The sequence below is a fragment of the Liolophura sinensis genome, chromosome 7 (genome assembly GCF_032854445.1).
Source record: "Liolophura sinensis isolate JHLJ2023 chromosome 7, CUHK_Ljap_v2, whole genome shotgun sequence".
Classification (NCBI taxonomy): domain Eukaryota; kingdom Metazoa; phylum Mollusca; class Polyplacophora; order Chitonida; family Chitonidae; genus Liolophura; species Liolophura sinensis.
The window spans coordinates 36946626-37018714 of NC_088301.1; the positions used below are offsets into that span (position 1 = coordinate 36946626).

General features: G+C 36.0%; 4 protein-coding genes across 4 annotated transcripts in view; 2 read left to right on the plus strand and 2 right to left on the minus strand.

Annotated features, from left to right (window-relative positions):
- The first annotated feature begins 13913 nt into the window (after nt 1-13913).
- On the plus strand, nt 13914-19328 carry LOC135469872 (membrane progestin receptor beta-like). Its single transcript, XM_064748501.1, has one exon. The coding sequence runs from the start codon at nt 13975-13977 to the stop codon at nt 14989-14991; it is 1017 nt and encodes a 338-aa protein (XP_064604571.1). The 5' UTR covers nt 13914-13974; the 3' UTR covers nt 14992-19328.
- A 5291-nt stretch (nt 19329-24619) lies between these two features.
- Nucleotides 24620-35001, minus strand: LOC135471235 (ceramide kinase-like). The gene is made up of 12 exons (XM_064750362.1): nt 34807-35001; nt 33282-33500; nt 32505-32633; nt 32105-32168; nt 31671-31816; nt 30876-30950; nt 30009-30155; nt 29586-29661; nt 28341-28411; nt 27385-27587; nt 26508-26650; nt 24620-25881 (listed from the first exon to the last, which is right to left on the minus strand). Exons 1-12 carry the CDS (start codon nt 34985-34987, stop codon nt 25788-25790), a joined length of 1548 nt encoding a protein of 515 aa, XP_064606432.1. The 5' UTR covers nt 34988-35001; the 3' UTR covers nt 24620-25787.
- Nucleotides 35002-50566: 15565 nt separating this feature from the next.
- On the plus strand, nt 50567-54557 carry LOC135470886 (monocarboxylate transporter 4-like). Its single transcript, XM_064749936.1, has 4 exons — nt 50567-50792; nt 50976-51302; nt 51805-51855; nt 53670-54557. The coding sequence occupies exons 1-4, from the start codon at nt 50567-50569 to the stop codon at nt 53705-53707; spliced, it is 642 nt and encodes a 213-aa protein (XP_064606006.1). The 3' UTR covers nt 53708-54557.
- Nucleotides 54558-58213: 3656 nt separating this feature from the next.
- Nucleotides 58214-72089, minus strand: part of LOC135470243 (uncharacterized) — a 23430-nt gene continuing 9554 nt past the window's right edge. The window contains exons 4-12 of the mRNA XM_064749062.1: nt 70410-70473; nt 67940-68085; nt 64565-64639; nt 63970-64116; nt 63447-63522; nt 62272-62699; nt 61461-61657; nt 60975-61123; nt 58214-60322 (exon numbers count right to left, since the gene is read on the minus strand). Of these exons, the coding sequence (XP_064605132.1) occupies nt 59929-60322; nt 60975-61123; nt 61461-61657; nt 62272-62699; nt 63447-63522; nt 63970-64116; nt 64565-64639; nt 67940-68085; nt 70410-70473 (1676 nt within the window). The 3' untranslated portion in view covers nt 58214-59928. The remainder of the gene's footprint in view (nt 60323-60974; nt 61124-61460; nt 61658-62271; nt 62700-63446; nt 63523-63969; nt 64117-64564; nt 64640-67939; nt 68086-70409; nt 70474-72089) is intronic.

The window sequence follows — 72089 nt, forward strand, 5'->3', positions numbered from 1 at the left end:
TTTGGTGCTTGCTTTTCCTTCATATACAATAAAACAATTGATAAATGGACAAAATTTCCTACAGGAAAAAAACAATTTTAAGCATATTGTACTTTGATTAAGGTAAGTAAACAATGTTGTTGCCCATTCTAACTGTAAGGAAAATATAATATTAGCACATCTCCTTAAAAAAAAAACAAATAATTATATGCTTAAGAAAAAACAAGCAACAAATCATCCACCCCTGGCTAAAAATGGTACTTTTGGTGCTTGTTTTTCCTTCATATACCATAAAACAATCAATACATTGACAAAATTTCCTACAGGAAAAAAACAATTTTAAGCATACTGTACTTTGATTACAGTAAGCAAACAATGTTGTTGCCCTTTCTAACTGTCAGGAAAATATAATATGAGCACATCTCCTTTAAAAAAAAAAAAACAAACAAATGATTATATGCTTAAGAAAAAACAAGCAACAAATCATCCACCCCTGGCTTAAAATGGTACTTTTGGTGCTTGTGTTTCCTTGTATAACATAAAACAATCAATAAATTAAAAAATACTTCCTAAAAGAAAAATGTTTTTAAGCCTCTTGTACTTTGAATAAAGTAAGCAAACAATGTTGTAGCCCATTCTAAATGCAAAGAAAATATAATATTAGCACATCTACTTTAAAAAAAACAACAAGATATGTTTACATGCTTAAGAAATAACAAGCAACAAATCATCCACCCCTGGCTTAAAATGGTACTTTTGGTGCTTGCTTTTCCTTCAGATGCATAAAACAATTGATAAATGGACAAAATTTCCTACAGGAAAAAAACAATTTTAAGCATATTGTACTTTGATTAAGGTAAGTAAACAATGTTGTTGCCCATTATAACTGTCAGGAAGATATAATATAAGCACATCCCCTTAAAAAAAAACAAATGATTATATGCTTAAGAAATAACAAGCAACAAATCATCCACCCCTGGCTAAAAATGGTACTTTTGGTGCTTGTTTTTTCTTCATATACCATAAAACAATCAATACATTGACAAAATTTCCTACAGGAAAAAAACAATTTTAAGCATACTGTACTTTGATTACAGTAAGCAAACAATGTTGTTGCCCATTCTAACTGTAAGAAAAATATAATATTAGCACATCTCCTTTAAAAAAAAACAAAACAAACAAATGATTATATGCTTAAGAAAAAACAAGCAACAAATCATCCACCCCTGGCTAAAAATGGTACTTTTGGTGCTTGTTTTTCCTTCATATACCATAAAACAATCAATAAATTGACAAAATTTCCTACAGGAAAAAAAAACAATTTTAAGCATATTGTACTTTTGATTAAGGTAAGGGAACAATGTTGTTGCCCATTCCAACTGTAAGGAAAATATAATATTAGCACATCTCCAAACAAATGACCATATGCTTAAGAAAAAACAAGCAACAAATCATCCACCCCTGGCTGAAAATGGTAATTTTGGTGCTTGTTTTTCCTTCATATACAATAAAACAATCAATAAATTGACAAAACTTCCTAAAGGAAAAAATTTTTAAGCATATTGTACTTTGATTAAAGTAAGTAAACAATGTTGTTGCCCACTCTAACTGTAAGGAAAATATAATATTAGCACATTCCCTTAAAAAAAAACCACAAAACAAATGATTACATGCTTAGAAATAACAAGCAACAAATCATCCACCTCTGGCTGAAAATGGTAATTTTGCTGCTTGTTTTTCCTTTGTATAAGATAAAACAATCAATATATTGAAAAAACTTCCTAAAAGAAAAATGTTTTCAAGCATATTGTACTTAATTAAGGCAAGTAAACAACATTGTTGCCTATTCTAACTGTAAGGAAAATATAATATTAGCACATCTCCTTAAAAAAAAAAACAAAAATACAAATCTATCCATGCTTAAAAATAACAAGTAACAAATCATCCACCGCTGGCTAAAAATAGTACTTCTGGTGCTTGTTTTTCCTTCATATAACATGAAACAATCAATAAATTGACAAAATTTCCTACAGGAAGCATTTTTTTAAGCAAATTGTCTCTGATTAGGGGAAATAAACAATGCTGTTGCCCATCCCACCTGCAACGACAATATTACATTAGTACATCTCCTTAAAAGCTTAAAAAAAAACAAATCTTTACATGCTTAAGAAAAAACAAGGAACAAATCATCCACACCTGGCTAAAAATGATACTTTTGGTGTTTGTTTTTCCTTTGTATAACATAAAACAATCAATAAAAGAAAACAATTTTATGGCATATTGTACTTTGACTAAGGTAAGTAAACAATGTTGCTGCCCATTTAAACTGTAAGGAAAATATAATATTAGCACATCCCCGTAAAAAAAACAACAGAACAAATCTTTACATGCTTAAGAAACAACAAGAAACAAATCATCCACCCCAGACTAAAAATGGTACTTTTGGTGCTTGTGTTTCTTTGTATAACATAAAACAATCAATAAATTAAAAAATACTTCCTAAAAGAAAATGTTTTTAAGCCTATTGTACTTTGAATAAAGCAAGCAAACAATGTTGTAGCCCATTCTAAATGCAAAGAAAATATAATATTAGCACATCTACTTTAAAAAAAAAAACAAGATATGTTTATATGCTTAAGAAATAACAAGCAACAAATCATCCACCCCTGGCTTTAAAATGGTACTTTTGGTGCTTGCTTTTCCTTCATATACAATAAAACAATTGATAAATGGACAAAATTTCCTACAGGAAAAAAAACAATTTTAAGCATATTGTACTTTGACTAAGGTAAGTAAACAATGTTGTTGCCCATTCTAACTGTAAGGAAAATATAATATTAGCACATCTCCTTAAAAAAAAAACAAATAATTATATGCTTAAGAAAAAACAAGCAACAAATCATCCACCCCTGGCTAAAAATGGTACTTTTGGTGCTTGTTTTTCCTTCATATACCATAAAACAATCAATACATTGACAAAATTTCCTACAGGAAAAAAACAATTTTAAGCATACTGTACTTTGATTACAGTAAGCAAACAATGTTGTTGCCCTTTCTAACTGTCAGGAAAATATAATATTAGCACATCTCCTTTAAAAAAAAAAAAAAACAAACAAATGATTATATGCTTAAGAAAAAACAAGCAACAAATCATCCACCCCTGGCTAAAAATGGTACTTTTGGTGCTTGTGTTTCCTTGTATAACATAAAACAATCAATAAATTAAAAAATACTTCCTAAAAGAAAAATGTTTTTAAGCCTCTTGTACTTTGAATAAAGTAAGCAAACAATGTTGTAGCCCATTCTAAATGCAAAGAAAATATAATATTAGCACATCTACTTTAAAAAAAACAACAAGATATGTTTACATGCTTAAGAAATAACAAGCAACAAATCATCCACCCCTGGCTTAAAATGGTACTTTTGGTGCTTGCTTTTCCTTTGTATAACATAAAACAATTGATAAATGGACAAAATTTCCTACAGGAAAAAAAAACAATTTTAAGCATATTGTACTTTGATTAAGGTAAGTAAACAATGTTGTTGCCCATTCTAACTGTCAGGAAGATATAATATAAGCACATCCCCTTAAAAATAAACAAATGATTATATGCTTAACAAATAACAAGCAACAAATCATCCACCCCTGGCTAAAAATGGTACTTTTGGTGCTTGTTTTTCCTTCATATACCATAAAACAATCAATACATTGACAAAATTTCCTACAGGAAAAAAACAATTTTAAGCATACTGTACTTTGATTACAGTAAGCAAACAATGTTGTTGCCCATTCTAACTGTAAGAAAAATATAATATTAGCACATCTCCTTTAAAAAAAAAACAAACAAACAAATGATTATATGCTTAAGAAAAAACAAGCAACAAATCATCCACCCCTGGCTAAAAATGTACTTTTGGTGCTTGTTTTTCCTTCATATACAATAAAACAATCAATAAATTGACAAAATTTCCTACAGGAAAAAAACAATTTTAAGCATATTGTACTTTTGATTAAGGTAAGTGAACAATGTTGTTGCCCATTCCAACTGTAAGGAAAATATAATATTGGCACATCTCCAAACAAATGACCATATGCTTAAGAAAAAACAAGCAACAAATCATCCACCCCTGGCTAAAAATGGTACTTTTGGTGCTTGTTTTTCCTTCATATACAATAAAACAATCAATAAATTGACAAAATTTCCTACAGGAAAAAAATTTTTTTTAAGCATATTGTACTTTGATTAAGGTAAGTAAACAATGTTGCTGCCCATTTAAACTGTAAGGAAAATATAATATCAGCACATTTTTTTATTAAAAAAAAAACACAAAACAAATGATTACATGCTTAAGAAATAACAAGCAACAAATCATCCACCCCTGGCTGAAAATGGTAATTTTGGTGCTTGTTTTTCCTTTATATAAGATAAAACAATCAATATATTGAAAAAACTTCCTAAAAGAAAAATTTTTTCAAGCATATTGTACTTTGATTAAGGCAAGTAAACAACATTGTTGCCTATTCTAACTGTAAGGAAAATATAATATTAGCACATCTCCTTAAAAAAAAACAACAAAAATACAAATCTTTCCATGCTTAAAAATAACAAGCAACAAATCATCCACCGCTGGCTAAAAATGGTACTTTTGGTGCTTGCTTTTCCTATGTAAACAACAATCAAGAAATTTAAATAACTTCCTAAAAGAAAAATTTTTTTAAACATATTGTACTTTGATTAAAATAACTAAAAAATGTTGCTGCCCATCCTAACTGCAAAGAAAATATAATATTAGCACATCTCCTTTAAAAAAAAACAAACAAACAAATCATCCACACCTGGCTAAAAATGGTACTTTTGGTGCTTGTTTTTACTTCATATACCATAAAACAATCAATAAATTGACAAAATTTCCCACAGGAAAAATTTAAGCATATTGTACTTTGATTAAGGTACTAAACAATGTTGTTGCCCATTCTAACTGTAAGGAAAATACAATATTAGCACATCTCCTTTCAAAAACAACAAAACAAATCTTTACATGCTTAAGAAATAACAAGCAACAAATCATCCACCCCTGGCTAAAAATGGCACTTTTGGTGCTTGTTTTTGCTTTGTATAACATAAAACAATCAATAAATTAAAAAAAACTTCCTAAAAGAAAAATATTTTTATAAGCCTATTGTACTTTGAATCAAGTAAGTAAACAATGTTGCTGCCAATCCTAACTGCAAAGAAAATATAATATTAGCACATCTGTGTAAAAAAAAAACAAAAAAAAAAACAAATGATTACATGCTTAACAAAAAACAAGCAACAGATCATCCACCCCTGGCTGAAAATGGAAGTTTTAGTGCTTGCTTTTCCCTTGTATAACAAGAAACAATAAATAAATTTTAAAAACTTCCTAAAAGAAAGTATTTTTAAGCATGTTGTACTTTGATTAAGGTAAGTAAACAATGTTGCTGCCCATCCTAACTGCAAAGAAAATATAATATTAGCACATTTCCGTAATAAAAAAAAACAAATGTTCACATGCTTAAGAAAAGAACAAGCAACAAATCATTCAACCCTGGCTAAAATTTGTACTTTTGGTACTTGCTTTTCCTTCATATACAATAAAACAATCTATTGATTGACAAAATTTCCTACAGGAAAAAAAAAAAATTAAACATATTGTACTTTGATTAAAACGAGTTAAACAATGTTGTTGCCCACCATAACTGTAAGGAAAATATAATATTGGGACTTATTTCCTTCATATAACATGAAAGAATCAATAAATTTAAAAAACGTCCTAAAAGAAAATTTTTTTTAAGCATATTGTACTTTGATTAAAGTAACTAAACAATGTTGCTGCCCATCCTAACTGGAAAGAAAATATAATATTAGCACATCTCCGTAAAAAAAAAAAAAAACAAATGTTCACATGCTTATGAAATAACAAGCAGCAAATCATCCATTCCTGGCTAAAAATGGAATCTTTGGGGCTTGCTTTTCCATTCTATAACATGAAACAATTAATAAATTGACAAAATTTCCTAATGAAGAAAATTTTTTTAGCATACTGTCTTTTATTAAAGTAAGTAAACAATGTTGTTGCCCATCCTAACTGCAAAGAAAGTATAATATTAACACATTTCAGAACAGAACAAAGAAACATAATAATTAAGTCAATATGTCTTTGTAACATTCCAAGACGCGCTTCAAGTCATCTTAACTGTTGAGAAAAGGAAATCATTTAATATCTTTCTGCCAAATGTAAAATGTTCATATACACTTAAAGGCTGAAGAAAAAACAAGCAACAAATCATCCACCCCTGGCTAAAAATGGTACTTTTGGTGCTTGTTTCTCCTTTGCATAACATAAAACAATCAATAAAGAAAAACAATTTTTCAGCATATTGTACTTTGATTAAAGTAAGTAAAACAATGTTGCAGCCCATTCAGGGTAAAAATGGTACTTGTGGCATTTGCTTTTCCTTCATATAACATAAAACGACCAATAAATTGACAAAATTCCGTATAGGAAGAACTTGTCTGGAATATTTAATGCATTAAAATGTCTATTCTCTGTCTAATTAAAATAATACATGTAGACATGTTTCACTGTGCTAAAAATTATTTGAGATTGCTCTATACCATCCTCACTATATATGGAAAAATAATTATTAAAATCTTCAGGACTGAATCTTGAAGAAATAACAAGCAACAAATCATCCACCCCCTGCTAAAATGGTACTTCTGGTGCCCGCTTTTTCTTAAAATCAATGTGAAACGGAAATTCCAGATAACAAAATTTCCTGAGAAAAGCAGTACCTCTCTTGATCTATTTATACAGGTACTTAAAAGGTCTGGAAAGAAACAAAGACAAAATAAATAAACATCATTTTGCAGCAAACCACGGCACACCTTAACACCTTGAGAAAAGGCAGCTTTTAGTAAATTCTCTTCAAATGTAAAAGTTTCAAGAAATGTATGCCTAAAAAGTAGATGAAATATCAAGGCAACAAATCGTCCACCCCTGGCTAAAGTGGTACTTTTCTCGCTTCTTTTCCCCTTCATACATAAAACAATTAGACAAAATTTCCCGCAGTAAGGGCATCTCTGGAACAATCACATCAGATGAAAACCATTCCAGCTTATTCTGTGTCACGTATGGAAACATTTTTCATTGTGCTGTAAATGAATCATGAGATCTCAATGCCTGAATGATTATGTGGAATAAATAACAAGCAACAAATCACCTACCCTTAGCTAAAATGATACTTTTGGTGCGTGCTTACACTCTAGAGGGACCACACAGAAAAATAGCATATGTACTTGATTATCTGAAGCGACGGTAATCTCTTCCAACAGTCTTGCTCCATGACATGCCTTTGGCTTTAGTAAAACAAAGCTGCAACAAAAACAAAAAAAAACTATTTGCAACAAAAGTACCGCTACACTGCATGTCACCTTGCACTGAGGCAGACAATTATGTACAGTATTAAAACTTCTAGTAGAGTATTAAAACTTGGAGAAATAACAACCAATTTCGTCATCGGTTTGATGGTGCACATCCCAGCGCGGTAAATCCTGTGTAGTGACATGCTGACATGGCAACAACACAAGTTTGTGTGACGTCAGAATTAATAACGTCACAGTGGGAGAAAATCTCTCATTTCGCGATTGAGCTAATTAACTCGCTAAAATAAAGTCGGTTGAGCCAGGGCATGCAAAAGACAGATCAGAGTGACACTGTCCTTACGTTCGGTAAACTAGCCTACCTAATAAAAGTTCTAATAAACTTACAGAAATCAATGTTCGTCATCAGCAGCCATCATTTAAATTTTTATAAATGAGGATCTTCTATATTACTAGTAGTACGAGCAAAACTGATATTACACCAAAAAAAAAAAACAAAAAAAAACAAACTTACATTGTACTTACATTTATCATGTAAATCTATTGTATTTGAAATATACATGTAATTTATGTTTGTTTTCCTTATGTTTGGCTGGCTTCCGTTTATAGTTATATGCCCTAAAGCTTCATTCCAAGGATTTGACCTTGAGCTATGAAGAGAGTAAAAAATTGCTGATGCAGTGATGAATTATCAAGCCTGGTGCCAATGGGATGAATCAGATATCCACATCAAGATTATCTAAATAAAACATATTACCATTTTGTCAACAGAAGACACTGCACCCTTCCATACAGCCGTCCTTCGCCTGCTGTAATTTTGTGAAGTTTACGTCAATCCATCCCGTGACGATGGCAACAATGAAACTACGTTTGTTCAGTTTATCTTTTGTGACGTCATTGAAACTGGGGAGAACTTTTGGCTGGTTCCCTGAACCAGGCTAATGAAAACTTCAGATTCATGACAGTAAACCTGACGAGTAGATTAATTTTTGTAAATAAGGTGCATAATTATGTGTTATTTTATGATCACATCGTACAGATGTTTGCCGTTATTAGTGTGTGGAATCTTATTAGTAAACATTTTATAAAAAGGAGTTAAAGTCACCATTCTGGAGTTACTCTGAAATTATGTCTTCACGCTTCAACTGCACGTCTATCAACTGTCAAACCGATTTTTACCGATGGCGCTATATAACTTTGGAGAGCAACGGTTTCAAACAAAATATGAAACAATCATTCTGCTCACCTGCTAATATTTTGATTTATACCGCCCTATTTTCATAAAGTCACATGACCCATTGACGCACGCGGACAGTCTGACTTGGTTTGTCATGCTGACTTCCGCTTTCTGTACCGGCGACGAGGGTTTGACGGTTTACAAGGTTTGACTTTGGCATTCTAGTAGGTATTTAGCCCGTACCCGTGGACTGTTTTAGAAGTACTATCCCGCTTTGTTCTTTTGGTTTTTTTTTTCAACAATACCGCAGACCAAGGTTTTGTACAGGCTCTGGATTCAGTAAGGGTGTGCTGGTGGAATCACATGTAAGCTTGTGTTTGTGGAAGCAGCGATGTAGCTTTGATGGGGGTCAAGATTTCACTGTTTGCAACAACAACATAACAAGCGATTGACAGTCGGCTAATGTAGAGAGACAGGCAGGCAGACCCTGTAGGGTATCTGCACTATTTTCTTCATCAAAGGAAGTCCAAAATGAAAGATTAAGGAGAAAATAACAATTTTGGGGGTGGAGTTGGTGATTAATTGAAATGATTCCTCTAGCCGTAAAACAGACCACCATGAATTTATTTTATAAATGAAAAATTGTTAAGTATATATGGCTTTGAATAACAATGCTTAATGATTCAAATAAATAAATAAACCTGTATAATGAAGAAAATACAATATACGTTAACATGATAATTTGGATGTTTACAGATTATGCAACATCAAGCAGTAGCCAGAAAATTCATTCCATGGATAGCTTATATTTATGGATATGCAGACTCTGCTGATCATCCTTAGTCTGGATGACTTGCATATCGGAATTTATCACATTCTATGAGCATTTAGGTATCCTCTCAGCAAAGTTAACTTGCGAATGGTTGTGGATTTCCGACAGGTTCTGCCCGGTTCCCTCCCACTATAATGCTGACATTACACAATACCTGAATCCATGTAATACATGGTCAGCCTGTAGGCTGAGACATATTGCATGTGTTTTGCAACTGTGGGCTCTGAAATTTGTGGGATAATACAAAAACGTTATGAATTTCCCCAGAAAATCCTCATAAGAAGAGACATTTAAAGCTACGTATGCCAAGGATCTAGAATTAACCTCTCAAGTGAAAACTGACATTTTATAAATATATTTCACAACTGAATTTCTTGGGTATGCCAAGCTGTAGAGGACAGCTCAACACACAAAGGTGTAGAATGATGATGTTTTGAATGATTTTTCTGGAATGAAGTAGAAGTATGAAGTACCAGAATTAAAATCAAATTGACGCATTGACATTGAACTGATGTGCTGTACACAAAAGGTCAGACATGGGCGCACACATGCAAACGAGCATAACATTTAAGATGTTGCTGGGAGAGTTGCCTCTTGGATTTACCACTCATATCATGGAATGAGCTAAAAACAAAAAAAAAATGCCCAGAAAACAGCGAAACTGTCAGCACACATAATTCACCTGACTTTCACCCTTCACATGTAAGTTTTAGCAAGTGTTTTCACTTCTGAATATCAGAAGGCTGTGTTATAATACAGGAATTTTATATTGGGGATCATCTTGGCAGTAAAAATGTCTTTACTCAGTATTAAAAGTTCACAGTTGATAACATTTGACATTGGTGCAAAGTACATGTAGGAGGTATGGTGGCCATTTACAGAAGGGTGGTTCCGTAAAATTATGTTAATCCCCTAACTTGTAAAACTGGTGAAAGTTTCCTGATGGTGAAATTTGGCCATTTTTCTTTTAATTTTCATTTTGATTTTCTATTTTCTTATCTTTCTTTTCATCTTAAAAAGATGAAAATCAAATTTGAAATTGTAAATGTCTTAGATTTGAAAGAAAGTATAACTTGTAAACCAATTTAGTCCTGCTTTTCTGATAAATATGTATTGCCTCCTGGTATTATTTGTCTATGAACTGTGCATCACTGCATGTGGAGCCCTCTCCCCAGGAAGGCAATTTGGGCCTTATACATGTTAAGAAAAATAACAGGCCAGCCTTAATCACCCCACCATGTGCTATTTGGGGAGCTATAGAAGGCATTTCTTCCATTCTTTTTCCTTTCTTATTTTGAGACAGTCAGGTGGTGGAATGTTTTATTTCTTGCTTATTTTTTACAAAAGACCTTGAAACTTGGCACACATGTAAATGAATACTTAAGCTATAAATGCTCCCACAAATTTTTGCTGTCTTTCCTAATTTTAAAGATCTTAGTAGATATTCCAAAACTTGAAATTTGTGATAGTTTACATTGAATGATTCATCAGAAAAAATCTAAGATGAATATTGAAAATCTGTGGGACTATTTTAGTTAACAAAATTAGTATTTTGAAAAACAACTGAATTTTTTTTTTTTTTTTAAATATTCACTTGTAAGGTGTGGGAGTCGAGATGCGGTCTAACATGATGATGTCATCACTCACTGCATACTTTAATGCCAAAAACATAACCACTATTAAGAATGATATGTATGTACGTGCAGTTGTGGCCACAAAGATTTGTTTAAATGGAATTAATGATATGAGACTGAAAATTGTGACTTTAAGGTGACCTGAACAACTAAAAAAATTTTTATCCTTTAATTCAATGTAGATTAGCTAACTTAATTATGGTTATTTCACTATTATTAGTTTTGGAATGCTAACAGTTACTGTACTGTAGCCTAAGTGGTGGAGCATTCTAATTACAGTTGATGTTTTCTGGCAGGGTATAGTACAAGTTCAGATAGACATTTTGTGGTGAGATGAAACCAGTGGTTTCTGCTGGTTACCACGGAGATCTTACAATCACTATGACAACAGGGGAAGTGTATACTCATGAATGCCCTGTGGCAGAGTGCATTTACCTTCCTGATAATTCTTTAATGCACATTTACTACTCTGATACAGTGGTTAATACTTCCTATAATCAAGTACGTACACAGACTCAGTGCAGGTAAATCTTCTTATTCTTAAGGTCATCATTTGCTTGGCTAGGAGCTGCTGCTAGGGTTGACGTTAAAGCTTAGAAAATTTGGTATTTCAGGTAAGAGAGATAATCATGCCTGCACTGTACATATAATCTAACAGTGTTAACTTTGTACTCATTTTGGCAGGACTGATTCCTTATTAAACTCATTTCCTTTTATGTGGAACAGACTCTATATGTCTGTCTCGCTATCTCTATTTGCTAATTTGCTTCAAACTAGAAGTATTTGCATATTAAAATTCAGGTAATCATAAATGGTGTTCAGTATTGTGCGTATACAATACATATACATCATCAACTTTAATATTGAAACAATTTGTGGTAGTGTTCAGTTTGTATAAGACTCATTATTATCAATATTTATTGACACTCTCCTTATATTCCTAACCATGTATGTGGTACCCCACCTAGGATATGATATCTACCTTATACTATACTATCCACTGTGTCTAAGCGTCACTCATGCTTGTGTCAAATGAGATTACATATATAGTGTTGTACATGTATACTGGTGGGCCGTCCCAAGTGGGGAGGGTATGTGTTAGCCTGGGAAGACTTAGCATTGAGAGATTAAGGCCCTACAGGGTGTAACAGCCACTCATGCTTGCTAACAGTTGCTGCCCCAGCCCATGTGAAAGGTATGTGTTTTGAATCATGATTTAAGAATCTGACTATATTTAAGTGTAAATTAAATGCATGCTATTAAAGTCAGCCTAAAGTATTGAGCTGGCTTGATTTTGGTGTCTGTGCTGTAGCTTGTTGGTTAGTACAAAATTGAATCCCCCCCCCCCCCCCCCCCCCACCCACTACCACCACCACCACCACCACCACTCCCACCCCCACCCAAGGGGCTTACAGTACATGTAAGTACATGTATGACAATTGAGAAAAAGGGCAGCGAGATCTGATTGTCTTAGACTGTTAAGTAAAGACTTTGAAGACCATAAAGGCACATGTCAGTTATACCCAAGTTTTAAGTTTGGTTGATTTAACAGCTCTTCCAGGTACAGAGCATGTATATCACTCTCAGGTACAGGTATGATATTTGAAAAGGCTCAGAGGTAACAGTGTCTTGTACATATATATTGTCATTATTGAATTATTGATATTTTTAGACCTGTTATGTTGAGTTCCATGTCTAGTTCCAGCTGCTAGACTAGCCAGTAATATGGCACCTATCAGACATGTATCTATTTATAAGATTTGTATGTCAAATTGGGCAGGCATTCAATTAGAATAGAGAGATACATGTATGCAGGTACATGTACAGACTTCAGATGGAAAGGGCCTGTTAGATTTTGAAGTAGTTTCCACCATATGGTTAGCTTGCATGTGGATGTCAGATATGTGTTGTTCATTTTAATTGGTTGATCTGGAGGTATTGGTAATGTGTGTCTACATGTACATGGTACACATAAATACATAATCAATGTCAGACTTAATTAATTAGGGTGTGGTAAAGAGTGTAGAATTACTAGCCAAGTGCATTGGCAAAGTACAATGTCTGTACATGTATTTGGGTGGTGGTCAGTCTTATCTGGTACTGCATTAATTCTTAAACAAGTGAGGTGGTAAGTTTTGTAAAAGCTTGCATGCAGATTCAAGTTGCACTCTCAGCCTGTTTTAATGGTAGTGTTTTAAAATACCACTTTGTAATGTCTACGATAAATGGCTTACTGCCTTAATACTAAAATGTATGGCAGCTGAATTATTTAAAAAGATTTCTTTAGCATTTACATTGTCATTAAATTTCTCTTAAATGTTAAAATAAAGAGCCCAAGACAACAATTTATTGAGTTCTTGGTTTAACTGAATTTATTGGTTTCTAATACATTATTAATTCATTAAATTTTTGTTCTCCTCTTGTTTATGAGAGCTAAAACATGCACTTATTTCAATACTGTTACCTGTCACACACATGTGGTTCTGTTCAATGGCATACATGTGTTTTGGTGATCAAGGGGGCATTTGCTGAGCACTAGTTCTTTAAATAATGATAATAAATTCTGAGATGTGTTTGCTTTGGTAAACAGTCTAGTGATCTGAGGTTTGTTTTACTAAGTTGTTGCATCATTTCCTTAAGTGCATTACCTTTGTAGACATACAGTATGTCTTCAATGTTCAATATGTTGTACATGGGCAACTGGAGTGCAGCATTTCTGCATGTTGAAATATTTTTGCTCATTAAATGCTGCTCTGACGGTTTCTGCCTTGGTACTTATACTTGAACTGTTTTGTTATTATAAGTAATTTTATTTTCTTTATGTGTATTTATGTGCACATATGGTAATTTAATCAATTTTTTTTATGTTTTCTCTCCAGTGAACCAAAACTTCATGTTATGTAAGAAGACCTGAACTGTAGGCAGCCAGATTACAGAGTAGCAAAAATGGCTCTCCTCAAACCCACCCATTTCAAGCACGAGGTTCCTGTACTGTTTCACGAGCCACATGTGGAGGGAGGATTTCGACCACTGCATCAGCCATGGGGTTACTACCTGGCCAGTTTGTTCCAGAGGCATAATGAGTGTTTAAACACCTGGACACACCTGATCGCCCTGGTGATGACTCTTCAGCGACTGTATGAGTTTTCCCAGGAGTTTGATCTACTCTACGACCCGTACATGTGGCCGCTTCTGGCCGGTATGATCACCATGATTTTACTTTACATAGGCAGCAGTGGTGCTCACTGTTTTCAGTCGCGCTCTGAACTCGTTCATTACACCTGCTTCATGGTAGACTATGCTGGTATTGGTTTGTATGGTCTAGGCAGCACCATCCTTCATTATGCTTACTGCAGTGACCCTTGGCTGTTCTCATTTATGAAGCACCTGTACCTTCCTGTTGCCATTTTTCTCTCCATACTAGTCTGTGTCTGTTGTAGCATTTCCAAAACGATGTACCAGCGCCCTTACCCGTTCACACGGAAAGTCTGGCAGCTTGCGTCCGTAATTCTTGTTTACACCTGGCTGATTTTACCTGTTGTCCACCGCCTCCTCATCTGCCTTGAAACCAGCCAGTGGGACAACAGTATTTCACATCATCTTCAGCAGATGGTCTGGTTCATCACATCTGGTTTCTTCTTTGGCTCAGACATTCCCCAGAGATTCTATCCGGGCAAATTTGATTTTCTGGGTCACAGCCATCAGCTGTTTCACTTCTGTGTGATGATGACATCCTACAAGCAGTTGGATAGCGTGCTTCTCGACATAAAGCAGTTTGAAAATCAAATCCGGGCCAGACCCATGCCTTCATTTTTCTCCACTACTGGTGCTGTAGTCTTTGTTTCCTTTGCAAATACACTAGTGGTCATGGCTTTTCGAGAGTATGTTAAACGATCTCACGTCAGCAGTTCAAAGAAGCAGAATGGTTGTCAGAATGGTATTAAGCACGATAAGAACAGTTAAGTCAAGAAGAAGTAGATGGCCAAAAAGATACATGCACATGTAAGAAGTTACGCTTGTGTGTTAAGTGTAGCACTGCATTTGAGTTTCATATGCTAGTATGGGTGAAACTCACCATATGTACATGTACATCATGTTTGACCAAGATTGGAAAACAGTCTTGCCTAATTCTCATAAACTGCTCATGTTTCTACCCATGGCTATTGGACATGCACATATACATGTACAATTGTACATGTAACATACATGTATGATAAAGTTAGACATACACTGGTCCCTAAGGGTGACCTTGACTATTTAGTCATTTGCTTTTGGTTTATGACCCTTAATGGCCATTAATCACTTTATGAGTATCACCCTGGTTCATGTAGGTGTATATATGTATTTATATGTATGACAAGGTCTTATCTATAGAATTTGTTTACTTTTGTAAAATATGGGGCACTTCATCATCTTTTAAACTGATTGTTTGAAACCGTAATATATCCTTACCACCCAGCATACATGTTAGCTGTCTAGTTAAGTACACCCAAAAAATCATTGATCTGGCTGGATGCATAATGTTCATACAAAATTATTTTTAGAACACCACTGAACACCAATTAAAGCAAAAAAAGGGAACAAGAATATGCTCCACATGCAATTTGTACACATGTACATGGGACCTTTTTTACTTCATGATACAAGCATGTACACGTACGTGTAAAATTAGTGTGGTCATCCTAAACATGCTCGCCATGATCACAAAAGTGGCTGAGATTTTAGTTTAAACCAATTTTAAAGGATACACAAAAAGGTATTATAACACTAAAGACTATGGTTTTAAGGAGCATAAAGAATAGTATGCCAAAGAAAATTTTTCGATTTTGAAGCATATTTTATATTTCTTAATAATCCATCTGTTTTATGCTTATTTTAGGTCAATGGTCAGACATATCTGAAAATGATGTCATGAATGAACATGCTGGGAAGGCTACCAAAAGGCTCAAAGCTACCATTTTTACGCACCACAAGGAAACCTGATAAACTTTTTTGCAGTTTTATATATTAGGCTACATTACATACTACATGCCAAAAGGGTTTCAGGTACCCTTTAAGTCTGAGGACAGGGTTGGCGGGCTACATTTGGCATTGTAGTGACTGATGTAATGAAGTGTTTGTGATAAGGTTGTCAGGACAAATAATGTCATCAGACACATTCTTCATCTATTCTTAGATAGTTCTGACTGTGTATGTAAAACTTTCATCAAAATCAGATTCCCAAACACACTAATTTTAATTATTGAAAAATGAGAAAATACCAATTGATTAAGGCTGGCCTATAAACTACCATTGTGCTGCAACAACTTTCAGAATTGAGTGAAACCTGGTGTTGTTGCTGTATAACTTTTTTGTAGGATCTTATTGCTTAGAATATTTTTTTTTATAACTTTCTTAGCACTGTTAGTAAGAAACATCAATAAGGCAGTTGCAAAATTACTTTGTTTTTACAAAATTGGTCTACATTATGATAATACATGTTGTTGTAAGAACTATAAAGCAGGCTTGGTTGATATCTGACCCTAGAAAACTGGGAAGGGATTGTGATACTGGTAACTGTGCCTTCAAGAAATAGCTAAACATCGCCAACTGAACATTGGTTTTCTCCGTTCCTTATTAAAGAAAAAAATCAAAGGCAGACCTTTGCCCAGAGTTGTCTCATATGGAGACTAAGACAAGACAAATGGCTCCTTTAGAGTAATTTGTCTATATACAGGTGTGCATTAAACATTCAAGCAACCATCCATAAATTTTTTTTTTTATATAGGTATGAAAATGTTCAGTGACATTTTCTTCATTGTTCAGACTCATTTTTTGTATAGGTAAATGTCCAATCATTACTTATCTTTGTTCTTGTTCTTGATATATTCAGTGTGACTGTTTTCCATAAACCAAGGAAGTGTTTGCATATCTTGGACTTTCTCAGAATATTGTTACAGTGCTACATATGTATTTTGTTATGATTATCTTTCTTCCTATTCTTTTTAGGTGGTTTATTCATGAAACCATGGAGAACTATGAGTGGGCCTATTATTAAAATAGTGTTGAACATTCAAATATTAGGGCAAGACAAAGGACTACCTTTATACATGTGTCTTGTGCTTCAGGAGAGCTGTCATCTGCTTTTACATGTACCTTCGTCACACTTTATACAAATTATTCTGTTATATGCTTTTATACTTTTGGATCACATGTCTGTCTTTCTTAATTTTTCAGGTGTTGGTTTTTTATGTACATTTTGTTTGTTTGTTTTTCATCTTTCTTTTTCTGTAACTATATACAGTGTACGTAAGTTTTCTGTGTAAAGGATTTTGTGTGTTTATATTTTTATCCTACACTAGATAATTTGATAACATCAGATTCTAAGAAGTATCAGTCAAAATCCTCTAAGAGAGCTGTTTGCTATTTTGTTGAATTTTCATATCATGTTGACTTATTAAAATTGCAGTGATAATTTCTTGCCTGATCACTGATGATAGACATTCTTTATCATATCATCAGACAGGTTATCCCATGTTAAGTTATTGACTTAGATAAATGTGTTAGTCATGAAGTCACTCCATTCTCAGAGGATATTTTGAAACTTGCCTCTAAAATGTAAATGTTAGGCCTATTCCTCCAAGGTACAGGTCAGTTTTGATGAACCTGGCTTCTAGGAGGTTGAACCACATTACCTTAATTCCTCAGTGTTTATTTACAGCGTTTATTTCATGTAGACATTGAAAACTTTCATGCATATTTTACCCTTTTAATACCACAGGTATATGTGCATGTACAGGCTTTAGCAAATTCACACAACAAAACCTACATCTTCACAGCTTACAAAAAAATTATGTACTTAATGTCCCTAGAATGTTTTAATTGTCCCACAGAGGACCTTTACACACCTTTTACAGTGTTCGAGGTCTGAAACTATTTGTGTGAAGGCAGCATGTATGGTTCTGGAATAAATAGATCTCATTTCAATCCATGGATATCCTTGTGACTGGACACTGGATGATATGATTTAGAAATTCAGGAATATTTTAGGACTCCGATTGTATTTTGTACCAATTTTCCTCTGCTTTAATCCTGTTATGTATCTGATTATTGTCATTTGTTTTACAAGATGCTCTTATACCATGAAGGAAAAAGAATCGGAAACAGGATATGGAAAAGGGGATGAGGGGAAACTTGCTCTTTCTTTTTTCCTTTAGGCATAAAAGTTGAGCATAAAATTGTAACTATTTATAAAAAATACTTGAGGTAGATAATGCTGTAGATTAATGTGAAGTTCATTGCATAAAGTGTACATTTGTTTTACAGAGCTTGTATTCAAGCACAAGTGATATAGATCTTCTGAAGACTGTTTGCTTTTGATGAGCAAGAAGTTGATATATAGTACGGTCAAAATATATTTTTGTAGACATGTATATTGTACATTCAATCGAAACAAATATCAGGTTTGTGTATTATTCAAGAGCAATGTGATTTATGTGCTACAGATTGATTTTGATGTAGCAATGCTGGTATATCAGACCATAAAGTCAAATTTTGGAAGCCAATGTGTTTTAAAGCCATGTTTGGAAAATTAAAACAAATCACTGTTGTTTATATGGTGGAATTAACATTTATGTTAAATGCATACTTTAAGCTACTTCGCATTGATTCATGCAAAAAATTTAGGTATGTGGTGTTTAAATAATGCTGTGCCATTAAAAGACTAGTAAACTTGACATACATTTTTCATCATGCCTTAATACAAATAAATGTTTCCTTGATGCAAACAAAATTTATGAACATTTGAATCAGGATAGTAAAAAGATGGCTTACTCTTTTATTAGCTTAGGAAGTGTTAAACTTCATAAAGAGAACATAGGGAGGGTTTTATTTTTATAAGTTCATGGTAGAAACGCAGAGGTTTGATTCAGAAATAGTTGTTGGAGGAAACCAGTAATAAAAAACAAAATTGTTGGAATGTGATTGGATTTTATCAAAGGTTTTTTTAACCGCTTGTGAAAAGCTTGCTTAGACATCTTGAATAAACTGTGCATTCTAAGTGTTGCAGAGCAGACAAGCTATTGTTCCCAAATTTCTTATTTTTACGTCCTGTGGATGTAGACAATAAGTAATTTATTAGACCTTTCACAACCACATTTTAAGTTAAATTTGCATGGAGGCTTAATCATAAAACCATAGCACAGGTTTGTGCTGAAGATATAGAGTACCGTATCTGTAGTGTGAAACAAGAAAAGGTAGGCTTGTACAGATAGTGATGGGATATGGACTTCTATATGTCTGTGTCACTGTTTGGTCACTATATGACTCTTGATAAATCAACAGTATAAACATGTAGTTAAATAAACAGCAATATATATGGTATTGTAGTTCGTACTTAGTTATGATAAGCTGTACTGTGTTATTTTAAGTATATTCCACTGTGTATGTGGTTTTACAGAGTACTTAACGGTTGGTAGTTGGACTGTGATTAGGATAACATGTATATGAGACATTATATATGCTGTATATTGTATTACTGATGTATTCAGCTTGTACGTGAAAGAATATTTACATGTATGTTAACCTGTATATTAAAGCTTTAAAGTTGAAGTGATTTCTTATGCTGACCATTAACAGTCAATGTCTCCCGTAGTGCCACTTTGGGAAACTACGTGCAACAAATCTTACCAGCTCTTAGGAAAAGAGTTTTGAGGGGAAAATATCATTGTTTAAAGGTGTCCTAATGGACAAAGTGTTCAGCCATCCTCTCCATAAAGTATGTGGGGAGTAGATTGTTTTGCCTGTAAATGGCTGTGATTCTGTACATTTTGCCCCTCCCATGCAATCCACTTTAAAAAACATTCCAAACTATAAAGTCCACCTTAGTGGCGGATGTGATCTAGTACATGCATAGCAAATGGGCCTAATGGAAATTGGTATGTGCAATGTAAAACGTATCATTAGATGTTTTCAGAACAGCTTAGCCTATTGTTTTATCTGAACATTATTTCAAAATGAAAGAAATGCAGAATGCAATGGTTTGGGCATATGTGGTTTTACTTGTGCTTTAAATATTCATCAAAGGTAAAAAAAAATGTAAAAAAAAAAAAAAAAAACACCTTGCCCAGACAAAAAAACTTGGTTCATATGGCCCATGTTTCTGGTACAGCACTGTGGACAATGCAGTTGAATAATACAGAAACCGTATTATGTAGCAGCTAGAAGATTGGGTAGATGCTAGAAGGTTGGGTTTTACGTTTATTGAAGTTGCCACAGTGCCATAGCTTACCAGAAAGAAAGAAAGTAAGCATGCATTTACATGTTTATACACAAAGTCATTATGTCAACTTATTTGTCAATATGTGCTTAAGAATTGTGAAAAAAAAACATGTAAAGGAGAAAGAAGAAAAAAAATTAAACAAAAGGGTATAAGTGTAACCATGTTATTATTGCCTTGGAGTGATTGTTAGCTGGATTGCAATTTTTTGTTTTAAATAGTGGAAATATTAAATGTCAATACCGGTGCATATTATACATTAAAAGAAATTGTATAAGATTATGCCAGTATTATAGTGAGTATTAATGAGCAGTGTGGTAACTTTTATGATATGTAGTGGATGTCATGTCATGATGCATATGAAAGTGTATAAACAAGTCAAAAATAGTATATTCAGAAATTATTTCAATTTAATTTCATTGCAGAGTTGGAGTTGTGTGTCTGTAAACAGAAATTGGTTTGGTGAAGTTTTTTTGGGCAGTATGCCCTATATTATTCAAGGTCTTGCAGAGAGCTCAATAGTAGACTTGAATTAACTTAAATATTGAAAAACATAAATATCATAATTTGTTTATTTAGGGAAAAAAATTGTTGGATATGTCGAGTATTATAATTTTTTTTCCTAATTTTATTTGGCATTGTTTATTTCCTGTGTAAGCAGACCCCAGATGAAGCATTGTCAGTATGATCAGTGTTACTGTACTAGGAAATAAAGGGCTTACTAATAGAACACCATGAACTTTGTAATGTTGGAAATGTTGCGTTTTTGTATCCATTTGTGCATTATCCATTATGGGGTGAAGTGTTATGGCAGAGTCGTTTGATTGTCTGCCTAGGAAAATGGGAGGCACATGGATCCTCAGTCTGGATCCTTGTAACTTGGGGTCGATGCCAGAAATCCATTTCTGACTTAAATCAAAATAAAAACTCTCATCATAAATGCTTATATTTCATTACAGGAAGTTGAAAGGTATACATTTTTGTCATAGGGTGACATTTATGGGATGGTAAATTTTTTAAATTTATATGGTGCAAAAGTAACCTCTATAATCATGCATAAAAGTTTGACAAAAGTCAGAAATGTCGCTGCTTAAACCATGGTGCTATAGGGGGTGTAGCACAAAAAGTCTACTGAACAAAAAGTCCTCTTCATAACAAAAGCTTGTTTTCCTCATACATTTGAACAAACTGATACTTGGAAAAGAAGAAAAAGACATTACTGTTGTTCTTGATATAAATTGAAACATATTTTTAAAAAGCTATAGCACAAAAATGCGGCAAAACTTTCTAGCAACATTTATGCAAAGAAGCCCACTTTGATTCTTCTCTTAATCCTCTTACCAGATAATCAAGTAAGAGTGATTTTTGTCCAGGGACTTCTTTTCGGGGTGGGGTGGGGGGGACTTTCACAGGTTACGTGTGACCACTTTCCAGCTATCGCACTGTTGTCGCTGCTCTGGATTTAATCTCTATGCAACACGTCTTTAAACTGTATTTGTGCAATCGGCCTTTGGTAATTTCTCACTTCATACTCAGCATCGGGGAATAATTGAGCCAGGTTCTGATTGGCACGTTTACTACATGTATATGTGCAAGCTTCAAGAAGACCCTTTTCACAATATTATATGAAAGAAACCAAAGTATTATTTTGGAGTTAAGTCAAATTTTTATTCTTGAACACAAATATTATTAAAGAACACACAAAACAAGAGATGCGGGAAACATTACAAAAATTCTTGAAACTTACTTATTTTTATCCTGAAGAATGGGTCTACAGGTAGTGTGTTTGATTGATCCGTGAAGGCTAGACGCCTGTATAAAGCCACTTTCACACGGTTCTGTTGTCAAACCGACATTTCGAATGGAAATAGATGTAAAAATAGACATCTAAATAGTCTTATTTTCATTTGACTTGTCAATAGGATAAATCAAATCGTGTGTGAACAGCTTTAGATAAATCTTTCTGCAGAGTTATATCAGCCTACGTGTATGGTCCACAATGCCTTCTTTAATCATGTATGTATTTATGTATACTTGGGCTTACGTTGACTACTTCAAAATTTGCAATCATATGACTACTATGAGTCATTAGGTGTATGTACATGTACTGTGTCATCTTGTGGCAGTGGCAAAGTGTTGCCGCCACTGAAGTGGCATTTTTAAAACTTTGATGGCCAAGGTGGTTAGCGTGCAAGCGCGGCCCAAAGACCCAGGAGCCTCTCACCAATGTGGTCGCTCTGATTTCAAGTCCAGCTCATGCTGGCATCCTCTCCGGCCATAACTGGGAAGGTCTTCCTGCATCGGATGGTCGTGGGTTTTCCTCGGGCTCTTCCCGGTTTCTTGCCACCATAATGATGGTCGCCGTCGTATAAGTGAAATATATGGTATATATATTGAGTATAGTGTAAAACACCAATCAAATAAATTAATATATAATTTGTTCTGATATCGTTTTCATTCCTCTCAGCTTTGCTCCCAGTGTTCATATGAAAACCTGAACCAATCGCAGATATCACGACAACCTCACTTCTGATTCGCTGTACTAAATATAGGCTTATCTTTTCCTTTGCTTTCCTTTCGATTGCTTAGTTGCAAGAGACGTGGCTTCTGTACCATTATCGTACATTCCGCTGCTTCCTTAATTGTTCTCTTCAGGCCTTCAGACAAAAAAACAGTCGGCGGTGCCTGCTATATCTTATAAATCTTCAATCTCTTCAACGACCAAAGCACTTTTTCAGTGGAAGCTATGCTAAGAGCTTATTAAGAAAATGTGTTATTAAAGATGCATGCTTCATAAAACTAGGTCAATCATTTCTTCAAACCCCATAGTTCTATCAGAATGTTGAAGAACTATGGATGGATCCAACTCATCTGATGTCCCTCCACCACTTTTTCGTAACGTTACTTTTCATTCCATTTCCGGTAAAAGCAATTGCGATGTCATTACGTCACAGAAAGATTGAACATTTGCAACCAATACGTGGGACATCCGGTTGACCTATTTGCAACAAGGTCAAATTGCGTGTTCCTCATTGACAATTCGGAAAGGTCTGTTGTAGAGCGCCCTGTAGCCTTACATGGAATTCGTCAAACGTGGAATTCTTCACTGCAAGTTATCAAATGCCGATAGTTTACTCAAGGCACTCCGGTTTCCTCTAACCATATTATAAAAGGGATGTTATATGTTAATAATAATTTGCAACTTAAGAAATGTCGAAGTAAAGTATTAGTCTACATGTTTTATCTTATTTTGGGTTCATTCTGTGTTGACAATTATATTCGCCATTTTGAATCATCACCGTAAAATAAATTGTGTTATGTGTATATATGGTCAATGCAATGTTTATCATATTACCTAGATTTTGAAAGTGTTACAATTAATTGTTCACCTGTTTACCTTCCTGAATTGCACAACATAATAAATAAGTAAACCTGACAGGGCTAGCCTAATTGTATTGTACCCGGCATGACATAACCTGTAGGCCTACATGCGTTCACGTTGGCAACACAGCAAGATGAGAGACAACGGAAACTCATGTGAAAGCCACCCAGTGAGCACACCTAACACAGGTTGTAGGTCTGTCAACTCGACTGCTAGTCAGGACATGTACTGAAAGTTAAGTCGGTAACTCAGCAGCATATGACCGTTCATATGAAAGACGCCCAGTTTTCACACTTCCAAGTTAAGCCGGACAAGTAACTTGTTACTAGCGACAATATATATATATATATATATATATATATATATATATATATATATATATATATAAGCATGGACGGCCATTTATAAATCGTATGACAGATTATTGCGACATGCAATATGGTATCTCAAATGTTTCAAATGTCGTATATTATATACATGGGAATAATCATGGGGGCAGGAAACCACGACTCAAAAGGACGTGTGAACGTCTGAAACTTATACAGTGCATGTCCCAACCAACAACCCCTGTATCTTATTTGTGTAACTGGCCTGCATTTTTTAATGTTGAATCTAAAAGAAAACCACACTAAAGAAGTATTGCTCTAATGGTTAAACGTCCACGTACTTACATCTATATTTTCACGCAACCTTTCAATTTGTATTATCTGTATATACGGATAAAATGTGTGCATTATCTCCACGCCAGTGAAATATCAGCTGTGAACTATTGGGCTAGCTTCACACACGTGAATCGTATGGTACATTATAGCTAAATAGTTAGCTGTATACTTGAAACGTCCTTTGGACAAGCAAGGCAATGTGTCTGTAGAGAACGTTATGTAGACAGACGTTAAGAATTTAATAGATAAAACAAATATGCACAAAATGTTGTAAAAGTTATTATTATACATTAATAAACGTATGAAAGCTCCAAATAAAATATATAAACTGTAGATATTTATATATTTTTTCACTTCAAACCCCAACTAACATATCACGATAACACTAAAGACAACAGAAGTTTTACCGTACTAACATGTATATATTAAGTATTAGTGCCATTATAGACAAACCTATATAAAAAAATAAAAACCAATACAAGTCATGAAATTTATTTAGAAAAACAAGCTGATTTGAGATTCTGAGAATTACAATATTTACGTTGAATTGGATCAAGGTATAATACAAAATATAACCATTCTTCTGAAGTGAGCAACATATATCTATTTTAATGACAGTACTTAATTTATTCGAATTTTTGTACCGAATCGAACGAACTGAAGACAAGCAAGAATAAAAAGCAACGTGAATCACAACCTGAAATGCATGTACATTTCAATAATGCACCCCACGACCAAGAACACGAAAAATACCAACCCCAACAAAAAAGAACAAGGACAAATGAAAATGAAGAGTGAAATTTGAGGATTGTACATTGCAATTTGATAAAAACACCAGAGTTTTTCCGTAAGACATCTACGTAACCAACTAATATATGGCTGTTCTGTAATTAAAACTGTTAATCTTCTGGTAAAATTTATGGGATGGATGCATCGTTATAAAAATGTTAAGATCTTTTGCTCAAAAACTGACCAAAAAAAATACAATAAATTGATTATGCATAGAATTTGCATTGATCTTTTGATTTGAAGCACACTGACCATTATCAAAGTATATCATCATAAGTGCAACATAAGTGCATAAGTGCAACAAAACATAAAAGAAGCACTTGTACATGTTTATGTCAATAATGTTGCAGCAATTGGAATGTCATGACTTAGTAGTAACACTTTATTTATTAAATTTATTGCATCTCTTTGCCAGTGCTCTTAGCCATGTTTCTTCTGGTATATGCCCTATATATCACTGTCAGCAACTCCAGTGAATTACATCCTTAACATTGTTTTTTTCTTTGACCTAAGACAACCACTTGACGATTTGTCAGAAAGTAGAAAAAGAAGTAAAATCACAGAAGAAATCAAGAGGTCATCCTAGTACAAAGGCTTGCATCGCTTGGTTGTGGACGGACCATGTTCATCCATATCATGCACGAGGCATCAATGTGCTGAGATCAGGGCATCATGACTTCTCAGCTTGAACCTTTGCCAAGTAAGCCTGTCGCAGTTCCTCTCCATCATCTCGTGTAAAAAAGTGCACAATGTGGTGGTGATTTCTAGAAAGCGATAAGGACAGAAATTCTTGTCATTTGTTCCAATACCTATAGTTTTATTCAGGATGCTTAATTCACTACTGTAATCATTCAGAGGCACTTTCGTGACTTCTACTGATAGTGTTTTGAAGCAAAGCAAAAAATAAGAAAATAACCCTGACTTACAAAATTTGTCACCTTCAAAATTATTCGCCTAGTAAACAAAATGACGTAAGCTATTATTGGTGAATTTATGTTACAAGATACATGAAAAGGAACGCTGAAGCCATGATTATGGTTTTATAAGGGAAATGAAGATGGTTGTCAAAAAATGTAAAAACAATCTTTATTTCTGAGGCTTAAAGAGATAGAGAATCGTTTCTAATTGGCTGGTCGACAGATTTTATTCAACTGTAACCAAAACTGTATGGTTTAACCCAGGAAATCCATTTTCACATCCCAAGAAGAAAGTTGAGAAGCTTTTTTTTCTTTTTATATGTCAGGACACATCCTACACCCCATAATATAAACTAAAAGTAAACAAATTCATGTATGTATAACATGTTGCAAAAGACCTTACATGAGCATAGCATAGAAAACTTTAATTTCAAGCAATTCAGTTTAGACTGTCAGTTAGTTAATGTTTTTACCGAATTTCAGCATGTGGTTCTGGGCTTTGCAGCATGTCTCCATCCCAAATCAGCAATCTGCTAGCCTTGTCATCTGGCTTCGGGTTTACAGCACGTATCTTGAAGGCCTTTACCTCGTAGCATTCCAAAAAGTTCACATCAAACTGGTGGATAAAAAAAGTGAATGAATAAGTGAATGATTGTGGCTTAGCACCAGATGAACTAAAATGAACTAAAAAAGCTGTGTGACTTTTCATGCACATTGTATGGTGATTACAACTCAACTCATTAGAGTTCAAAACAGAATATCACGAGTTTTGAATTTCGAAAGGTAAGCCTTGCTTCCTGGTGCATTGAAAGCACCAAGGTTACTCTGGCTGATGGGAAATATTATGACTAAAATGAATTAAAAAACAAATACGGATCCAACAGGTGTATAATTCTTGATGCGATTTCTATCAAACCTCTGACTAATAACAGTGCCCATTGATAATACTCTCCTAATGAATCCCTAGTCATAAACCAAGGTGATATCTTTTAATAGCAAATAGCAGTAAAACCAGATCATGGATAGAAAAGATTATAAGTATTTGACATATACAATACATATTGTAGACCATGATATAAATTGTGATACACAAGTCGCAAATTCACACTCATCCATTCAAAAGCAGATATCCATGCAGGAACCCAATATTTTAATAGAATTAGACAGTGTCCTAGTAACTGATATCTGTTCCCACTTTCACATAACTTTTGTGATAAATCACATCGAAAAAATCAAAACTTGAGTTAGGAAACACTGTGAAAGTAGAATATAAATCCTGTTCTGATCTGTCATAGTGCCCATGCCGGCGCTTGTAATATTACACAAATGCCAGAAAATGTCGATGCTTACCGCTGTATGGTCATATTTCTTTAGCTTATTGAAGAAAGACACCTGTTCCATTCTTCCACATTCTTTTGACAGCCACAGTCGCAATTTACCATCATTGATAGCCTGGTGGGCGAAGAAAGGTTTATCATAGTTTGGAGCGGAAGGGTGGATCGACACAGCGTCAACTCCAAGGTACATTCCCGAGACTTTTTTCCATGATAAATCTGGAAAATAAATTTGAACATATCATACAGATTCATGACACTATGATCAAAAGACAGAACAAAACAAAATAAACAAAATGTAATATAAAACATATATTAGCATTTAAAAGTAACCAGACCAGTTAAAACCTTATATGACACACAAACTGATCTTATTCATCTATAAGGGATTGGCATCCTTGAAGTTGATAGCAGAAAGTGATATCGGTATTCGCTATTATTGACTTCTGATAAAAGTGGTACTCAAAGCTACAAATCTGAATTCATCATTTCGGGCAGGTGTGCCTCATGTGCACGTGAAACAAACCTGATACATAATGGCATGAAATGGGTACATCGTCACATCAGCAATGGATTTGTATTCTCTCACACATCATCCAATGATGATCTGTGAGAGGAAACAAATCCAATGCAATCTTTATATTCCGTAAAAAAGTGACCCAATGGAAGTATCACGTAATTGCTTGAGGTTATTAAATAACCCAGGACCCACTGGCCAATGCTATCGCTCTGAGTTCAAGTTCAGCTCATGCTGGCTTCCTATATGGTCTTATGTGAAAATGTTCTCAGAAACCTGTGGATAGTCGTGGGTTTCCCCGGGCTTTGCCGTCACCGTCGTATATATCAGTGAAATATTCTTGAACACGGCATAAAACTCAAATTAAATATATAAATAAACAAACAAATAAATCAAGAATGTATGTGACGTTTGGGGTATTGAGGTAAGCATGTGTGATATATCCGCTAGCTTACCTGAATTACATGTTGCTCCCTCGACAGGCGAAGCTGTACCTTGGTTAGGAGTTGTTGAACTTGATTCACTGCTGCAAGAAGAAACGATGAAAGACATGTAAGGTAAATACTTAAACCCCAGTGACAAATACATAGAACCATGAACATATTCTAGTCAGCCTACTGGTGTCACTGAGTTTTCACGATGTTGCATCAAATGTTATTCAGGATTTAAACTATATTTATGCACTTGAGAGTTGAAAGATTCTTCTATAATGCAAGAAAGTGGATCTATAGAAAAAGTAGTCCTTTAGTTTCTGTAAGGATAATTATATCTACCTGTATATATTTATGACATTGAGTAAAGTTTATACTAATAAATCATCTATTTCAAAAAGTGCCAAAGCCAAGCGATGTTCCAAGAGTAAATGTGTATGTATGTATGTATGTATGTAAGCTTGGGGTTTAACGTCATCATTAACAATTTTTCAGTTATAGGAAGATGAGGAATCATTAGACGTGTGTATATGTACCATGTTTTCTTGTAGCAGGTAGAGTCCATGCCACCAAAGTTCTGCTGCCTCTCAAATATCATGCCGAAGACAACAGACATGACACCCCACCCACATAATGCTGACACCGGTCCAACCAGTCCTGTATCCTTGCATTAACCTCTCAGTGCTAAGTGCCAATCGGTCCGCAACAAGCACAGTCTTTTGTATGACCCGACTTCAAGGCAAACGCTCTAACCTTTAGGCCAATGAAGAGGTCCCAAGAATAAATAATCAGACGGCACATGCCTTGTAAAGGGAATCCAGATAAAAACCACTGCCATCTGTGAGTGCTAGTTGCCAAATATTATGTCACTGAATTGCCAAAATGTGATTGCATCTGTTGAGGATATATATACACCATGGCAGTCAAGTGAGTCACAACACCACCAACCAGTTGCGTTGGTAATGGAGGTTTCATCTGGCATATTATGGATGGGCCTACGCCAATTTAATTGACCATTCCAGCACATTTCAATATCAATTCATCCACTTACTTGCCAACAGTTTACTTAAATACGGATTTATCAGTTTAGTAGGTGGTTTTATTTCACTTCAACATCTGATGGCAAGTAGGTCACTTGAAAATCCATTTAGCCACTTATCTTGTCCTTTCAGCCAGCAATACTAGTAGTTTACCTAAACATGGACCTCTGACACCTAATGGTTTCACTTGGCAGATACAGGTCACTTAAAAATCGTTTTGGTCACTTGCCTGGTAGTGTCAGCCGGCAAATATTCCACTTCAAGATTCACCAGCTTCCGCTTTAGCAAAAGACAGAACGGTAAGGCTGTGGATGCAATACACAATTGATATAAGCCACAGTAAAGGTGATAAGCAAACAAACTGTACTTTTCACAGGTTTGCACCAGAATATCAGACAAGACTTATAGATTTACACCCACCAAAGAGCATCTTTAAGAAGCGTCACTCACAGAAAGATGAAGACAATAGTGGATCCCAAGTTAAATCTGTCCTGTATTGGCCATTGTTTAGTACATACACACATTGGCCTATTATGAATGCAGAGTCAATTTCAGAAAGTCTTGCCTTGCGAACCTCACAACAGCAAAACTGAGTCGATACTGTTTTCGTTTGAGACCACATTCATTTTTGTTATCATCTGAGTAAACCTACCTAAGTACCGAGCTGGCCCCGCCCACCTGTTGTCTTCCATAATCCCCATGACACGCGCCATCTGACCATAGCCAAGCATAAGAAGACCGTAGGCGAGAAACTGTTTTCCACAGTGAATCGTCATCACATCCAACATCTCGGAATGACCTGTCAGTTCATGAACGATTGATTGATTGACTGATGTGATTCTTGTTTTAAGGCAATGGCAAAGAATGTTCCACTTTTACTATAAGCATATATGTTGATTCACTCCTTGGTTTTTTGATTGGTGTAAACAGTACATATTTCCACAGAGACCTAAGTACATTGACACTTCTAGAGATGATCATACTTTATAAAGTTTTTAAGTAATAGCTGTTCTATTTACAGAAATATGACCCATCTTTCAAGTGTCTTTTTAAAGTTGACCCAAAACATGAGAGTACATAATGATAACACACATATGTCTGTATATCAGATCTATCACTCTTGATTTATTCATTTATTTGATTGGTGTTTTACACCGTACTCAAGAATATTTCACTTATACGACGGCGACCAGCAATATGGTGGGTGGAAACCGGGCAGAACCCGGGGGAAACCCACGACCATCCGCAGGTTGCTGGCAGACCTTCCCATGTACAGCCAGAGAGGAAGCCAGCATGAGCTGGACTTGAACTCACATCGACCGCATTGGTGACAGACTCCTGGGTCTAGCGCGCTAACCAACTGAGCCACGGAGGCCCCCTCTATCACTCTTGACGCAGCTGTTTGCAAACCAAAGAATCCAACCAAAGCATCACTAACAGCACTCCTAACTAATTTATTTGGGAAGCGTGAGAAATTAGATATGATGACAATGCGTTCCTAACCATTTTACTGACCTACCTATGGCGATCATTATTGCAATTGAAGAGGGCTGCTTGCTGTAACCTACATACAATGGATTTCCGTTAGCCGAACCTGCGCAAAAGATAACAAACTGGAGGTACAGTCATTATATTTATTTATTTATTTGTTTTATGCCGTACTCAAGAATATTTCACTTATACAACGGCGGCCAGCATTATGGTGGAAGGAAACCGGGCAGAGCCTGGGGGAAACCCACGACCATCCACAGGTTGCTGACAGACCTTTCCACTTATGGCCTGAGAGGACAGTCATTACAAGAACAAAGCATAATACATACACTGTAAGCATTATACAAATACAAAACTTTATTCTGTGCGCAGATTTTGTACAAGGTTGTACAAACAGAACAGAATGGTGCATGGCGCATATGCCCAAGGATTTCTGTAAACACCAGTGGTGGTGCTTTAATAACATGCTAAAACTAACACACACTAGGCCAGTTTAAAAGGAATGTGATAGGATAATAGCTCAGGTTAAAGTGAAGGAAAATGTAGGTCTTCCAATAGGCACAAGGTAAAGGATTCAGGACATTTCTACGCATCAGAAAAATGGGAACCATGAAAATTGACAGATACTAACGTGTGGACACCGCAGCATGTAATCTGGAACTACAGTCTTTCCACACTGACAGTTTACTGCTTCAGTGTAATGGATCGGTATTGCAAAAATACTTCCATTGATTTGACCTTTGAAAGGCTATATTCTAGAATCATACAAAGTCAGGCTTAAATACATTCAACATTTAATTCAAACATAAAAAACACCTATTACCACCAGGAAACATGCCGCATGTAACTGAGGGAGTCTTGGGAACAACGTCTGGGTCGTTCTCATCTATCCCGGCATCCTTCATTGTTCTCTTCAACAATGCATTTACTACCTCCGTGAGAGTTCCATCCCCACCAACAGCCACAACCCTATACCATACAGCATAAAACAGTAAGAGAAAACAGTCAGAAATAAAGTTTAAGAAAACCGATTTGATTCACTTGATCTCAATATATTTCTTTCTGAATTCCTCCCATGGAGGGCCACGCTGAATTTTGTAAGTTTCTTTTTAATTGCAAAAGAAACATTATAAAGTGTTTCTGTGTTTCCACTATAAAGTCTTACTTCTGTTGAGTGCATTTTACTACATTTCGCTGAATGTAGCCTACAAGTCCTGGAATGACATGCAAAGACAAATTGCCAATAAAGACACTTACCCATCAATGGTTGTCAAATCATACTTGTCGAGAATTTCGTCAGAGTGTTTTGCTCTCTTGGTAACTGTTTAAAATATAATAAATACAGCCTGATGTCCAGGTCAGATTTTAAAAATATTTTTTTCATTTCAAAGTACATTCCCTCAGCAAACTATGATTTGCAGTTGAAGACTGTTTGCGTTTGGAATGATAATCTATACTCAGATGTTCTTAGCTATACACTGGAGCATCAAACATAAACCAAATGCAAAACAAAGAGAAATTTACAAACGGTACTACAGACAAAGAATGCAATCAAAAATCACAATCTAGCTTTGATTCAGATCCATAGCAAACTAGGCATTAAAAGTTAAAAGTGAAATTTTGCACATAAAAGGTGTACTTATGACCAAGAACTCACCTTGAACATCCGTCTTGATTCCACAAAGTTCAAAAATAGGGGCACCATGTTTCCTATAGACTTGTTCTGCGCTCCCTTTACCGCTCGCAGGGTTAATAATTACCAACAAACTTTTGGGACGCCTTGGGACTATTAGGAATAAAGGATATACAAAAAAGGATATGACAAAGATTATGTTATTTTTCCAACGCTATTTCCCACCATTTCAACATATCGAGGAAACATTTGCACCCTTCCCAATATTTGCCATCATATCCCATATTATGATAAATCAACCAAAGAAAATATGTCAAAGTGACAAAGTTGATAAAGCAAATCCAAAAAGATGACAGATGCTTGAATAATGTTTATTGTTGAATATACCACAGAGTTCTAAGGATATGCAGTGCCATCTGGAATTCAATATCACAGTAAAAAGTGAGGCCATAAGCCATTAAAGTCCAAACAGTAATCCTTATTAATGTATCATGCACCCTTTCTTATACAAGTACTTTCAAAGTTAAACCATAGCACAACAGTGTAATAATTGGCATGAGCCGTTTCATGGTCATACATAACCGCTGTGATATATATGGACGCTTGACCTTACATTTATGTCATTCTTTCAACAAATTTTCCTTTGATCAACTGTTATAGCATTATGGAGAGAAAGTGGTAGTGTGTATAATCTGCCATCATGCTATAATAACATATGTAGGCTGGGTATAAGATAAGCTTAACGACTGCTCTGAAAATGTAGTTGGAAACTTTAAATTTGAATCGATGATTTATACTGACCTCTTTGAGAAATTTCTTCTTTAACTGCTTGGCTAATGTCTTCACATGCCTCTTTTGTCCCAAGAAAAGTGATCTTTGTAAGAGAAAGGTCGCTGCGATGTTCGGGTTTTGATATTCTGACTGCATAATGAACATCAAGTTTGGACTGCCCTTGATCGTCAGACTCCTCAGAAACTTGGCTTACATCAGTCTTTAACACCCATGAAACTCTTACTCGAACTAAAATGCAGACAGGAATGATGTTAATTACTTGATGCATGTCATTGGAATTAAAGGGAAAGAATGTGTTAGATGAAAGACCATTAAATACTGCCCATGAAATAGTGTTATTTATGTTTTTAGAATATTTTTCAACCTAGTAAAATGTACTTAAAATTTCTGATTCTACTGTGGCCTTTTCTGAACATATTGAGACCAAAGATGTCACATCAGCTTTTTGCCACTTCACACACACAGACTGCTAGATTTCATCATTCAAACCGCAACTTCATTCATAGCTATGAAAGCATTCAACAAATGGACCTTGAAACAAACTATTTCCAGCCAAAAATATTGCTGTGACGTCACTGATACCTCTGGGTCGTAACAGACCACCATAGAATCCTATGTTTTAAATGCATTTTAGTCAAAAAATTTGAAATAAAAGTAAATCTAACTATTTTCCTGGACAGTGTTTAATGGTCTTTCATCTGATAAATACTTTATCTTAGTGTTTTCTATGCCTTTACGAAAACGCAGAATTATGCCAAATGCTGTTTGAGCCATCATACATTTCTCAGCGAGTATTTGACAAACTTCATATTTTTGTTTGAATTAAATGCAGGCTCTAAAACTTTACTCAAGACAGTACATCACTGCAAAGTAAAAACGAAGCCTAAATAGAAGCCTTAGTCAAAAAAAGTATTGGAAATCCTACATATGGATAAAGTGATAGATTTATTATTAATGATACAAAAGCACAGTCAAAAAATTAATTTGTTAATTTTAACAGAAAGTCTATTGTCTGAGTGATGCTAGTATGTTTTCTGCTATTGCAGCAGATTATTCTGTTAAATATAACACACATATTATATTAATTCAACATAAAGATTCTATTAAATTAACAGGATATTATGTTAAATATGACATAGTATTATGTAATAATAACACACTACATTCTAGCACTCAGACAAAAGACTTTCTGTTAAAATTAACAGATTAATTTTTTGAGTGTATGTTTATCAAGACAATTAGCACAGTAGTCTTATATTCTGGTTTATTTGGGTCACGTGATGGCCTACTTTAATCAGCCAATCGGTGACATGCATTTCTCGTGGCAGCGCGAACAATGAATGTAAATAGTTTGACTTTCAATCTCGCAACTTGATCTCGAATACGTAGTCCTTACAGGAAATATAAGGTATATACGGCATCATGCATGACTGCGCCCCCGTGCATCCGTCTAATTTATAGCGTCTTCACCTGATATGCTTCAGTAGAATTAGGCAGGCTATGTATGCGTGTATGGGCGTGGTCATACTCTTACCTATATCGCTGTACGCGCTAAGCGGTGGTATGTCTTTAGGACCTTTATCCACCGCTCCAGAATTCTCCTCCAATGCCCAGGTTAACCATTCTTTGGTTAGCACAACTCGACAATCCTTGGAGTCTTTTCCATGCTCGATTTTCAGTTGTTTTTCTACCACCACTGTGGGGTTAGAGTACATGATGGCTGTATACTGGCTCATATGACGGCTGTTTACGAGTCGAATACTGCTGCCAGGGGGCGCTTTTCACCTCAGTAGTATCTCTGCCACCGATGAGTAACTGAGCAGACTTCGAAAACCCTACCGTGAGGTACATGCATGTGTGCATTGAGAGAACAGCAGAGTTGACTTTTAAGGGCTTTGCATGTCAACCCGTTCTAGGACCGCTACTTAACAACCGCGAAAGCTTGACACAAAAATCGTGACACTTAACATGTTTTTCATATGACGTAAGGTAATGATGGCCGTGCTTATTTGTAGTTATTGGGTGTGATGCTATTTTATGAATGAAATTGGGAATTCGATTTTGTATATCTCGCTTTATACCGGTCGGAACTGTGATTTTGATACCTTTTTTTTTTTGGCTTTATATGAGTCATAGCTTAAATCAGCTTCTGTGAAAATAATATAAAAGCAAAATGCTCTATTTGTAACTAGCCATTTTGCATATATATATATATATATATATATATATATATATATATATATATATATATATATATATATATATATTCAGTCAACATCATAAAACATTTCTGCAGAAATTTTCAAGTTAACGCTTTACTATTAAGCCCCTAAAATGTCTAAAGTGTTGCCAACATACCAGCAGTTAATTACTATAGTTATAATTATAGCCTGGACGAAGTGTAATGTTTTGTAAGTATGTATCTAATTCCGCTTAACCAGGGGCTAGGGCTGTATAAACATGACGTAGTTTTAATATCACCGGTATATGTTTATGTGAACAGCAGCAACAAAAACGTAAATTAGAAACGTTCAATATTTTCTTTGCATCAGAATATCGTGTATATTGCAAATATTGACCTTCAATGTTAAAAGATGATGCGTTGTGGACTACGTACTGGAGTTGATTACAAACCTGCATGTGTCTTTCCGCCACATCATTGGAAATTGCTGGCAACTTATTTCTACTTCGGGATAACCATCTTCCGTGAGAATTATATATATTTTGTAGAGATTTTGATGTTTATTTTAGTAATGAGACAGGTCATTGGAAATTTAACTTTGAATATTGTTTTACTGATTCACGACCCAGACTGAACTGTAATTTGAATACTTCTCTTAACAAGTGACAGTATTTTACCGAAAACACTTAAAAATCGTGAATCAGTTACATTCGCTCTTTCTGCCAGATTAAAATGTCTTAATTGCGTAATTGATCACACTCTCAGGCACTCAGCGAGTATTGGCTATAAACATTGTGCATTGGCTGCAAATAAATTTAATACGCGTTCGCACGGGCATGTTCACGAAGTTTTCGCTACTCTTACTTTAACATTACTCTGGGAGTGGTTTGTTTTCTGGTGGTTTGCTTTTTAATTGTTATAGGACACACCTGGAGATGCATGGACAGGGAATTATGATTCCCCATACTGTCAATGCTCATGGGGCCTTTGTGATACAGTAAACAATGAAATGTTCGTAAATGACCATTTGTCTCCCATCAATGTGGTGTGCCATTTCTTACACCCCCATAACTCACCGCGTTTATTAGCTGTATCTTAAGTATTGCGTTGAAATGAATAAATAAATAAATAAATAATGATACAATAAATATTACTTTCGAAAATTAATGCATAATTTTTGCTCACCCAAAAACTGTTTTGCCCTTGAAAGACTATAATATAGACTTGAGAATAATATAGAAAGGACAACGATCTAAATATAAAGCGGGGCAAGCTATAGCTTACGAGAATATACATACACAGTAACAGATGCGTTTTTGATTGGCTGGTCTAGGTGGCACCTCACCCATTTGTTGTTTTTTTTTTGTGCTCCGGTTTCAGTGTATGGTGAAATTGTGGACTGGGGTTTCGCGTATAGTATACTACTACTCACCTCCATGTTTCATTTTGTATTTTCCATACATCAAATCATTGAATCGTAGGAAAGCGCAATATATACACTTTACTCTCTAAAAACTACACCGAGAAATATATCTGAGTGACAGCCGAGTCAAACCGACTAATTTCAATGAGTCTTACGGAACAGACTCATTGGAATTAGTCACTTGACTAGTTTACTATGGAATATTAGTCAAAGCCGAGTCATCGTGCTCTTTGAAAAGTCAAGTGGCTAACTGTCGACAAGTTCACAAATAATCTGAGTCACTGATGAGTCACTGCATGGTCAACTCTGTATTTTGATTGATCGAAACCATTTGTTGGGCTATGGTCATGTTGAGCTTATAAAGGTTACCCTTTAATAAGCCAGAAACCTGGTCGCGTCATACACAGATTCTTTATTAGGCATTTATAGGTCTGTTTGTTTTGTTCTGTTAAACATCCCAAAGACTGCAGCCTAGGCTACAGGTTAGCCTTTTATAAACAAATGACATTTATTTATTTAATTTATCCCTTGGATATGAATATACGATACATATTCTTTTCTGTTCTGTCATAAATAATTTGATGTTATTATTCAAAATTGTCAATATTGCCTCCACCCCCTCCCACTCCCCCGTATTCCCTTGTAGGCCCTACATAATGAATAATGATTTATCAGCCGACAATTCATTATAACCCTTAGCCTAAACATTAAGATTATCTACCATGTAATAGAGTACATGGTTAATCAAGAATTGTCCGGTTTCAACATGGCATGAGCTGAGGCATTATAAAGGCTGAAATTTAATTTGGAGTGGATAGTCCATAACAGTTTCACCGTGTAAGGTAGTGTTTGTTGGGGAAAGTTCGCAGTAGGGTCGGTTACTCTAGCTAGTCCAGGCGCTCGGACTATACCTCTAGCGCGACATCTGTAGGCAAGGGGAGAAAACCAGCTGGGTAGCGGACATGTGCATAACCGTCATTTCGCGTGGCCACACCGTGTAGCAAGAGTAAGGTTCAGTTTTAATTAAGTATTCTATTCCAAACGTTTTTAGAGCATTGCTTTTTATGTAACATTGGGTACTATTGTTTGCAATAACATGCTGAGGTAAAATTTTGCCACTTTAACACGTGATACTGTTTGATAAAATCCAAATTAGTCTAGACTAGACACGTTTGGTTGGCTAGTAGCCATTTTCTGGCAGTTAATATTACGGTACTAGGCTTTAAACTGCAACCGAGGATATCTTGAAGTTGGTTTGAATTTTCTTTTTGTGTCGTGAATTTCTCATATCTGTCGATATTATTTCTACATAGTTGCAGTATAGTTACATGTAGTAGCTGGATAAATATTCAGAACTGATTACTATGGCTTACAGTTATAATGGGCCTACATAGGCCTATCTGTGAGAGCAGAAATTAAGGCATGATTGGCAAAGACGTAGTTTAGGACCCATGGAGTGATCTGCGTATATATGCTAGTATGTGTTCGTTTTAGATGGCAATTTATTCATGTCATTGATGGCACCACATTAATCTCCCGAGTTTTTGTTAAACTTGAAATCTTCCGTAGGCCTAACAGCAAGTGCACCTTATATTTTGGTATAGTGTAATCTAAATAGTTAATTTGTGGTAATAAAATCAAACCCGCAGTGTTGTGCATTTCTTGGATATTTCAGTTAACAATAACCTGCAATATGTCAGTTTCCATGCAAAAACTGTAATTATAGTACTCGGCATTTTGCTCTTTTGCTTCGCAATTATCATGTTACACATTCATTTCAGCATAGTTTTCGGTTGTCTTTTGGAATTGATCAATGCCAGAAAACATTCTCAATAATTAATTCCTATATAAAACGTATTAAAAACAAGCACTGTCATTTTTATGAACTGCACATGTGTACTCGATATGCAGTATATAGACACAGCACAGAGGAGAACAAATCAGTAGGTGACAACAGTGATTTAAACATGGCTTTGGGCACACCAGGGGTAAACCCTGACCATATGAATGCAGAATTAGGGTTTGAATCATTTCAATGATTACAAAAGAGAAATCGCCCATTTTTCTTATTGAATTGCTTGCTTTCCCAATCAGTAAATGTGTATATCAACTTCGGCGACAAGTCTTCGTTATTAAAAGTTTCCATATGTTGTACTCGCAGTTTTAGTTTTCTAAATGCCTATAAATCAAACAGGTTTGGCTGGTCGTCAACTCAACGAAATTAATTCCTCAGTCAGAGATTGGAAGTACACATATGATATATATACTTACATAGTCAGAGGAAACAATACGTGGTATATAATCACTACACAAAGAAACTAAGTAGTTCCCATAAGTGTCTTAATATACTGCCGTTCATGTAACAAAAACTTTTATATTAGTGTTTTATTTAGATATCGTGGCAGCAAAAAACACCACCAACGATAACATATAGTTTTATGCAAACATGAATTTGACCTCAATGGAATAACAAAAATAAAACATAAAATGAAGTTGGGAACTATAATAAATGTACTAGTTCCAGCCTGTACATATTCGTACACATGCAGTCACGATTGTATTTGAAAATCTTATCGTGCAGCTGCATGTATATTTAAAGGAGAAGAAAATTTAAATTACAAACAAACACCATTGAAAAGAGTATGCATTTATGAGTATGCCATAAAAAATCTAATATGTGCCTCAAGTTGCTAAATTATAAATGAAGTCAGCGCCAAAGTCCGCTGTGGGCGACTCCATTTTGCCCAAAGAACTAGTCCTGAAGTCTTCTGTGTTAGGAGGAAAATTTCCGTCGGAAACCTCTGAAGAGCAGTTGGAAAGGAAAAATCGGAAAATTGTGCAGCAGGCACCACCAGATAGGAAAAAATGTGCTCTTTTCATGTTTTTAAGTTTTCTTCTCCTTTAACATATTAGCTGAACAAGTCTGACAGACCGCTGGCGGCCCGGTCGTACATCCAAGACAATACTTAGTTCAAACTTGTCTCGAGCTTGTATCCGAGTTAACCTGGGTAACCGAGGCTCATCCAATCAGTGAATGAGGAAGTATCTTTAACAACTAGTTCGGTATGGTTTAAAAGACCCATCGCTCTGACTGAAGTAATTTCATTTCATTACTGATTGGAAACCCTGTGTTCTTCAGGTAAGTAACGCAGATACTGATTAACTCGATAGCTCTCATTTAACATTATGTGTTTAATCAAATACAGTATACAACACGTATACGGATGTATATATGAACTTCATTTCATTACTGATTGGAAACCCTGTGTTGTTTAGTATTTCAGACTAATACCATTACAGCTCGATCCGAACTACCTAATACATGTGATGCTTTATTGCCTATATAAGTATGCGTATATGTTTCATTGCCGACATGTATATAGTGTTGTCAGTATACATACCATGAACAACCCTAAATGACACCCTAATGTACTTGAAATAGTGATCCTTCGTCGTATAAGAATGCGTGTTCGTATAAGGATAATGTAACCTACAGAACTCCGCTTTAATTTTAAGAGTGTGCTCGCAGTATTAAGCTTAGTTGTGAGTGGAGGAAACAAAACCGGTAACAGTAACCAGATGCACGCATCCTTGTTTCCTTGTTGGGGATTGATGTATTTCTAAAAACTTTAAGGGAAGTGATAGCAATAGTGTATGTACAATATTGGGTTATATATACATGCATTTTGTACCGTACACATCAATCCCCGAAAGGACATAACGGGTGAAGCTATTCAAAGTCTGGTATGTATAGGCATATATATATATATATATATATATATATATATATATATATATATAATATATATATATATATTGATGAAAAAACTTAATTGACTGTCTTTGACGGGAATTTATTTAGATTATTCCGCTCTCAAGTATTACTTGTTCGTTTGTACTTGGTAACAGTATGAGATCGATAGCTCTTGAGGTGCCGTTTGTGCAGTCTTATAGGCTCGATCGTTGAAGAATAAATATATTTGTCTCACTGACATGGCATGCAGTTCTGTACCTGTCACACGTGCACAGTAGGCCCCCTTCAGTATAAATGTGGCCAATAGAGATCGGTGGTTTTTCAAGGGAATAGCAGTTTACTCCATGCATAAAACATAGCATCGTGTATAGGCTTCTATAGACCTAAATAAGAACTATAGAGTATAGGCCACAACAGTCATGTAAATAAATTAATTTCATAATTGTTTTCATAATGCATGACATCAGGAAACGCGAGATAGATGAGTTCCTATAGATGAGATTAGAAAACATCGTTGTAACCTAATAAACTATCATCTTAAACCCAATTAGGCCTAATTATAATATATAGTCCATTATACACAAATATTTCTTACTTTGTAAATTATCTTTTAAGATGATAGGCCCAGCAAGTAATGTATCATCATGCTGAATGATAGCGTTTTGATTTGGCCTATAAAAGGTGAGCCTATACAGGCCCATATCTGTGCAGATTGCATGTTATCACTACAATAATATTTTCATACTATGTTTCAATATATCAGTTTCTAGATAGCTGTTTCTAGTGCGCATGCCCGAGATTTCTCCCCTATACAAATCCAGGTGACTATGTTAAACCATTGTAATCCTATTCAAACACAAAGTCGGTTTGGTGCATTTTGGGCCTACACAGGTCTGTGATATTGGGCCTGTGACACTTACCATGTGCTCAAAGCTAGTGTCAAAGAGAAAACTTAGAAATGAGCCGAACTTAAATATCAACAATTTTGCTGGGCTGTAGGGTCTGTTGCGTAGTCTGCTGTAACAGTTTGAACTTCGCAACTCTTTTAGACACGTTTATGAATTTGATGAGCTATAAACATGATGCACCATTGGACCATCACTGCTAGTGAAATGTACATTATCAAGTAAAGGGTACTGTATATGTCAAATAGGTCATGTGCCGGAGTTTGTATTACTGAACGTTAACACCATGCGCGCAGTTCTATTTACAAAGTATAAAGTACCACCTATGTTATCTCATTTACGGGAGAAAGCCTTGTTACAAACAACAAATCAACGTAAAATACCGGGATAGTATATAAGGCCAAGATCGTTGTCGACTTCATCTCACGGTGATCACTGTAATACGTATTTTATTTATCTAAGACTCAGACCAAAAGGACGTGTCAATTTAATGCACTGTAGGCTCTTCAATAAATTAATAACTGCATTTGAAGCGCTAGATAAACTCTGAATTTGAATGAACGCTGTGTGACAGGAACAACAATTCTGACTACGCTTGTTTTTGTTAAATGGTCGGATTAAACGTTATTTAAGGGATTTTAAATCAGCATTCCGGCTTGCGGCTTCTCTGGATTACAACAGCTCCCTGTAGGCTACGAGCCTATATTATAACCATAACTATAGCATACATATAATATGCTGAGGTCATAAATGCATTGGGCGTCAAGTCTGTTGTCTTGAGCATACGGCTTCAGTGAGGCCTCGTGCAGTCTTGTTAGACTCGATCGAGTGGCAGTCTGCTACCGTACCAGGAGACACACTGTCGCAACGTGATGTGACCGAAATAATGTTTAAAGCGACGTGAAACCCTGAACAAACAAACATTGACGAGATAAGGACTGTTACAGGTGGATGTTACATGTCTTAATTTGAACATAGTCTGAAGTATATAGCCTTAGGCCTGCATAGCTCATTTCGTATGTAATACACATAGGCCCACAAGACATGTGGGCCAGGCGACCACACATGCCGTTTCTGTCAAGTTAATCGGACCTGGTCTGGGTCTTCTCTAAACAGGTTACTTGTAATATCTCTCTAAATGTCCCTTCTAGCTTGTTAAACTTTGGTTTGACTTTTACTTTTTTAAACGGCACACTAAAGGATTTTTTGCTAATACGATTATTGAATTTCAATATCCAAATGTCTTGTTTAACAGTTGACTAAAATTATGTATGCTTTCATGTCGCATAAACAATTTATTCGTCCGTTAACGCCGTGTAGATTTTGGCTATAAAGGTAGCTTCAGCCAGTCTTCGTAACCGTTGCCTTCAGTTGAAGCTTATGGTTTGAGCTATATTCGCTTAGATGTGTGTATAGCTCAATAGGATACGGTTCACCCAAGCGTGACCTAAATTTACTCCTGTCTGCATCTCTAACTTGTGAGTTACAGCATTTAAAGAGTTAGTCTTGATTAAGTCTGCTTCTCTCTATACAGATCACGGTTTCCTCCACCGCATTATTTTTTTCACGCGTGGATGATGCGGGCTTACTATATACTGACCGTCGGTTATGGAGACTCTCAAATCGCGTGGAACTGTATTGTATGTGTTGTATTGTTTCTGAACTCTGAAGAACACTTAACGTGATTTACAGGAAGCGTTGCACCATCCTCGGGCAAACTAACGGAGTTACACATAGTCAAAGCTCGCCATGGAACCGAGCCTAATGCCGCAATTGGGCGTGCAGACAAACAACGCTTTGCTTAATGAGAGTCCGATTGACATGGAGGTCGAAGTCGAATTAAGGCCTGCTGGTGACAGCGAATTCAAAAGTGAGTGGGAGGAATGGGGAGATGGGGTGGAAGAGGAACGGATGAGAATGACGGAAGGAGAACAGGCCTCCATAAAGGTGGAATTGCGTGGACAACCCCCTTGGGGTGAGGCCTGTCAGGACAGGGACATCGACCAGGGCTGGGCATGGGTAGTACTTCTGGCCTCCTGGATGGCGCAGGTATATATTCAGTTCATCGATCGAGTCATAGCTGCATGCATATATAGCCTACACAATCTGTTATTAATTATGGTGTACGCGTAACCACTTCATTACAGTAGGGCTATATATACGTTGCAAACGCAAACAGGACGAGACATGTACATGTGGTACAATGATATAGCAGTATTTTACAAGCATAAGAAATACAGTACGATGATATATATTTAAAGCTCATATACAATTATGTTCTCGCCACGATATGGCTGAGATATTGCCGATGTGGCGTTAAGCCATAATCATTCATTCATTCATTCATATACTATTACTGCCAAGTTGCCAACCGAGCGTTCATACCATCACCTGGTATATAGGTCTTTGTGCAGGCTTTTCAATTGTATGTAATTTTCCCTTATCGGGAGTATTTCCTAGTTTCTCCAGAAATAAGATGCTGTCTGAATTTGAAATGTTTTTTTTGTATGGTACAATGTTTAAATACAGGTCGATCTTGACTCATAGGCCTATGTGTAATCTCGTTTTGTGGATTTGTGCCATATGGTTTGAAATGAGATTTTGAAATTTTACAAAGTATATGATATATGCGATGCCATTTTGCTTTTTTTCTGCGTAGTATATGATTTACATGTACAAAGAGTTCAGTCGAGTTCATATTGCAATCGCGATACCTGTAATTATCTTTTACTGGCCCGAGGGTGAAATCTACCGTTCATCAATACCGGTTGTTTGGCCCCTGTATGCATACATGCGTGCTGGCCGCTGGGAGTATTTTCAGTATTGTGACTTTTTGGCACTGATGGCCATAGGATAGCGGAGGCTAATATTTGTGGTCATAAATCAATAAATCAATGGATCCATCACTCGGTGGAAATATTAGAACAGAGGAAATCCCCTATAACGTTTGCTTCACACCCTCATTAGTCGATTGACACGCCTAATTATCGCAGTATATGCATTGACATAGGTGCCACACCACTGTAACCCCCCTATAATTAATACCATCAAATACAGTCCATCGGTATGGCTGGCCATGCCTAAATATGCTTTAGTACATTGTGTACAAATGTGCCCATATTGAAACTAGCATCAGTGCACTGGAAAACAAACGTATGAAACAGAACTCTTTTTTTTCATACTTACAACGTACCAAACCCTAAGAACTATGAACCCTGTCCGTTGTTCAAACCACCAAACTGGTAGCCCATGGCTGTTCGTTGGTTTATACACCACATGTTGAATATACACGTCATGATAATCATTTTGTATAACTGTTTGCCTAAAAGTAGTCTGGGTTGTTTAATATTTGTTAAATGTGATGCCAAGGCATGTGGCATTTTGAGTAATACTAGACCAATAAATTGCAATTATGTCCAACAAATTGCAACTAACATAACTGCATAACTTTACTTAATTGTGCTTAAGTCATAGTTCTAAAGGATGTATTAGTTGCTATTATTTACGTATTCAATCAGATTTCATCGGTTACTTGTGAACATTTGCCATGTACACTATGTCATCGATGATCTGGTTTTATTCTCCATGTTGTAGTCCTTTATATTGTATGTATATTAAAAACAATATTGTCTAAAGGGTTCGTAGAAACATTCACTGGTTAATAACAATATAATTAAGACGTACAGCATGGAGAATAAGACCAGAGCAGCGACGACAGTATGATAGATGACAAATGGTCACACGTAACCGGTGAAATACCTAAGTCAGGGTTTTATTCTAACTGTTCGTTCCCTTAGCACCATGGCTTAAGCAGAACGAGTTAAAAAAAACTATGCAGTGATGGTTATTGTAATTTATTATACGTCACTGGTTTATAATTACTAAAAATTCAAAGCTATACTTTGTGTTATTGTAAGTATACATTGCTGGCCTTTTGATCATTCGTTGTTCTTTATTTAGTGGCGGTTTTCAGAGTTTAAATACTTGTATGTGCTTATCTTATTACACACATTTCATACATACTGCTTTTGTGCGATACACAAATGTTACAGAACTGCGCACTGGTTAAATGAACATGCACATCAGGCTAGCAAAGACAGTGTTACCTGAATGGTCGTTTTGCATTGGTTTAATGTTATTGTATGTAAAATGTGATGACAACACAGCATTTTGAGTATAATTCTATGCCAGTGGCGTCTAATATATTTGTTTTTTTTACCCAGTCCTACTTGAACCTTGGTGCTGGGGGCCTGTAACTTGCTAGTATAATGCATTTTCATGATCAATTAGAATAAAGCATCCATTGAAGTTAACTGAACGCCGACTGAAGTATTTCAGCGGTTATGTCTGACCATTTGCCAGCCATCACACTGTCGTTGCTGCTCTGGTTTTAGTCTCTTTGCTCTACGTCTTTAAATGTATATAATATATAATATTTTCCATATTATATGTGCATGAATATATTCACCTATGACTGGTTACCTACAAACTTGAAAGCCTCGTGATATCATTGAGGTTTCACCTATGCCACAAGGCTATTTAATGACGTGCATAAACCTCATTAACCTAAGGTAAATTCGCCTGCATGGTTGAATGTTGTATGGGACCTGAGGGAAATGATATTTAGACCACAGAGACGGTTGAAGGCACCAATTAGAGGATGCTTTGCTCGGAGTATACATGGATATGTACTGTTTACATGATGCCGAGTAACACGCATAGGAAAAGAAAAGATAGCTCATTAGCCACCTTTTGTCCACATCTGGTTTCTTTTTACAGGTCATTTTAACCCAGCTTTTGACAGAGAGCACTAACATTCTAGAGTTTCGCGGGATATCAACTGACAGTGTAAACTTACATGTGTTGTTTATACATACTGTTTCTGTATGGGATACTTCCCTTTGTTATACCTCATTTCCGTTGAGCAGGCACCATAGCCTTATGTCAAATGACTTAGTGTAATATTTAAAGATTATGGTTGTATTGCGAAAAAAAAAAAAAAGCATGAAGCCCCTATGTAGTGCCTAGGTAACCTAGGAGCCATCTGGAGGTTTTAATAAATTTCATGTAAGACAGCTTGGCCCACATCAATGACAAAATTTGGCTTTTTTGGAGTCCTGGAAAGCATAAGAAGTTCAGAACGGTTGCGAACTGCTGGTTTTATAGTTTTATCTTATTAAAACACATGTTTCACTTTATTCAGAAATGGCTATTGGGCTCACATCAGAGTTGAGTGTTGATGCTCATGAAGGCGGTTGACAAGGGGTGCTGTGACTATAAACGGTGCTAAGAGGTGGCATCGTGGTTTACTGTTGTTGACAAAAATTCCCTGAACAATTCCTCGTCGACTAAACAACTCCCAACCCCCTCCTCCGCCTCCCTCAACCCCTGGCATGTGAATGGCAACTCTCTTTTAGAAAAAAAAACATCGTAAAGACCATTCAGAATTTAACCAAGGCATTGTGATACAGTCATAACAGTAGTTTGGCACAAATTCTATGTTTCTTTTATTTCACAACGCTTTGTCGGGTAATATTATTAGGTACAAATATCAGTTTAAGACTGGAAATGTCAATTCAGTAGAGTACATAGCCTCCAATGACAATAACAAAACATATAGCTCAGCTAAGCAACCATTCAAAAAGAAAATGGCATATTTTAGCTATAAGACTGAGGGATTTTGAATATTGAATTTAATAGGGACCTACATGTACTGGCCCTATTCTATCGTATAACATATTTATTTATTTATTTTATTTGATTGGTGTTTTACGCCGTACTCAAGAATATTTCACTTATACGACGGCGGCCAGCATTATGGTGGGAGGAGACCGGGCAGAGCCGGGGGAACCCAGCATGAGCTGGACTTGAACTCACAGCGACCACATTGGTGAGAGGCTTCTGGGTCATTACGCTGCGCTAGCGCGCTAACCGACTGAGCTACGGAGGCCCCTCGTATAACGGAAATTCGGAAAGGAAATGCCTGTACCTCTCCGAAAATGGATAGCACAGTTGGTAGAGCGTCCAAGCGTTGTGGGAGCGGTAGATCCAGGATCAATCCTGGGTTGAGTCACACCAAAGACGTTAAAAGAAGAAGTTGTAACTTCCTCGCTTGGTGACCGGCCCGGATAGCACAGTTGGTAGAGCGTCCGCTTCGGGACCGGTAGATCCAGGATCAATCCTTGGTCGAGTCACACCTAAGACTTTAAAAGAGGAAGTTGTAACTTCCTCGCTTGGCGTTCAGCATGAAGGGGATAGTGCAATGACTGGTTGACCCGTATCAGTATAATGGCTCGGGCGGGGCGGCTTACTTGCCTTCGGTAAGTCGTCTCAGTGATGCAGCACTAAATAAAAGAGCGGTGGAAATCCGTCCTGCAACAAGGAGGCACATTACACGTGCATGCACCCTAATGATTCCTTCGTCGTCATATGACTGAAAAATTGTTGAGAACGACGTTAAACCCCAAGCACTCACTCACTCACTACTCGCTTGGTGTTCAGCATGAAGGGAATAATGCAATGACTGGTTGACCCGTATCAGTACAATTGCTCGTTCGGGACGGCTTACTTGCCTTCGGTAAGACGTCTCAATGAACACATTACATATGTTCTAAGGATTCCTTCGTCGTCATATGACCGAAAAATTGTACGACGTTAAACCCCAAGCACTCACTCACTCACCTCTCTGAAAATGAGTTTGGACACGTGTGCTGAGAAAGGAATGTTGACCAGATTGAAAATACCTATTTGGTAAGTGTATTCAAGACGGAAGTTTAAAACGATGTTGACGGCAAATTATTAAATCCTTGTAACATTTTCGGAAAAATATGTTAAATGAAAATAAACCAGAATTGTGTCGGTTAACGTTGTACATATTTGATGGGTTCTACGACCTATAGAGTTTCATGTGACGGCTCCTTTGACAAGGACGTTGCGATACACCAATCACTCTGTACGGCTATTACTCATCCACACACGATGTTAAAGATTTTGAACTGAGAAACCTTGTTAAACGGCGTTGAGAAACGTTGTTCAGAAAGGATGTTAAGAATTGGTACATAGGTCTCATTTGACTACCCTTTTGGTGTTCATAAATGTTGTTCATGAAAAAGGGTATAGATCTCTTTTTAATACTATGAATACAAACAATGTTGGCTTCAACACGGTGTTACTTATATTAACTCCATCTCATCTTTCTTCCTCGGCTTTTTTCATCATTCATATCAGCCGTCTTGAATTTTAGTGTTTTGTATGAATTTTTTAGACACTGTGGAGGGCTCATTGGCTAACGTTTTGCAAAAGACCATAATACATCATTGTGCCAAACATGGTGCTTTTATCCACCAAGTAGCGCTAATTTCAATAAACCACTTGACTCTTATCTGTTCCCTATACACAGGTGATAACCGGTGGAGCGGCCTCATCTATTGGAACTTTTCACCTGTATCTCGTGGATGCGTTTGATGAAGACCAGACTCTGACATCAGCCATTGGTTCTCTTTTATCCGGGCTGTGCATGTGCTTAGGTTAGTGTACATACCACGGAAAGTGAGTATGAGGTAATTTTCCCTCCGAATCACATCATATTCCAATCATTTGTGACGATATCCGGTAATTCACGTATTGCTTTTTCAAGAAGGTTTGTATTCACTCTTCAGTGTCTGATTGAATGTCGCTATTGACCTGATATGAGAGATTCCACACGAAGCTTCGGTATTATCAAAAAAGTGGAGAGGAGAAAAGGTCTCAGTATATAGTCAGAGAAGTAGTAATAGATGTAAAAGTTCACAAAGAACATGCACGCTTTGTTTTCCATCGCTTCAACTTTACAATGATTTTGTGGTATAACATATGTTCTGTGTACAAATTTTCCATCTGTATGAGAAAATTGGATTTAATGGATATTTGGGAAATAGATTATGCGCTCATGGATCCAGTGTTCATTTGGTTGATGGTATAGTGTATGAAAATGTCAGATTTGACACTTTTCATTTTGCCCGATAATTTCCTTTTTCATTTCTCTTTATTTTGTTGCGTAATTATAAGAACATTTGAACCTGTTATGTGATTACACATTGATTTTGACGAATTGCATGCGTTGGCGAAATTTAGCCTTCCAGATGATCGGATTTCCTCTGCCAATCCTCAGAAAACTTAGTATCAAATCCAGGTCTGACACCAAAAATACTGGATTTTGTGGAGTACTCTCAAAAAAGAAAAAGAAGACTTCAGCGTGATTTTTTACTTTTGTACAATAAATCGTGTTTTTAATATTATTTTACACACATTTCAGTATATTACATAATATAGTTTACCGGCAAGACTTCGTATACAGTGTACTTGCTGAATAGTATGTCAAACTGGACTTTTCCAGGACCTGTGGCAAGTTTAATAAGTGATGGTTGTTCCGTCAGACAATGCGTGCTTATAGGTGGCCTCCTGGCAACAGCCGGAATGGTTTCCAGCTCACAGGCTACAAGCTTTACGTGGATATTTGTAACTTTTGGAATCGTGACGGGTGAGCAAGTGAACATAGTCACAAACAAATATATACATTCCAGTCTTATCTTGATCGAAAAACCCATCTTAAAAGTACTTCGATGTATCTATTGTTATTGTTTTTTTTTTTAATTCAGAATGTTCCAACTCCGATGTTTAACATTGTTATAAATAATTTGACTGTTGTTCAGACCATATGTACACTGTCGAATCTATGGCTTAACTCTTCGCACTTTAAATTTCCATGTTTTCTCTAAACATATGTTTTGTGTATTTGACAAAGATAAGAAATTTACGCTGCCTTTTATTGGCAAGAGAGAAGACAGTCTTCAGCTTGAATAAAATTGTAATTCGTGTCATAAGAATATAAAGACAATAAAAGGTTGATAAGATCTTGTTTATGTTATGTTTGTATCTTATTTCAGCAAATGATGCATTTTTGTTTAACCATTTGACACAGGGACAGGACTTGGTCTAACCTTTACACCCGCTGTTGTGATCCCTGGATATTACTTCCTTAGACAACGCAGCATGGCCTGTGGCATCGGTGTCACAGGGTACTCTTTCGGCATCGTTGTTGTACCTTTAATGCTCCAGGCTCTTGAAGAAACGTATGGATGGAGAGGAGCATACCTGGTCATGGGTGGCCTTGTTCTCAATCTGTGCGTTTGCGGGCTCATCATGAAACCATCAGTTCTCGAGAAATCACGAGGAATGACAACCCAGTTCCTTGGACTTGGTGCAGATGACCCAAAAAGTAAACAGTCATGTTTACACATTATATTCCAAAAATACGGATTTCTAAGGAATTTACGTTTCTGGGCGCTGTTTTATGTGTTCTTCTTAAGTAATGTTAGTATGAACATAATATTTCTCTATTTACCAACTTACACGCACTCTCTGGGAGCCTCTGGACGTGAAATGTCTTTGTTGTATATAGTTTTGGGATTCTTCAACATGGCTTCCCGGGTTCTGGTCGGATTGGGTACCAACGACGCGGGCAGAGGAACGTCACTGGACAAAACTTGTGTTTTGTTCGGTTCGCTAAGTCTCCAGTCTATAGCAATACTCTGTTTCCCGTGGTATTCCTCTACCACTGCCGGGCGGTTATCGTTTGCAGCTATCATTGGGTTTTACTATGGGGTCCAGCCATCAGTCACCACGCCTTTGACGGTGGATTCCGTTGGTCTCCAGTGGATCTCTCCTGCCGTCGGTATGATCATGTTTGGGAAAGGCCTCGGCATGGTTGTAGGACCACCCTTAGCAAGTAAGACGTAATAGGTTGAGCTATCCTGAGTTATTTGTGTAAAAGCGATAAATGCGATGAATTTATGCCGATTGATGATGATATTGGAGATGTCCAATGCTAAAGCTTTCGTCGCAGCAGTCTCATACTTGAATAGAGCCAATATGTAGCCTATTATGGTTTTACAAACTGTACGTACTACAAAATCCTAATTTGAAGCTTTGGCCTTTCTCATGCATAAATACAGCCAATGTGTATTCCGATTCCACGAAAGGTATCAGTAACACATCAGTGTCTTAGCTGAGCTTCTCTCTGGGCATGTATTATTGTTCTTAAATGCAACCATGGTCACGGTACATATATACATTTAGACACACAGCAACCAGCCCGCCTCTGCTGGTGTTTGGCTGTCCAGATTCCACTGTTGTGGTAATGTGTAACTGCTTGAAAATACTACATCTGTGTTACTGTTGATTTTTGGAAAGAAAATTTTAGTATGAAATGTTTTGGATGTGTGTTTCAGCCAGTCTTTACAATTTCACACGAGACTACAACGACACATTTCTATTTGGAGGTAAGTTGAGATCTTCAGTACTTAGTTGGGTAACAGTGGATCGAGGGATTTCTCATTATAATACTATAATATGTACGTAAGTACGGTATAACTCGTAAGTGGCACTCTAAGAGCAACGATATTTAGTTTTTATATTTTGTTCGGTGTAAGAATTTTGAGTAAAATTCAGGAATTAAGATATCACATGGAGGAAACGTTAAAACGTTACTATAGATTTGCATATAGGTGTGAACGATGTCAATCATATTCTGAATGATGCATTTAAAGAGGTAACCAAGGTTACAGAGAATCCCAATATCCCAATATCCACAAGTATATTTAGCTTAAGCAATATATTTATCTAGCGATTATTTGACTGGTGTTTAGTTTAGGTTGTTATGAAGATCTTTCATATATATAGGATGGTGGGCAGGTCTACTGATAGGGGTGTTTGAAAAAAAAAAACTCGAAGAAATCCGCCGCACGGTCAGTCACCCGATTTACCGCGTGGCGTAAAGCCGCAGTTCAGCCAGAGAAACGTGCTTTCGAATGTATGACCTTAATCAGTTAATCTTCTCAACTGAGCGATTAAACATTTATATAACCCTTATGCCTCAGTAGATCGACATCTGACACTATGTAATGTTCTGTAAAAGTGTCGTTCAGAGTTATCGGTGTTAACAACGTTATAACAGCTGCTGACAATTCATCTGTGGCAGATTTAATAAACCGTCCAACAGCACCTTTATCAGACGCAGAGGACCGAATCTACCTGTTGCCTCAGGTTGTTGCCTTTAGCTTATGTCCACACGGTGCTATTATCAACACGGTTGATATAGTAACGGCGTGTTGAGGATACTATGTGAAAAGCAAATGTTCACGACTGCCTTTAAAACAACCCATATACATGTAGATGATGGTTTTATTGTGGTTGTGTACATTATTATATTGCGAAAAATTTCATTTTCGAACGTAGTATTCCATTCCTTTCAGTCCTGTAAAAATTTGTTCTTGCTGGTGTGCTTTATTGTGGAATTTTGGCTGTTATTAGTTTCATTAGGATTTTATTGGGAACACCACTTTTCGGTTAGCAATTTTATACGTATACTCGGATTTGACGTGGAGATGACTTTCTATTAATGCCCATCGCGTAAGGAATCAAGGCGTACAACATAACAGAACATAATAATAGAAGAATATAAGAATTTAAACTTTGAAATAAAAAACGTGGCTAATCATCAGTCTTTCTGGTTTATATTGGTTACATGAAATAAATTAATTAATACTCTGTGTTCCTTCAGTTTAGCTTCAGTTTTGTCCTACCTTTTTTGTACCACATATTTCCTTACGGTCCTGTGATGTCAAGCGGTATACTATACAGTGACGTCTGTACCTGCAGTATGGTGTGATACATTAAACCCACCAGTGATTCATATTAACATGATTGTATACATCGGACGCCAGTGTTTACAAAACAAAACGTCAAAACAAAAGGGGAGCATTGAACAACTATCGTGGTTTATACCAGTGTGCATGTACGAGTGAAAACGTCAGAGCAGTGCACGTTTGCGTTTATAGTCTCATATACCATAATAAGGCACTTATTGTGATTTATTTATGTATTTATTTATTTGATTGGTGTTTAGGCCATCGTCAAGAATATTTCATTTACACGACGGCATTATGGTGAGAGGAATCCGGCAGAGCACTCATTGTATTTTATTGTAATGCATATGTTAAAAGGTTGTTTCAATTGTTTGGTAGTTCATGCGGAAAATTTTATAAAGACCATTAGATGTAAACATCTCGCTGGATATCTTATTTTTACCTTTCAGGTGTTGTGAACTGTGCTGCTGCCTTTTATGCCTGGTGATGACCACATGCACTAACTATAGCGACTCCTCGGGACAATACAACCACATCAGCGCCACATGAGACGAACGCCATGAATAAGGAATGCAATACCAACGCTTCATCATCTGATTCTCATATATGATGCCATTGTCTTTGTAGCCAAATAGGTTGAAAATATAGAACAAGTATTAAGCTGAGTAAAGGCGAAGCAAGCGACCATACAAACCGGCAAACAGACAAATATACCTACAAGTTATTATAGGAAAAGGTGACCTGTGTTTAATAATGTTTAACTCAAATATGATTGCCCCTTTGAATGAATTTCAAGATACTCATCAACTGAATATTTTAATAGTAGTATTTTATGCATTTAAACTACAAAAACACCATCAGTCAGCCCATATTAATTAGTTCAGAGTAACAAAAAAAAAAACATATTAAGTGACTTGTTTCGACTCACATGTTCGAAGTGGACTGAAAATTGGACAAGTCTTTCTAAAAAGTCGCGTTCAGATGATACGATTTGTTGAACTCTACAATCGCATGAAAATCGTATGTATGAATCTATTTGATCATCGATAAGCTGACTCGATAATCGCACCGTGTTAACATTGCTATAGACCTGTAAAAAACCGTTGCATCTGTGCATAACATCAATGTGGCTTTATAACATATGGTCCATACTCTAGGAACCAGTTCAGTCTTCTGTTCCATAATAGTTATTATGCGTAATATGGGACCAGTTCTGTCTGTACGCAATTTTATCGGTTTATAGTAAATTATATCACTGCTTGACTAACTTAATTCTGATCTTGATTATAAAATATTTTGAGATAATTCTGCATAGTTTGTGAACACAATGCAGCCGTATATCCACATTTTTAGCCTGTATAATGCTTACAATCTACCTTTTTGTAATCTAGAGATTTGAAGATTTGAAATGAAATGCAGTTATGCTAGTCACCTTCCACATGTGTAATGTTTATTTTTGTATAATTGACAATTGTGTATAACAGATTAAAGCCTTTTCACGAATACACGAGTCATGTTAACATAATCTGTTCCAGCATATATATACATGTATTTATTTATTTATTTGATGTTTAACGTCGTACTCAGAATATATAACTTAAGGGACGGCGCCCAGTACTATGGCTTTATAATACTAGTATAGGAAAGAGGCGAAAATCCTCAGTGAAAATGTATGCCGGTACACGAATTAAATACTGCAGCTGAATAGTATCAGCTTTACAGGTGGCTGAGGTAGCAAGCTATTGCGGTAATGTTCTCAGCTACAGTCTTAGACACAAGTATGACCATGTTCTAATTCTTAAGTTAATTGTTATGCGGCAGACTCAACTGAAAAAGTATGTTAAGTGCAAGAAAAATAGCAATGCACTAAGCGTCGATGGGGGATACACTGAAGACTATGTCCAAAATCTATCCGGTCGATATGGAATGTTTTGACTGAATGATTTGACGCGACATAGTGATGCCGACGTTTTTGGATATTACTTTACATATTTAATGTTTAATAACTCCATTGTGTTGTATGAAAAAACCATAGGCTATACATGTTATCAGACAATCTAGAGAAGGTGAAAAAAAGGTTGGCTTCATATCCTTGAAAACCCCCAGTTCATTCGCTGCGTGGGTTTGCGAAACATTCGAATTAAATGGAAAACGCTCGCGTTTATTAAAAATTTCTTTCTCTTTTAATGTTGTTAAAGTCACAATTCATAAGAATCCATAAATCTTTCTGCTTTGTATTTCACTCCATTCCTTAATTACTCCTCACACCTGACCAGGGAACAAGAACAATTCCTGACATTACAACAATCAAAGCTTTGTAGCGCCTTTCATTTGTCTGTAAATAAGAAAATATACCTGGTCTGTATTATAGAGGAATGCTTAGAGTATGTTCTGATTTCTCTAAATTTGTGAAGTCAAATTAACAGCAGAAAAATTGGAGCTAAAACACATGTGCTGTCTTGTTGCGATATTGACTAAAAACAACGAACAGTGGTTAATACTAATTTATTTCTATCGTATACTGACACATTTTTTAGTTCATTGAGGATAAAGGTTCCGAATGTTTGAAAAAATTGGCATAAAAATCCCCCCCCCCCCATTAAAAATGATACTCTTGATTACAACAATTGTGAATCTACATGCGCTTAGCACAATTCAAGGTTTGGGGATCTCTTAAACGATTTCAGTAACCACTATGTCATGCTCCGCCTTCGAAGCAGACGCTCTACTAACTGAGCCGTCGAGCGGTTAAATTTTACAAGGTGATGGAGGGAGGTCAAAATTGGCTAAAGTTTGAATACCAAATACCTGAAGCATACAGTTGCGGGAATGTTTTTGTAGTGATGGTTCTTCAGAATCTGATGCTCCGTGGTTTATGGGAGGTATACAAATGTCAGACTTCAGTCGTAAGCGATATCAAAATGACCAACATTCTATGGTCAATACATAATCAAGATGATCAATCATTAAGTGACATAGACAGACCTGTGTTTTGAGCATATGCAACTATTATACAACTATTAAGTAACATAGCCAGAGATGCGCTTGGACCGATACAACTACTGGACACTGAAGTCATTACATAATGAAGATGATCTGTCATTAAGTGACATAGCCAGACATGTACTTGAGCCTATACAACTATTGGAAACGTAACCTGAAGTTATCACATAATCCAGATGACCAATCATTAAGTGACATAGCCAGACGTGCGCTTGAGCCTACACAACTATTGGACACTAAAGTCATCACGTAACCAAGATGATCTGTCATTAAGTGACAGCCAGACATTTGTCTGGGCCTATACAGTTATTGGGTACGTACGCTGAAGTCACCAAGTATTAAGATGACCAATCATTAAGTGACATAGCCAGACGTGCACTTGACCCCACACAACTATTGGACCCTAATGTCATCACGTAACCAAGATGATCTGTCATTAAGTGACAGCCAGACATTTGTCTGGGCCTATACAGTTATTGGGTACGTACGCTGAAGTCACCAAGTATTAAGATGGTCAATTATTAAGGGACATAGTGAGACATACACGTGCCTGAGCCTATAAAACTACATAAGTCATCAGATATCCAGATGATCAGTTATTAATTCACACAGCTAGACATGTGTTTTAGGCCTACAACTATGGTTAACATATGCTGTGGTAATTACATAATCCCAGTTATCAAATCGTTAAGTCACATGTAGCCAACTAAAAATGTTGAAATCACCATGCAATGTAAAACATCGTTTAGGGAGAACTTCCGACCATATCATTATTTGCGTGTTGTTACTATTGGTGAAGCACTAAACTAAATCCTTGATTCAAATCCCATATAATTCCATTTGTCACAAAATCGCTGCTGCTGAATACACAGATGATTTTGATTCGTTCGGTCAATCATTCATATTTTGATGCACCCTCGGGTCCATCTCCGACAACCTTACATCGTCGTAGCCACCGAAACCTGATCAAATAGTATGGCTTGGACTGACTCATCATCCTGTTTGTCTTCTCAGGCATTGATGAACTGGTATGTTCACTGTTATCGATCGGCTGACCATGACATTTGCTTCTCTGATGTATTGCCTAATGTAAAGTGTTATGGAGACGAATGTTTTCCCGAACCAATGATATGTATTATATCGGGAACAAACATAAAACAGGTTGACTCGTTGGTTGGTGGATAACTCCATCCAAGGCCGTTAGTTGACGTTTCAAACCAATTTCCCTGAAATATTTCAATCCTCATGTATTCTACGCGGATGCAAGGCTTACATTTTCATTGATACGAGTATTAGAACATGAAAATTATACAGTATTTTGACTTTGTTACGTAAGAAATAAGAGTTTTAGAGTGAATTGAACTTTGACTTTATCTAAGATCGCTTCGTGATCCAGGGGCCCGAAGTGTTCAGAAAAAAACATCAGTTTTCGCCGGTTAAGTAACAACTCCCCTGACTTAAAAAGACGTAGAGGTACGGTCCCTTTGTATTATAAAGGTGCACTAAGCCAATCCATCCAGGGGCCTCTTGCACAAAGTGATGTAGGCTATAAAGTGTGATTGTAACTACCATGGTGACATGTTAAAACATATGTTGCCATGGTAAACAAAGACGATTTTAACTACCACCGTCCATAGTAACGTACACATGCTTTAACAGGTGTTATTTAAAACATTTGCACAGATATTACTTTTTGGATCCCTCGAAATCAATTTCATTGGTCCGAGCGCATGGGGCAATGGTGAAGACAATACTTTGACAGACTTCTTTGACAGTTATAATTCTTGCAAGAGGAGGACCCTTCTCAAGGATTGCTTTGTCTTGGGATAATACATTCATACGGCATTTCCCACAAACCTTTTAGGAAACAATGGGTAATAAATAAAAAAAAAATAAAAAAAAATAAAAAAAAAAAAAAAAAACTTTGCATAAACTGTCTTAAAAATATCAAAAATTTATAAATAAAAAGAATAAAATCACATTTGATGGTAAGCACCACTTTATTTGTGAATGATGTTTTTTGACCACCTTTGTATTATGCAGTTGGGTCCAAAGACAGCACAAGAGACTAAACATCTAAACATGTTGATAAAATGCACATGAAATAGAACGAAACAACGCACCATTACAATTATTCTCAACACGAACACATCACATTAAATACAGTATGGCATCCAACCAATTTTGGTCCTCCAAACAAAGTTAATTACTTCATAAGATAGCAGCATCATTATAGCTATAAATTGGTAACAGTACATGGGAATTTTTTTTTTTAAGAAGTTTTTCTTTGTTCTTTTTTCTCTTCCATTGGGGCAGGTTATAGGGAAGAAATTCACCTTATTTGGCAAAGTGCACTGAACAATGAATAGATTTACATATATAGATCATGTGTAAGTAAAGGCCACAGTCACATTACATTAATCTATCCTGTCTTTCCTCACCTTTCAATTTGGCAGATTTTCCAAAGAAGCCCATTTATATGCCATACACAACTTCAAGCCATATACCACAATATCATGACAAACATTTTAATAGTCATTTTGAGTGAGACTGTTGGATAAAATTGTACAATAAAACAAACACTGTAAAACGAATCATTCCATAACCCAAGTTTGCTGCTTTTCTTTTTTTTTTTTTCTTTCTATTTCCTGTTGAAGTCACAAATAAAACAAGTAAAACATGGTGGATTTTGTGTACATAAAGGTATTCCTTGTGACAAGCTAGAGAAAGGTTGGTCTGCATTCACTATAAATTTGCTAGAAACATGTGTTATATGTATACTGTTAACAATAAAAATGCTGATAAATACACTGACCGATCAAAAAATTCTAAGAACTGCAAACATGCACCACTAGCATGCAAGACAGTATTGGGAGAATTCCTGTCAAAAATGCTGAATTTGGAGTATAATGAACATTTAAAAAAATCTTTCAGCTTGAAAAATAGCCATGAAAAATACAAATATTGCACTGAGCAAGGAGTATTGTAGCAAAAACAAATCAAATGGAGAAAAATATTAGAAAATGGACAGATAGCAATGGCAAGGTTTAACTTGAAGAATACAAAAAGGGGCATACCCTAAATGATTGCCAAAAAGTTACAAGAATAGAAACATTTACCACAAATATAGAAGTTCGAACCATATAAAAATATAAGTGCACCATGACAATAGGCAATATTGAGAAAGTTTGATAGTGAGCTATAGTGCAACATATGCAATGCAATAACATAGCTATCCAAAATCAGCAGACGCACATTTGATTCTACAGCAAATAATAGCATTAACAATAAAACTTGCCAAGTATATTTTATTTTGATTATTGGTAATTTGAAGCAAAAACAATTGGACTCAACTTTGTAGAGATTCATGAAAAAATAAAGCTGCAAATATAAAATGTTTTTAACCTGTAATGGTAATAAATCACAAAATACGCAAATCAATACTGAGAGTTATCAATGACATAATACAATATTCTTTTTTCATCTTCCTTCTAATCTTGACTCAATGACGAAATATTCATAGATTTTTTTTTCATAGCAGATGTTTTACAAATACACAACACATAGTTACCTCAGCAGAGCTTTTGAACATGTATATTAAAACTAGCCCATTTATTTGCTTAAGAACAAAATGTTGCCATTTGATGAGATGACTTTACGCTGCAGTTTTGATTTCAAATGGTTTTATAATTAGAAACAAAATGGTTACTGAGGATCATTTTCTGGGCTTCGGGTAACTTTGATTTCTACTTCCGCTTTTGGGAGATTTTCATCAGCTTCCTTTTGTCCCGCCTCTTCTGAGGCGACTTCTCCCTCGGCTGGTTTCGCTTCATTTTCAGCTGGCTTGGTCTCAGTCTCAGCCGGCTTGGTTTCTGCGTCTGATGGTTTACCATCCCCTTCTGAGGGCTTCTCCTCATTTTCTGCAGCTTTAGCATTGTTGGCAGCAGCTGCGGCTTCCTTCTTCTCCTTCAAGGCCTGTTCTTTCTTCTCCTGCTCTGCTTGGAGGGCTGCCTTCTTTCTCTCCTCTTCCTGGATGCAGATTTTCTTTAATTCTGGACCATCCACTCGGGCAAATGTTGGCACAATTTCAGGCTGGCATCTGTACAGAAAAAAAGAAGTTATACACCAGAGCCATGTAGCTGCAAGGAAGCATTTGAAACCCAAATACTTAACTCTTCTGAGTAGTTACACAAGTAGATGATTTATTACAATTACAGCCCAAAAAAGGATAAAAAAGTTGACTATATTTGAAAGATGTATTTAAATATTCTTTTTATGTGTAAAAATACTGCACTGATGTCTCTGACTGTCACTCTATAGTATAAGTATGTTTGAAGTTCTGAACGCCCTTCAAAATTATCAGTTCAGAAGAACCCAAAATGAGAACTTATGATATTTTACCATAATATCACGGCTGAGAAGAACAAATTTTATTTACTGAAAAGCAGCAATTTTTAAGAATACTAAAATTTGTAAGAAGTATATTTTTTGGCCTGTTCTTCAAATTATTTAGAGGTTTATTATGAAGCAGCTGTGATCTGTACATATTGAGGCCAAATTGCTTTTGTAGCATGTAGAGTAAATAAGAACACACATACACACGGACACACACACACACATATATATATATATATATATATATATATATATATATATATATATATATATCATATACATATATATATCATATCATATATATATATATATATCAAAATGACAAGAACATAATTCTCGTGTGCAATTACACTTACCTGACTTCAAAATGAGGCTCAGGGCAGTACAGCATATCTCCATCCCAATCAATTGCATTGGCTTTAGAGGAATGCCTCCATTCTCCTATAGCTTTGATGTTAAAAGCCTTCACCCCCAAGATTTTGGCAAAGCCAGATTCGGTAAAACACTGAAATGCATACCATCATGTTTATTTAATGCCACGAAAGTATCAATTAATATTTGTTTCACATGTGGTATTAATTTAATTCGTTATTTTTTGTTTTTGTTTAGTGTTTCCAAAATGACAACTCAATTTAAAGTTGATTTATAGAGTGAAAAAAAATGTCTTAAAAATATAACTGTCGCCACTTAGATTTATTTCTGCCTCTCTTCCAAAATAGCTAAAATTATATTAGTCGTTGTCTTTTCTTTTAATGGTATTGCATGCACCCACCTTTTAGCCAATGTACCTACAACTTTTTTCAATTAATACATTAAGGCATCTTATGGATGTGTTGGCTAACCTTTCTGAGCTCTCCCTTCTGCAACCTGCGCATGTGCTTGGCATGTTCAATACGACCACATGGCTGAGTGATAGTCAGTCCCAGTACAGATGGATCCACACTCTCCTCCACCATATACAGACGACTGTAATCCAGCTTGTCCACTCGGCTAAGGAAACAGTCAATTCCGATGAACTTTCCGCACACTCTCTTCCAACCTGGAAAACAAACAGATGTTGAAATTACATATTACCAGTAGAAATCATCAAAATGGCAATAACTGGAAATGTGACTAATGTTGACAGTATTGGTTGCAAGAGGGTAAGATGTAAAACCAGAAACTCTTATCAAATAATGACAGCTTCACATTTCATAATTTAACACGTGATGCACAAAGCTGCAGGCAACGTAGTATGATATGGGCTGGTCAGTTAACAACGTATATGGGCTGACCAGGTCTAATAGCATCGTGCATTATTTGTTATATTATTTTGTATTTCTCTTTACAGTGTTTGACTGGGAATTCATCTTGATTCAAGGAAGCATTGTCATGCAAATGATATACTTGTATTCAAAACAAATCTAAACTAAGGTATAGTTGTGTATTACATTGTAATCTTTACATTGTAATCTTTAACCAGTTCATTTCACAAAAACTATACACCTTATACTAACAGTTCTACCCAAAATGACATATACACTGGTCCAGAACAAGATTACTTGGTACAAATGTTGACCGGATGAGTATCAAAGCAGCATGCCCGGTTTCTTGTTGGACCCTTGAGCCTCAAAACAGCATGCTGGGTTTCCTGTGGGTAACCTCATACTTTACCTTCTGGTAGTGGATCCTCAGCGGCCTCCTCCTCCTGTCCTACAGCTGCTTCACCTCCCTTCTCACCCTCGGTCGACTTAATCTCTGCAGCGTCCGATTTTGGCTGCTCTGAACTGGCCTCCCCAGTGGCCTCGCCAGCGTTGCCGCCATCAGCCTGACCAGTGCTCTTCTCTTCGGTATTAGAAACCTCTGCCTGGTCCGCACTTTTCTGCCCATTGTCTGTGCCCTCGGCGGGACTGGTAGCTTTCTGCTCTGTGTCAGCCCCTTCAGCCTGGTCGGCGCTCTTCTGTTCAGCATCGGTGCCTTCAGCCTGATTGGTCACTTTCTGTTCTGCATCTGCACCACCAGCTGCCGGAGGGTCAACACTCGACCCTTTGTTGTTGACTTTTTCGGGTTTGATTTCTGACAGGATTTCAAAATCTGCACGACTGCAAGAAGGGCAATATTCTTTTAACAGATACCATAGAAGAAGGCTAAATGGAATTACAAATGTCCACACCTACAGTCAATGTGTTTCATCAGTTTTTACTACAGGTTATGTTAACATAGTCCATATGGCACAATGTAACAGAGACAAGGTTTACTGTCCCTGGAGTTAACACAACATAATACAGGAGTGACCAACATTGCATGTACGTACACCAAAAGAGCTTATACTGTAATTCAACTTTTTCGCATGTTTGCAAGGTGTTTATTCAAGCATATTCTGAAGGCATTATTCTGTGTAGACTATGAATGAAATCACACTTTTCGTGAAGCCCTGAAATAGGCCAATCCAACTAATATAGTTTTGTCTCCAAAATCGAATTAAATATGTGCAAAAATGCACAGAAAGTTGCTCTTTCATATGAAAAAAGATTGAGAATTATAAAAGGGTAAATCCTTAACATTTCAAATTACAAACTCTGACAAACTCTTATCACTTAAACACTCAACACTAATTTATAATACATGTACTTGTCACTTTAACATGTCATTCATATCATTTTTATTGTGCTCCTTATGTTGTCCATCCTATGTAACATTAAAACATACCAAGTTCTCCTGCTCATACCAGGAGTTTGGTTATGCAGATGTGGAAAAAAAGGTGATAAACTGAAGAAACTCTTATGGTATCAATAGCTGAAAAAGGAAGGTGTAAACTGGTGTAGATTGTGTTTTTCAAACTATTTTACCTTTCTTCATCTCCAGGCAAGTAATCTAGCTGCACTTCAGCAGCTTTGCGCTTCACCAAGGTTATAAAAGCAACAGCTGTCATAAAAAAAAAAACAGAACAAAACATTAATACGAATTACAAGTGCTTGCCTTGATCATTAGTGTAGGCTCATGTTGGACTTAAATCAAACAATGTGGAGTTCAAATGGCTCCTACAAATTCTACAGCAGCCAGTTTTCCAGATGTCCAAAACTTACACCAGGTAAGCACAGATTTCAGTTATTTAAGGTTAGCCTAAACTTCTCATTTTTGCAAGTATGGCTTTAAATTCCTATTGTCAAACCTACCACTTCCAAATGTCTGTAAAACGTGCAAAATTTACAGCTGGTCTATATTGAGGGTTTTAAACAGAATTTCAGTACATGAGGCTAACTTAAAAGTTAATTATTAACCACAATTTTAAGAAATTCTCATACAGATGTCACTTTTGCTTCTTCCACCGTAAACACATGCATAAAAGATTCTAGGCGACAGACTACTTACCAAGGTAACGGGCTGGCCCTGCCCACCTGTTGTTCTCCATAATCTCCATGATTTGGGAGAGGAAACCATAACCTATTAGAAGGTAGGAGTAAGCCAACAGTTTCTCCCCACAGTGAATCATAGCTACGCTTCTACGACGACTGTCGCCTTAAAGGGAAAAAAGAACAGAAAAATTAAACATCAAAAAGGTAATAGACATGTACAGCAATGTGAATTTATAAAATTCCAGGGCTGTCCTGTTTCAAATTTCAAAGACTTCATATTAAATATATTTTATTTATGAATACAGCAGATTGTTGGATGAATGAGTTTCCCAAAAAACATTTTCCTTCAAGTATCTTGTAAGCTGCTAGGAAATTGGGAATCTTTTCACTGTATTTTGCAAAAATATTCCACCAATGGTGTTCTTAAATTTATAAATATTACACAATAAATGTTTAAGTAATATGTCCAAATACGCTAAACTTGGTGTCCAGATTTTTCCAGAGCCTGAGACATGGTAATACAGACTTTTAATTTCAAGTCAGTATTAAGTAAACATGTAATCTTCTACTCGAACGGAACCTCACTGAGATGAGGTAACATCTTCTCTTACCTAGAGCAATGACAAGGGCAGCAGTGGCCACATCTCTGCTGTAGGTCAATCCAATCTGCTGTCCATTCCCGGAACCTGGCCAAACATAAAAAGAACAGTATTAATAGAACATAACATTACAAAAGAGTCCTCAACATCTGGCGATGTTACAGGTGAAATCTATTATAAAATAAATGAATTACTTCATACAGGAAGAAATAAAGTTTCATGTTAATTTATGGTATCTTAACTGTTGGTTAATGTTGCAGTCTGGGGTTTACGCCTGTGTAATGCTACCAAAGAGCTCACCTGTAAGCAGACTGGAGCAAAACTTCGACTCAGTGCATAAAGTGCTTAAACATTTACTTAAGCCTGGGATTAAGATAGACGGAGGGATATGAAGCTCTATTGTTCTCTCTCATCCAGGCTTGAGAATCATGCCTTCGCTTTGCTTGAAAACTCGGCAGTCCGAGACTTCACGAGATTAACTCACCAGCCCCAGAAATGTAAGGAAGACATTGCTTAATCTTTGCCGTAAAACGATCAAAATACCCCTGGAGTCGTCAACCAGATCCACAAAAGGTTACTGAGTTCAGTGTAGTACATGTTTGCTTACATATTAATTCAATTGTCATGAATTCAATGGGTAATTACCGCCAAAATTAATTCTTCATTACTTGTGGTATGGTCAAAATTGTTGTCAAAATGGCGTCTTCTGGAATGACTTGATCTAGCCAAGGGGTCATTTTTCAGTTTTATTCAAAGTAAAGTAACATCAGTCCAGCCCCACCAAACTTGAACAACGCAGCCTTTTAATCAACGTGATTTCGGAAAATGTGCCTATAGTAAATATAGGTTTGTATTACAGTTTGCTGCAGTATTTCTCTTGTTGAAAATGTCCAAAAAATAAAACTTTCAAATTTTCCTTTGAGTTTTGAGTCTTCACCCTATACCTTTAAAGTTTAAAAGAAGACTCAAATTTTGTTTCGTTAAGGCACTGAACTCTTGTAGCACTTTCATCACACTGTTGCGCATGTAAAATTAAATGTTGGTAGCGCTACCGTTGACACAAATGAAAAAAAAAAAAAAAACACACAATGGAAATCACACTTAAGAATTGCAACGTTCTGTTTGTCCAATAAACTGATCAAGATGACTCGTCCTGAGTAACCATGCCCAGTGACAAAAATCTGGTAAATTGCAGATTGTTATTGTCATATAAATAACTTTAAGTCTACGATGTTCATTCTCAATGGCATCAAAAAAAAAAATATTAAAGAAAGAAAAAAAGCGCATTTTATTAACACTGAATAGTCATTTTTGGATGTCTTCTTTTAAATAATTTCTTTATTATAAATTTTTTTTTTTGAAACATTCTGAACAGCTGTAAGAACTCGACCATTTTGTTGTAATTTCTAATTCCAGAGAGCAATCCTGCACATACATGCAAATGTTCAGTAATTAAACTATTTAATCTAAGGGGAGAGAAGGAAACAGTTCGATGAAAATATGCCATTCAGGTCCAACTGAAATACTGCTGATTTTCATGTGAATAGTGAAGCAAAATTTGTACTCATTAGATCTGAGCTTAAATGCTGATTTTACATTTTAGTCCTCTCTGTTATTGTTAACTGTCTTTACAAAACAATTTTTTTTTTCTTTTGTAGAGTTGATTACTTATGCCTCGAAAATCCAGAAGGAAAAAGGCAATTGGCCATTGCCAACCAAACTGTACCCTGTCCAAGCCGAACTGAACTCAGATGTCATCCTTGCTCAATGGGTACAATAAGGAGCGGCTTCTTAATTCTCTAATTTAGACAAAGCCATTCTCTAATTTACTAAAATGACCATAACACTTCAGACTCTTCATAACTCTTCTGGAATAAGGAACCCATTCTGAGTGACACAGAATTTTTTATGCGTTATCTTCTTTCTATATGATCAGAACCGGTTCATCTGATGCTCACATTTAAAAATTGTGAAACGATTCTTCGCAAGTTAAATATTCTGCGCAAAAAAACATATCAGTCAAAGAACATGCAGATGCCTGCAGCAAGGTTTTTAGTGTTATGAACACTAGGATTTATTTCAAACATGGATCAAGACAGAGAAATACATTAAATGATAGCAAATTAGTAATACATAGGCAAAAACGCTTTCGGCAAGTATAAAACATGAAAACAATTTTTAAAATATATTTGATTCGTGTTTTATTTATTTATTTATTTTATTAGATTGGTGTACTCAAGAATACTGCACTTGTATGACAGTGGCCAGCATTAAGGTAGGAGGAAAAAATCAGGGCTAAAAATTTGCTTTATAAGATATAATCTTTGTCTGATATGGAGTCTGTGATATATAAAATTGAAAATTAAGATGGTGTGTATACCATAAATCTTCAATCTTTTCTACCACTAAAGCACTTTTTCCAGAGAAATCTATGCAATGCAAATGTTGCTAAAAATGATTTGTCTGTGTGACTAAATTATATACACACAATTTTTGAAGATAAACAAAATACGGTTTTGATTTAAGACAGTCTATATGAAGATGCGAACAGTGGCGGGCGATTTAACCTAGCCGGCATTATGGCAACAGGTGTGTTGACAATATTCATCAGGTCTGTCCGGGCAGAAGACACCGGCTCACTCTAGCAACCGACGATAGTTCCTGAAGAAGTCTACACATGTCTGGGCTTGCCGTGTGCTGCCTAGAATTTGTGGCACCACTGCACAGGCTAAAACAATAGCGAGTCAAACACCATGGGCTCTAACAGCGGAATTTCATATCTCTCCTTATCTTAATCCTAGCTTAAACATGGATTTCAATTCATGTTAAGGTCATGAATTTTGTACTTTACATTATTTACTTTGATCAGGTGAGATAACACTGGGGGGAAAACAAAATAAAGTGGCAATCGATTATAAAACAGCATTATGGCCCTTAGCAAAAATCAGGATTGAACTGTTGTATTTTTTCCCCTGAGTGTGTTTTTCAAAGGTTTTAACAGGAAACTATTCTTAAGTGCAGCTTCAAACGTCACAAAGATTTACATTAATTGCACACAATTTGCTGAATTGGGTGTGCAACTGCCAAAGGTAACAGTGACGAATGCTTCAACGCCATAGGGAAACATGCTTTTGCTTCTCCACTATGCCCACATGTGTGATGCTCACTTGAAACAGCTATATTTAGCTAATACACTGAGTATTCTGTTTTCATGTGAGCGGATTCTATTGTTCTGTCTAACATGAACCAACGAAAAATTTTTGTTCACGTTTATGCAGATGGTTTATTAATCAAAACATTTTATTTATGTATTTATTTATTTGATTGGTGTTTTACATCATACTCAAGAATATTTCACTTATGTGTTAAAGTACAAAAGTGACTTACCTGTAGGAATCATGCCATGTCTAATAGAGGGAGACTGCAGAACTGTAGTAGGTGTTACTTCCTCCACCCCACCCTCCTTCATGGTCTTCTCCAGCAGAGCTGAACTCACTTCAGTATGGGTGCCATCTCCTCCCACTGACACAATGCTGAAATACAGAGCCACCACATACAGATCAGACAGTAAAACACGCTCATGTATACCCAAACATGAGAATAAGACAGGTGTAAAAGTTTGAAATTTTACCAAAATAGTCCAGAAAATGTATGAACCTTTTTTTTTCCTTCACAAAATAATATCTTTTTTCTCCAGTTACACAAATATGTAAAGAATGATGATGCACTGACATTATGTTTCAAACCTAAATTTATAACATGTTTATTTGGATATATTTCATACTGAGAGCACTGTTTAAGAGCCAAAACATTTCATGAAGCCTTAAAGTTCAAGCCACAAAATCAAACTGTAATTATGAAAGTATTAATGATAATAATTAACTCTGCCCATCAAAACAAGCTGATACCAAGCCACCCAACACCACAGTGCAAGAAAACCACAGTGCAAGACTTTGTACCACCCTCCACATTTCTAGGAACCACTGTTTAAACTGGTCTATCTGCCCAAGTATTACGATAGTTACATGTAAAATTAGAAATATCTCAACACCTCCATATTAAATCATAAAAGGGAAAGTGATCCAAAACTGTAGTTAAAAGCATTTCTCTTATGAACTACTTATTTAATGACTTTGGACTTCTCCAAAAGTAAATTCATAGCTGTTTCACTAAAAGGATATTTTTCTTATTGACTTAAGGGAGTTCATTTTCAGGGGAGATAATTCTGTCAGCAAAAGCATCCCACTTGATTACACTCATATTAAAGTGAAAGACAGCACCTGACTAATGTTTATGTCCACTGACAGAATACCATTCAAAGAATCTTAAACCAGTATTAAATATTTTTTAACGATTTTTTTAACCCAGTAAAAGTTTATTGAACCTTCATCTTAACACAGCTTCAGCATGTTTCCATTATCGACAGTAAGGTGACACCTTTACTCTAGCTCTCTAACGTCGAAGGCATTTTCCATACAATAGTCTCAGTGGCCTATGGCAGATGAAAGTTGTGGACTTTGGCAATGAAGTCCAAGTGATAAATATAATTTTCTCAGAAATTGGACACACTGGAAGAATATTTCTTCCAAAATTACAATAGGATTGTTGTACTACTACATTCATACTCAATTCAAATGGAAATAAATCTAAGCACCACTGAGGCTGAACTAGGCATTTGACTGTCACTAGATTTTATGCTTCAATTTTGTACCGGTGGCTTCTAAGATGAAAGCAATGCTGAACGAGTTATTGTTGACATCAGAGAAAGCAACTCGGCTTTCAACAATTTTACTGTATTTTTTAAAAGAAAACAGAAAAACATCCCTTGTATGCGAGAAAGATGAAAGAGTAAAATTTAAATTTTCCCTTGTAGAAAAAAAATGATATCGTAAGATTTAATTAATTTTAAGAGTTGTTGGGTGAGATGCCGTCTTCTCATTCCCATAAACATTCGGCATCCCTTAGATCTAGATAGCTCTACACCTTCACTAACATTACCAGTTAGCTAAAATGAACGACAAAAAATATATACGAGGAGATGAATGCGGCTTGGGTCGAGACAGCATGCTACTGTCTGACATAATTTATGATACCATCGTTGAATATTACACGTCTTGTAAATCAACTGATTTTACGTCTATGGTGGCCCGTAAATAATACAGACCTGCCTCACAACGCTTTGTGCAATGGCCCTTTGGTTACACAACTAAATCATTGTAAACGATCTCAAAATGTTGTCTTACGCAGTAGTTCTGGCTTATCATATGTCACTTCATGGAGTAAACAGGGAGTGAGTGAGTGAGTGCTTGGGGTTTAACGTCGTACTCAACAATTTTTCAGTCATATGACAACGAAGGAATCATTAGGGTGCATGCACGTGTAATGTGCCTCCTTGTTGCAGGACGGATTTCCACCGCTCTTTTATTTAGTGCTGCTTCACTGAGACGACTTACCGAAGGCAAGTAAGCCGCCCCGCCCGAGCCATTATACTGATACGGGTCAACCAGTCGTTGCACTATCCCCTTCATGCTGAGTGCCAAGCGAGGAAGTTACAACTTCCTCTTTTAAAGTCTTAGGTGTGACTTGATCAAGGATTGATCCTGGATCTACCGGTGAGTAAACAGGGAAAGACTACGTCACAGTTTGTGCTGTACATTATGATAACAACGTGTTTGATACTTTTTAGAAAGCTTGAGTATCCTGCTTTCGATTGAAATATGTTTTAGCAAGGTGCTGTCTTGTTCTGTAAGGGAGTTCATGTCAGATTTACACTAGACAAAATGAGCATCTGTCTCACAACCATTCCACGATTCATTGCAGCTAAACCATGTTAAGTCTGCAATGGCATTTCACTTACCCATCAAACTTGGCTAGGTCATGGTTATTCAGAATTTCAGAGGAATCCTTAGGTTTCTTGGTAGCTGAAAAACACAAGAAAAAGAAATTTTAGATATAAGGGCTGCATGGAAAATTAGAAAAATACAACACTAATCATGAACTCACATTATGACAACTACCCAAATCCCTCAACTTTTTTGCAAATATAAGATTAACATTCACTGCAATTTATGTGCCTTTGAAATTTGATTTTGTAGACAAACTACAAGGGTTTTTTATAGCCAAATATTGGTGGAATCTGAATATGTAAGAGCCATTGACTACCCAAAAAACAAAGATCAATCAACTTTATGGCTCAAAATGGTCTACCAGAGATGACAGTATTTGAGCCACTGGATAAGCTTAACAGTTATTTCTTAACTTGGCCCTGAGTTGTTTACCAGCCCTTAAGTAAGCACTGACATTGTCCTACTGAATTAATGTCACCGAGACAGAAACAATGTATACATGCAAACTTGTATAGAAAGGAACATGTAAAGTATAGAGCATTTTCCTCAGGTAAAACATTTATTCTGCTGAAGGTGACAGGTTATCACCACAGTCTCTGTAATAAATATACCTACATGTATGTGTGTGTGTGTATATATATATATATATATATATATATATATATATATATATATACATTTACATCTATTTTTGCAGCAAACCAGTCTTTTATTTTTCTGCCCGATTACCTTTCAGTGCTGTGGAAAGTAAACTATTAGCCCTTAATGCTGCACTGGCTGCTTTGAATTTTGTATTTTGTTTACTGTACTATATAATGTGCAAAACTAAATCTCTCAACATCTGACAAACATCCTTGGATGAATGGTATCATGAATGTATAAGGGGCTAAGGCCTCCAATAACATGAATAATTGAATTTGCTTATGTCAAACATTTAGGCATTGGCGTTTCGAAATTCTGTAACAAGATCCTTCAGATTATTAAAGACTTTAGACTATTAAACATATGGTTCAAATTTTAAACCTAAATTTCCAGATACATGTAACCATATATATGTGTTTAAGAAACTGAAACCTGCCACGGGCACTGTAGTTAGGACAGGAAATTCTTATCTTTGTCTTGACATAACTGAACAGAGATTTAAAGCGAAGTATGACTAATGATCAATCCTTGTAATACAGCCTACTGCCCTTGAAACCGGACAGAGTTTTTAAAAGGTCTCTTTAAAGGTCTCTTCAACTCTTAATTCATGGGAATGTGGCCTTCATGCATTTACTGTACATGTGTCATGTCTACATGTATGTCAACATATATGATTGCCTGCTTTCAATGTATTAAAATAATCAATTTCTGTCAGCATACAGGCATAATATATTTCCTGATTGCCTAAATAGAATGATCAATATGAGGTTTCTGTCAATTCAGTTCTGAAACCACTTTGTGATTATATGTCATTCTAATAGACCTTGAAAGTCTAAACCCTATCTCTCCTGATACGTGTTTGTTTTCAGGTTTGGACCTACTAAAATGAATGTTTATGTTTTGTAAAGTCTAAAAAGAGTTTACAGTCTGAGGTATAGTTTCTTTGGAATTTCACACAGCTCAATTCCTTAACTCAATCCCAAGAGAACATTATACATGTCCATCACTGATTAATGGAAACCATTTTTTAAGAAACTATTCAGAGCTCT

What these genes read in the sequence shown, in the direction of transcription:
- LOC135469872 (XM_064748501.1), top strand. Translation starts at nt 13,975, where the DNA reads ATGGCTCTCCTCAAACCCACCCATTTCAAGCACGAGGTTCCTGTACTG.
- LOC135471235 (XM_064750362.1), bottom strand. Translation starts at nt 34,987, where the DNA reads ATGTACTCTAACCCCACAGTGGTGGTAGAAAAACAACTGAAAATCGAG. An exon ending in GATTTGACAACCATTGATGG is followed by an intron (nt 31,817 to 32,104) that starts GTAAGTGTCTTT and finishes TGTATGGTATAG; the next exon opens with GGTTGTGGCTGTTGGTGGGG. An exon ending in GGGAGCAACATGTAATTCAG is followed by an intron (nt 27,588 to 28,340) that starts GTAAGCTAGCGG and finishes TTTATTTTCCAG; the next exon opens with ATTTATCATGGAAAAAAGTC.
- LOC135470886 (XM_064749936.1), top strand. Translation starts at nt 50,567, where the DNA reads ATGGCCTGTGGCATCGGTGTCACAGGGTACTCTTTCGGCATCGTTGTT. An exon ending in TGGTGCAGATGACCCAAAAA is followed by an intron (nt 50,793 to 50,975) that starts GTAAACAGTCAT and finishes TGTTGTATATAG; the next exon opens with TTTTGGGATTCTTCAACATG. An exon ending in TGTAGGACCACCCTTAGCAA is followed by an intron (nt 51,303 to 51,804) that starts GTAAGACGTAAT and finishes TGTGTGTTTCAG; the next exon opens with CCAGTCTTTACAATTTCACA.